This window comes from Cavia porcellus, unplaced genomic scaffold (assembly GCF_034190915.1).
Source record: "Cavia porcellus strain 051 isolate PalLab524CR breed Dunkin Hartley unplaced genomic scaffold, mCavPor4.1 scaffold_21, whole genome shotgun sequence".
NCBI lineage: Eukaryota > Metazoa > Chordata > Mammalia > Rodentia > Caviidae > Cavia > Cavia porcellus.
Genome location: NW_026947504.1, coordinates 24,973,122 through 25,045,210, shown reverse-complemented (window position 1 = coordinate 25,045,210; position 72,089 = coordinate 24,973,122). Strand labels below are relative to the sequence as shown.

The window sequence follows — 72,089 nt, the reverse complement described above, 5'->3', positions numbered from 1 at the left end:
AATGGAAAGGTTTTGCTGTTTTTCTTTTTTTCTCTGCCTCTTGATTAGTGAGCTGAAATATTGCTTACTTCCCTGATGAGAAGGATGTTTAAGAAAGCGCTGCAGTATTTTGCTTTTAAGGAATGGTCAACTGAAGTATTTGTCATAAAAAACAAACAAAACAAAAAAACAAACAAAAAAAAACATTTGCTAGGTCTGTAACTTTCCGCTGTTAATTCTCAAACACAAAAATAGCATCTCTTTCCTTTACTTAAAGAAACTGGGGAAAATTACCATTGAAGTGCAGAAACATGGTGATAGAAAACATTGTTTTTAGTTACATAATTTTGGTATCCCAAATTAAACATGCTCCTGGTTTTGTCCACTGAACAAAGCCTCTATGCTACATGTGCTGTGGGAATAACAGGCGTAATGTGGTCATTAAATGATCCTATAGAGGAAAAAATACATCACACATTCATTTGAGAGGCAGCTGAGCAGCACTGCGAATCTGTGTGGTGGATGCAGGAACCTGGAGGAGCACAGCCCCACTCTGTAAGGGAGGAATGAGTCCTAACGACTGCTTCCAGGGCCTTAACATTTAATTGTCTATAGAGGGATGCTGAAGAAGGAATCTCACCATTTTCAGGGGACAAGGAGGTGGGTGGACACAATAGACTTGGCTTTATAGACAACAGGTTTGGAAGCTGGGGTCATATTCTAGGCCCAGATGCTGACCCTTCTGTTCTTCCTTTAGAAAACACCTTGATTGCCTTAAAACAAAACAACACAAAACAAAGATACAACCCCCCCCCTCCCCCGCCCCCGAAAAATCTTTTTCAGTGCTGTGAGGCATTCAAATGCAAGTGAAGCGTCAGAGGGCGAATGGAGCCCGGAAATTCTATTTCTTGAGGACTATGTTCTTTGATTACAGAGAGCATCTGGCTCCAGAGACTGTTTTCCCCGGATTTAGTTAGGAATACAGGTGCTCTGCTCGATGGAGTGGCTCTGGAAATTGTGAAATCCTCTGTTTTTGAGAGGTACAATTTGGAGGACTGAAAACCTTCACTTCCTTTCCATAAGGATGAACAGAAGTCCTTTCATTCACATCCATCATATTTTATTTCAGATTCAGAAACCTTTTAATTTCAGCAGAAATCTCAGCATATGTTATCTTGCTCTAAAACAGCAAACGGTGGCTTAAAATATATTCATGCATTTCAGAGTTGTCTCTCTCTAAACAATATCTATATTTCTACTCATATGGCACAAATTCCACCAATTTGCAGAGTTTTTTTCCTTTCTTCTTTCTGTTGCTTTAAACCATGCAAGCATGAAGCAAATGCAAAGAGAATCCAAGAGCATTTTGTAATTCTTGAAAGGTTAATTGCACTATTTATAGACCAAACTGTGTAGCACAAACCCTCAGTGTGACCCTTCAGGGTCACTGTAGTAATAGCAACCTCAGTGGAGCCCTGACCAGTCATGAATTACTGTCTGTGATACTGAGGATGCTGACAGTTCAATCACAGCACTGTTTCAATAGAGAACTCCATATATTTAAAGTGCTGATACTGTTTTCCCTCTAAATGACAGCCTTGACAGATGGGCCAAAAGCACTGCAGACGTTTGAACAAGGAAATAGAGAAGGAGCCTGCTGGAAGCTGGGCTTCGCGCAGCCAGCCGAGAATGATGAATCGAGTGTGATTGTGTCTGACAGGTAGTAATATAACTATTCATTCACCACAGAACACCTGGAGCACACTATATTAAACGGTACAAGATGGAGAGATTCTGTGACAAGAACAGGAAGGGAGAATCCCAGGCTGAGTTTAGGCACAGCAATATAAAAGGTCAGAGGTCAAGCGATGTAAACTGCCTCGGAGAAGGCTGTGATTCAATTATTCGCTTACTAAAGTGTTTCTAATGTTTTGCTAGCATGTTGCCAGGATCATTACTTCAGCATGTCCGAAGACTTCAAATAAAAGCAGCTCCCCCCACCTCGTTTACTTTCTCCCTGACAGCTCTGGTTATTTCTTTTCTCATCTGAAGTCTCTTTCTCCCTTTTTGACTGTGTTGTTACCTCACCAGCTCATAATTTTAGAAAAAAATCCAAATAAAGTTGACTGGCCAAAGGGTCATCCTTCAGGAAGACCAAAGAAAAGGGCTGAGATGGGTTGAAGGTAAATCAGAACATCTGTCTCCTTACTTCTATGGCACATGTGGCGAAATATTTCTGCACCTGCTTTTGTATTAATTTTTAATTACCATGTGTGGCTGTCACATTCTGAAAGCTTTATTTACAGAAAGTATTGTATCTTAAAGCACGAATGAGCCAATTCTTTCAAATTTAGCACTTCAACTTTACTTATTTGTGATTGTGTTATATATATCACTTATATATGGAGAAGCAACATAAAATGTCAGAGCTAAGTTACTATTCTGTTTCATAATACGTGTGAAAGTATACATGCACACATTTCACAATTTCTGCCCCTAATATACAGGAGCTATAGGGTACCCCAGGATATATCTAAGATCCTTGGGAAAGGAAACACTTGGCGGTAGCTTTTACATCAGCAAATGTTCATCAACTGCCATCTTAAATTAGTTTTGCTTGTCACTTTCTTTATTCATAGGATACTGTGACCGCCAAGGAAGGTTACAGCGCTGCCATGGCTGTGCTGTTTGGAGGGTTCCTCTGGGAGCAGAGATGCTGGTCACTTTGTATTTTCACATTCCATTTTCTCTTCTCATCTTTGAGGATGATTTGGCTGGTATGAAGATAGCTTTCACAGCAAGCCCCCTGCCCTACGTACCCAACTTCACAATTTCAGATTTGCCTTGCTCATGAAAAGTATATTGAAAATATCTTTTCTCAGTCTACTGCAGAGTGAGACCGTGGATTGACACTTACAGGATTTTGCATGTGACCTTTCTGATTAGCTATGCAAAACAAAACCCAGTTAGAGCTCCTGCAACCCTGGAAAGCCCTCCTGAATCTTACTCTTCCATGCTTTTCACAACCCTCTTTTGCAAATATTATTCCTCAGCTATTTTAATTATTGTTGATTATTGATTTGTGGCTATATCTGTGTCCTAACTTGCTCATATAAATCTCTATATTTTTGTCATACTCATCTTATGAGAGAATATTTAGTAGCTGTTAGCTCTATTCTGGCTTTAAAAGAACATGCTTTTGAGAATTGAGAAAACATTTAAAATTCTATTTGATGGGTCTCATAAGAGACCCCATTATAATAAAACCTCTTATTTTTTTAAGTCTTGCTCACTAGTCTTTGTCGTGGATATTTAATGCATCCATGTACTTTTTATGAGCAGACAATCAAATGTGCTCACTGCCTCTCTACCTTCTTAAGAAAATTCTACTTCACTGTGTTATGCTGTCATTGGGTGGCCTTGTCTCTAAGGAATGTCCTTTCTCCTTCTAGCCAGGAGCTTGCACAATGCTGCCAAGAAAGTGAAAGGCGCTGTTTTGCAAAATAAGCAAATTGGATTATCCAGTGTGTAAAGAGGCATTCAGTCTTTTTCCCCCATGTAAATCAGGAACCCAATTTTCTTGTGTAGAAAAATAACCCACGTCACTGTTCACAGTTCTCCCAACTTGGTTGGCATTGGGAGTTCATTATAGGTGAGGAAAGGGAATTTGTTAGCACCCAAATGGCTGGAGACAGTAATTTACTAATTTGCTTCTATTTTTCTGCATTTTAAACATAGGTTCCATGAAAAATATTCTGTTTGGTAATTTGAAATGTTTCATATGCATATTAAGATAATAATAACTGGGTCTCTAAATTCTTTAAGCTCCACTACAAAACACTGCAGATCTGCCCAATAATTTATAATTAGTGTTTAATGAGAGTCAGACTTGTGCATCACAAGGATGAATTAAACCTGGGTTTCCTTTAGGAAATAGTGGGTCAAGGTTGCCGTGGTGTAAATTGGGCATTAGTTGAAGTAGGAGTCTCCATTACTTCACTTGTGCATTAAAGAAAATTACTAATTTTTAAGAGCTGTTTTCATCTCTTGCGAGTAAACCAGAAGTGTGGTTAAAATTAATGTTAGCAATTTAACAGTCTTGGACACTCATGCTGATTAAGGCTTGCTTAATCATTGCTAAGAGAATGAGGAATTATGTAATAGTGGTGGACGGAATCTTAGCAGTCATTTTGTTTTGTTCTCTTATTCTATACCTCAAACAGCCAGTCTCACAATTTCAGATTATAGTGCTGCAGAACAGTCAAACGGAGCAAGAACCCTAGTTTGCCTCATCTCAGGTTAGGCCTGTTTCACTTACCACACTGAGAAACAGATGAGGGATGAAATAGATGCCAAATCCCAGAGATGGTATGCAGTACTGCAAATGATCATGGATATATTTATAATATTTAGGGGCTTGTTTAGTGTCTATAATGAGCACAGATAGGTGTCATCATATTTCTTCTTACCAATTTTCTCTTTTAGCAATATCAGAAGTGAGCAGTTTTAAATTTTTGTGCGTCACTAGGTTTACGGCAAGTCCTGAACAGTTCAACAGAAGAAAACCAGAAGAAAAACATGTAAAGCTTCTAATGTGCAGGGCGTTGTAATCTGCGACAAGTAGCTTTTGAAAGAGTCCAGAAAAGAGCAAAAGAAATGGAGGAGAAGGGGGAGGCAGGAAAGAAAAAAAAATAATGAGGACAAGAAGATGGATAAGAAATAGAAGAAGAAAAGGTAGACAAAGAAGAAGGGGAGCTGGAGAAGGATAGAAAAAATAAGCAGAAAAAAGTCAAAAATTAGGAGAAAAACGTGAGCCTAAAAAATATCAGTCTTTGCTTCTTGTTTATTCCACATAAACCTCACCTAACTTGGTTAGGTTTCCTAATCTGCATTTCTGAAATTAATGCAGTTGCTATTCATGGCAGCTTTTGGATATAACTATTCCAGGTGAGAATGAAATTATTAATGTTTCTTGGCCACCTTTATCGGGCTAATGCTCATGTTTGATGTCTCTAGCAGTATTTATAACGAGGTTATGGTGGGTGCATGTGTTTCTAAATGGTATTTGTAGAACTCTTCAAACCAGCTAGTGCAGCAGGCTCTGAAGCAAACCACAGCATCCCCAGGCAGAATGAAACTGATATAAAACAAACCGAGCAGACAGCCAATAAAAAGGCAAGATCACATCCTCCCATATTTTTAATATATACGGGCAAATTATAGTGGATAAACTGAAGAAAAATCAGATTTAATGAGGCATTTTGCTTAATGTTATACTTCAAAGTACAAATGGCATGCTTTAATAAGGGAGAGAGGAGAAAAACTACAGGTAAAAGAATTGTGCTAAAATCTGCAGGTAAGTATGAGGCTTGAAGCTAAAAAGCTGCATTTTGGAAAAGTGTTATTGATTGAATTTGTTTTTCCTGGTACCATTTTAGGACCCATCTATAGGATTTATTCCCTACAATAGAGGTTTGCAGTCACCGTGTCAGGATCCGCCTTGCTTGGGCATCAGACTTCAATTAGATAATGACCATGGTAGGGAGTGAATAGCCAGAGAGCCATTCATCTTCCTCTGTACATGACACAGTGTAACCGGTGTTTCTGATGCTCTGTGAACATTGAATTAGGTCATTGCTGAGTTTGTTGCCTTTGAGAGTCTGTGCATTTACATGTGATGATTTCACCCTCCCTCCTCTTCCCTCTCTCTCTTCTCAAACAGCATCTATTGTTCTGGAGCCCGTATTGTACTGGGATCTGAATTTATGTCCACAGATTATAAGCAGGGGACACTGCTACAGCCCATAATCAGCTCATTAGCATTCTGGTCATGTGAACCAGTGTGAGTACAATTTTCAATGGCCTAATGTGACAGGTAATCATAAATTAGTATTTGCTTTAAAACCACAGCAGAGTACACAGTCTGCATGCTGAAGGAGAATGCCTTGCTAAGTAACGCAGCTCTGTAATGAAGAGGGAGCTCATTAAACACATGCCATCTACTTCACTGAGCTGCACAGGCAGCAAACAAACCAAAAGGAAATGTTTCACCGAACACTGCAGTCAACCAGGACAAGTTCGGGTTCATTAGATGTGGCACAATCTACAGGAATTAGTCAGATAATAATTAAATAGTTGCTTGCTAATTTATCATTTTATATTTGTCACTACATTTGCATAATATGTGTCCTCCCCAGGTCTGGTTTCATTAAAATGCTCTCATCTGTGTGTAAAGTATAAAAACACCATGTCTGTGTGTTATAAAAGATTTTTCAAAAGAGATTTATATTTAGCAGCTCATTGCTGATAACCTTATTGTTTGCCTCCACTATGTAAGCTGTTCTTCTATTAGAATATAAGCGTTGTGTCATTTAACATTTAGGAGGTCATTTTAGGAGGCGCTAAAGATTTGCCCTTAAGCAACTAGATAGTGAGCTGGGTGAAGTATGAAGTCAGTAACCAATATTGCTAAATTAGCCTGCTGTTAGAATGAGCTTGGCATGCAACTTTGCAATTTCATTGTCCAAAAATAACGGAACCATGGAGTGAGACTTAATGCCTTCCAGAGGTCAGGAAGAGCTTCTCCACGGATTCTTGGGGTCCTGTTGGGATGATTTTGAGAAACCAAGTTATATGTTCTCTTTTGTGTGACACAATTGCCTAAACCTGCTGGAAAACAGTAAATTTTTGTTTACTTAAAGAAGAATTTAGATTTCCTAGAAGGTGACCAGCAATAGCATGCCCACAGAGCTGGAATTCATGTTGGAGGTGATGGGCAAGGAAAGCCCTTTTAAAACTCCAGGGAGAGCTTTTGTGCCGTGTATATTGTGGTCCTGTTTGGGTTGTCTGATAAAGTGGTGATAAATTATTCAGTGGAACAACACAGAATAGCAATGATTTTTCAGGGTGTTAATTAATTATCTGTTATTGTTATTGATATGAGCTCCCATTGTAATGTAAAACAAACCACTGAGTGCTTTCATTTCTCATTCTCTTCTTTATCAGAGAATTTCAATTTCAGCAGCAGCCAGGAAAGTATTTTTTGAGAAGCAAGTGCGATACTCAAAAGCTGGAGCTCCGTGGGCTCTGCGAGACAGAAATCAGGAGCGAGCAAAGAAAAGCAAATTTTACTTATTTGTTAATGTGTGATCAAAGTTGGAGTGAAGCCAGAAAATACACCACTTTTTTCCTTCTTCATCTTTGTTGTGACCATTTGAACACCTATGATTTTAACAGTGCAGATCAGTTAGGTATTCTGACATCTCTAAATCTTTGAGTGTGTGGGAGTAACATCTACCTTGTTTGTGTGCTGTGGGAGAAGGTGAAGACATTTGACAAACATTAAAGGCCAATTAAAAATGAAGATGTATAAACTGAGGAAAGATGTGAAGCACATTATGTTTATTACAGAACAAGCAGGCAATGGAAACTACCATTCAGTGTGTTGGCAAGGGCCATTAGCGTTTGCTCAGGAAATCAAAACATACGCCTCGTTGTAAAGAGTCTCAGAGTAGGTATATTGCTTTGTGTTGACAGTAGATTTAGGGTAGCAAGATATTTACTGGAGGGTTCATTCAGAGATGTTTTTCTGCTCAGCAGCATCTTTTCCTTTTGGTAATTGTCCATCCCTTGTCCAGGGAGGCAAAAGCACTTGAGCCCCCCCAAACCTCAAATCCATGTTTTAGGAGTGTGTTATTACCGGAGCTGCCTACCAGAGTTTTGAATTCATCTGGGCTCAGTGAAGGGTCAGGCAGGGTGCACAGGAATCAACAGGCAGCTAGAACCCCTCCTGGGAGTGCTGGGGGAGCTTTGAAAGAGCAATGTATTTCTAGGAACTCTTGTCTGTAAGCATCTGAGCTGCATGGGGTATGTTTGATCCCACTGGAAAGAGCTTGTTTAAGAAAGGGCCCAGTGCAGATAAAAACTGAAAGCAAAATATGAGAGCGAGTTGATGTTTTCCTTTCTTATTTAGACCTTTTATGCTTCTTTTCTTGCACTCGGAATTGAAAGAACCCTGAATAACTCAGTTTCCTACACCTTCAGTGTTTTGGTGGGAATTGGAGCACCACTGGTATAAGACATAGTTTGTAAACTTATAGCTCACTTTTTCTGTTACAGCCAAACCAACTAATTCAGGTTAGTTCTGCAATCTGAATGAGTCATTTTAAGTAGTGACTGTTTATAATAAAAAAGTTAGTATTATAGTAACAGTAGTAAACAGAAACATTATAATAGTGCTGAACAAGGTGTAGTATTGGATGGCTGGGGATTTAGCTCAGTGGTGTATGCACCTGCCTGGCAAGTCTGAGGTTTTGAGTTTGAGGTTGGTACAAAAAAAAAAAAAAAAAAAAAAAAAAAAAAAAAAAAAAAAAAAAAAGAGTAATATTTGAGTAGCAAATCTTTGGGTTTATTTTGAGAAAATTCTTCATGTCCTTGCCTCTAATTCATCCCTAACACCTTCTAGAATGTCTTTTGTTCCTTTCATATCATCGTTCTCAGGAAAACACTCAGCCTCAATAGACGTGGATAAGTCAGTCCCTGTGTTGTGTGGTTCATCATGTCCTTCAGAACCCTTACCACATTTGTTGCTTTACATTTCCTCTCGTATGTTTATTTGAGTAGTATCTATTTCTCTTAACTCTGACTGAAACTCTGTGAGAGCAGGAATAGTATTTGATTTTCCCTACCAGTGTATCTTTAGACCTAATGCAGTATGTAGAACAATCAGAAGATTATTTATAGAGGTATATAGATGCACATGTGTGTTTATACAATTTATAATATTTATAAAATTATTGAATGTATTACTTGCAAAATTTCTGGTTTAATTTCAAAAAACTGCATTTGAGACTTTTGTTAAGTTTTTCTACATTTCTCAAATGATTAAAATTTAGTTAATTACCATTGTGATAATGTTGGCCTTATAATTGCCAATGTTTAGTTAATATGCAAACTTGGAAGCTAATGACTAAGCAAGGACAGAACTATGTCGCGAATAAGCATTGCTATGAGATGGATCAAATATCTCTCAGAAACAAGACAACCTGAAGAGTGCTATACCTTAGCCTGAGCCTGGGTGAGTATTCTAACACATAGAATTGGCAATGGTATAGTTTATCAGTGGATATTTTAAAAGATCACTTCCAGTAATTCACCATTGTTCCCTAAGAAAATATGTAAGGTTATTTGAATTAGAGCTGAAGAATACCTTATTTGACAGGCAAAGGAACAAGCAAGGTGTTTTGGGGGTCTGAAGTGTATTTTCAAATGACCTGGTACTAGTAATCCTAAAATTCTGTTTTCTGCATAAAATATAGATTAATAATATCTCTTTATAGTTTCATGGATGTGAGGAAGGTAAATAAATTGTTCATAACTAGTAATTTTAACTGTAAAGGAAAAGTAATCCACAACTATAGAATATTTTTATTTTTCTTGTGTTTATGTACCATCAAAGGGGAACTGTGCGCTGGAAAGGAAGCACTGGTTGTACCAAGAATCTGAACATGTACCGAGTAATAAAATCTCCTCTTACCTGGAAACATTGCTCTGAAAGCCACTCCGATGACTCCACCGCATCCACACTGAACCAACATGCTGGTGAGGTCCCCTCTCTGTCTCTGGCTCAGGACTCTTCACTTTCAGATGGCACAGAAATATACTAGGGGCAACTTTGGTGCACTGTGTGTTGTGATGGGAGCAGTGTGCTAAGATCTGAAAAAACAGAAAACTGAATTTAATGGGACTGACTATAAAAAACAATACCATTTATACTTTGTGCAATCAAACATTATTTTACCCTAAAGGCCTGCATATCCCAGTCAATATCAAGGTTCCCCTTAGTTCTAAAGCGGAATCTGTGTGAGTGTGAGACAATATTCATCCTCACATGCTTTGTTTTATAAATAGACATTTATTGACCTTATAAATGGAACAATAGGTGATAATTACTTTCTGACAAACCTAAACTTTCCGAGTACCTGACATTTATTCTATAGGCTGTGAATTCTGTCACTGTTGCAAAGTCTAGATCAAAAAGAAGGCAGACTGTCTTTAGCACCGCTGAATCCTGACCACCATTTAATCTGTATTTGTTGGGATGAAATGTTCTCACTGAAATATTTTCATATTGACTTCATAAACTTTTCTAGACCAGAATTTATTGAAGAAGAGAGTTAGACTCAACCTGATTAAGCATATTCAGTAACTAACCATTTACTTTACAGATCTGAAGCTACTTCTTACTTAGAAAACTGGTTCAACTTTCATGACAGAAACTGATGAAAGAAAAAGTCTGACAGTGGGTTCCTTTATGTTATAGGACAATGCAAAATATGAACAAAGCCATGTACAAGATAAGCCATTATTGAATATAATTTTTACCTGCAATCTGTAACATTTTCCTCACGCTACATGAAACAATTACAAGTAACCTTTATGGGTAAGGTCTGCCTTCAATTTAAGTATAATTTGCCTAATGCCTAGAGTATCTTTATAATTGCAAAATTTGCTTGGTACCTGGTTGATGTACTTTTCAAACTTTGCATATACTGTATTAAATTTCTTTACCATGAAAAGTTTACAGTTATATGGATCAATTTTTTATTAATTAGATAATGCCTATGCAAGCAGTTTGAATTCTGATTCTCTAATTGCACACATATGTAGTGGATATGCTTCAGTTGATAATTTTAATTTGAGACCATGTGACTATGATGAAAAATAACTAAGACAACAATCTAGTTTGATTGCTGCCCTGAAGTAATTTATTAGAATATAATGATAATCACTAACAACTCTAACAATGCTTACAATGATGTTATTTATTGAAGTCAAATGTTTGTTCTGGCCCTAGAAAACCCATCTCACTCTTTAAGGGTTGACATTTTGCTACATTTGATTTACTCATCTATGTTGTACATATTGGAGTCTAAATGATTGAGTGAACCAGGATTATAGAACTTCTTTGCTTTATTACTGCTTTGTCTTTTTACTTCTAGGGATGTATTATACTTGCATACATTCTAGGTTAAAATCAATGTCTCTATTTCTTTCAGTGTACACTTTAATATCAGCCAAATGTAATGTCAATCTGTGTTCCTAAAAAAAGCCATGAATTATCTGATGTCCCAGGAAAGCAGAGGGAGCTTTTGGTCTTAAGATGTCATCTGAAAGACCCTAGCCAATCAATTCTGTGCTAACCAATTTATCTGCCTTCAAAAGGTGAAGGACTGAGTTGAAGCTTTTGAGATTGGAATCTCTAGTTCCAGGAAACTTGAGTATTTTGACCCTGAGGTCTCTACTACTAAGCCAATCCTCCAGCATCTGACAGTTCATATTTGTTGAATTCCACAACCTTGATCCTAATCCTGTTTCCCTGTGAAATGTGTCATCATTTTTGTTTGCACCTGGAATGCACAACACATGAGGCAGAATATATCTGCTTCTTAGTTGTCGCCAAACTGTAGGAACTCTGAAACTTTTGTGACTGAACTGGCATCAGCAAGGAGCTCAACAGGTCTACCTTAATAGCTTTCAAGTGGATGAGTCTAAGTCACAAAATCAACCACTGAGCAGCAGCAGTTCTTAGTGATTTCTATGTGTATATCCACACAGATAACATGATCTTGTTGAATACCTCAGTTCCTTAACATTCTCTTCTCTGATTAGACCACTTACTATGATTTAAATGTATGCATCTCTCCCATATTTGTATATTCAAATTCAATCCCAAATTAAAAGTTTTAGCACATAAAGTCTTTGGGAACTGATTAGCTCATGAAAGTTTGGCCCTTGTAAAGAGGCTTCATGCAGTGTTCAGCTCCTTTTGCCTTTCCTCCTTCTGCTGTGCAAGGACATAGTATTTGTCCCTCAGAGGAATACAATGACAAGATGCCAGCCTGGAATTAAAGGGACCAGGCTCTCAGCAGCCACCAACCTTGCCAGACTTAATCTGGGATCTTTAGCCTTCAGCACTGTGAGAAACAGATTTCTGTCCTTGTCTACTCACCTGGCAAAGGTTCATCTTGGGTAAGTCCAACCCTGATTCATCCAGCTTGCACCCAGTCAACTGAACTTGTTCAAGAAAACAAACAAAAGACCAGGTTCACCATTGTCACTTTATATTTATGCTGTCTATCTCAGGCTCACTCTCAGGATTGTCTGGCGGTCTCGCTCTGTTTCACACTCCCACTTCCTGGATGTTGACTTCTGCCTTTTCTGTTTCTTCAAAGCTGCAATGACTTTTTCTCCATTGTCACACTCAGCTGTCAAGTATGTTTGCTATTTATCTGAGAAAATAAAGTAGAGAATTTTTGAGAGCACCCACTGGTACATTATCCCACTTGCCACATCTGTGCCAGTATACGAGTTCTCGGATGCTGTTGTTGGAAGAGAATGATCCATACTACCTGAGTTCTTGTGCTTGTGAACCACATCTCCTTTCTGCTCACTAACCATGTCAAGATTTTGCCATTCATTCTTTTTATTATCATTTTTCATCACTTTCAACTGGATTATTCTCATCAGTACATACATATTCTGTGAATTTCCCTATCCTAAAAACCTCAACTCCACATGCCCTTGAAATATTGTCCAATTCTTTGCTTCCTGTTGCAGTAAAATTTCTAAAAAGTTTTATCTGAACTCATTTCTACTCCCTCTTCTCCCAGCCCTCTGAAAACCACAAGAGTCAGAGCTTTGCTCACTGGAATTCCCCCAGACTCTGCTGATCAAGGTCACTGAGGACGATCTCTGCTTTGCTAAATGCACTGGAACATTTCGATCTTCCTGGTTTCTGGTACAGCATCAGTGCTAACCATGGCTGATCACCCCCTCCTCCTTGAACATTATTTTCCTTGGCTTCCGGTAGATCGCATGCTGTTCAGTTCCCACTGAACTCACAGTCTTTATCTGCATCTTCTTTATTAACTCCTTCTCACGTGTACATGTCACACAATATTGTACCCCAGAAACTGAATACTTTCCTTCTCTCTCCTTAGTCCCTGATGCTTCTGTCTTATCTTTTATTTCCAGATTTCATTTTTAGTATGGCTTTAGTTTTCAGCATAATTGCCCAAATAGAGTATAGAGTTCTATACACCTAACTCTGACTTCCCCACTCAATGTGTTTCCCCTCCAATTAATATTTTGCCTTAATGGTATATTTATGTTCTATTACTATAATGTCTTTTCCAGCAAGGACCACTGTTTTTGGCTCTTCTGCAATGTAACACAGGACCATAGTCACCAATATTTCAATTCTTTTGCAGCATGCTTCCAGGGCAAAATTGGAACTCCAAGGGAGGGTAGAGATATAGAAAGGCACAGGCAGATGGCACGCCTGGGCTCTGAGACTATTGTACCATGGCATAGACAACCAACAAAATAGAAACTGCATAGGGACAGAAGGATTGTGGTATTAAGAGTCCCTGAGGGAGCATAAAGTTAAGAAATAGAAATTTCAACAAGCAAGCCAAGAATCTGCTTTACTATGTGAATACATCAGACTGAGTCCAGCAGGAATTTTCTGCATGAGAAGGCAAGTGAAGGTAGCCCATGGCAAAAAAATATAATTAAGGAGACCATATGTCTTCTAAGACAGTCCCAGTTTGTGCCTATTGTAGATCAATTACTTATTTATTTACTTACTTATTTTCAGGGCCTTCCTTCAATTTCAGGTGTCTCAATTTGGGTGATACTTTATTTGGCCACTTATTTATAACTTAAAGGAAGTTGGATAGCCTCTAAAGATGGAAACTCCATGTGGAATAATTTGGGGTGGATCTTCTGGTTCACACTGCATTCTTGAGCTGGTAGCTTGGGTGGAACAGTGGGACAAGGCTGTACAGGTTACTTCAGAGAGTTAGAGAACTGCTGTTTGGAAAAAAATATACTTGTAACATTAAGGACAGAAACACAGTTAAAATGTTGTAGAATATGAGATATTAAAGTAGAATTCCAAAAGAATGCTATGGAAGAAGGGCACAGCAGAGCAGAACTCTTATGTCATAGTGGCCGGGAAGCAGAGTACAGGGAGGAATGAGACGGAAGCCCCTTCTAGGTTGCACCTCAGTGACTCACTTGTAACCAGACCCCAACACACTCAGCTGTTGAAGTCATGAGTGGGTGATTCCATTGGTGAGTGTCCTCCCCTCACCCTCAAGACCATCTTCCTAAACTCCTACATCAGAGTACATGACAGTTTTGGGGGAAGATTCTAATGTTAAGTCACAACAGAGACAGAGAACATTGAGCCTGGATATGAGAAGAGCCAAAAAGATGGGCTACTCTAAGCTGGATCCGTGAGGAAAAGTTGTATATACTCACACTGGTAACCTTGTCTGCTGACTCTGTGGGCACCAGCGGGAGTGTGCTGGAGCCAATTACGTGTACAGCATCTCCTCCAACACACACTCAGCCTACATCATGTTGGTAGCTTCAAAGCAGCCATGCTGTATGTCTTCATTTACTCTGTGAAAATAAGCAAATGATGTAAATCAGAGCTTGCTTTTTAAAAATTCTTCCATGCAACTGGTTGTTAAGTATAGAACACCACTGGATCCTATACTATTTAGTGATGAAAATCAGAAATTCGTATGTTGAGTTGTTTTATGTCATTTTTTCCCGGTGTGTTGAGCTCTTAAACTTATCTGTCAGCTTGCTTTGTTGACAGAGTGACTGGTCTGACCTCACTGTCTGGCCTGACTGAGAGTCTGTCCTAGTAGAGTACAAAGCTCAGGACTTAATTCTGGGTCCAAGCCAGGCATTTCTGCCCTAGAGTCATGCTCAAACTCCAGAGTAACCCTGCCTTCAACTTAGTGGCGTGGCCATTTTGTTGCTTCAGCATTGCCAAATTGTTTATCTGGAAGTGAGCAGGTGGATGAAAACAGCAGAGTTGCCCTTCCAGGATTTCATTGCCTGCTAGGATGTCTTTGGTTGGTAGACAGACTTATCATGCCAAATTCTCAGGGGATTATTTCTGAAATTCAGAACTATGTAAAGAAACTCCAAATCCTAAACGTTCCATATGAGTTTGATGAAATGCAATTTGACACTGATCAGATTTTGCCAGGATTTTAATCCCAAAATATGTACTGATTTTCCACACAGCTGTTAACCATGCTATGGATATTGTTGCTTAAAACTGAAAAAATATGGACAATCTAGACAATAAAAAAGAACTATTCAGCTTTCTTAGAATAAGAAATAGGATCTAAAATAACTCCAGAGCTTTCACACACTGGAGTACCATATGCATTTGATGTAAAGAAGAAAAAGACATTTATGAGATACAAAAATCAATGCTGAAATATATGTATATCTAAGATAACACAAGAAACAATTAGCCTTGGAAGTATGACCACATCTAGCAGAAGAGCAAGGCAAATAGTTTACTAGAGACCCGAAATAATTAGATATGCCAGAATGTTAAGAAACAATTCGATATGATTTGCTTTTAAATTTAGTCATTGGGATGCACAATAACTGTTGAAGGCTCCTGAAGCTTTTGAGATGGGCATATTCCATGCTTGTGCTTTATTTTACCACCCTGTGTATCCTTGAAGTTGCTTGGGAATAGTGTAGGTTCGCTGATATTTCTTATGCTGAGGAGCGTTTCATGCAGGAGGACTGACATCAGAGCGGGCAAATATCAGCTATTCCTGCCTTGCAGTTAGCTATATGAAATTTTTCCCAATTCGGAAGACCATGAGTAATATGTGAGAGAAGTAAGAGGAAGTCAGACCCTGTTTTGAGTACCCACTTGTATTTAGGTATCCAATCATTTATCATCCCTACTTTATTTATTTATTTATTTGTCAGTACCGAGGATTGAACTCACTACTACACACTTGCAAGGTAGGCACTTATGCTGCTAAGCTACATCCCCAGCCTCCTACTTTATTTTTTTTTAAGATGCTTTAATGCAACTTTTAAAATACAAGACACAGTGCACTCAAAATAGGATTGATTGAATGAGACAATAAGAATAAGAAATATAAAGAATGTTAGAAACATAGTTCACACACATCTTCTGCATGCTGCCACCAGAGATGGAGGATGCATGGAGCTGAGCTCTCCTGGGCAGCCCTGATGGCAAAACATGATTGTTTCCCTGTCGTGCAAGATCTATGGAAGTAAAACAAAGCAATTGCTCAGAAAAAGCAGACTTACTACTGCCAGTAAGAAAGATTTCTCCTTTGGGTGCTCTTACAGAGGACACTGTAAAGTATGGAGCAACATCCTCACTGGCAGGTTCACTCAAGGGGAAAGAGGGTGTTATAAGGCTGTCACTTAGATTGTTGCTCCATGTGCACTGACATCATCATGCCAAAATATAACTTCAAAAACAAATTTAGATGGGAATGCTACTGTGTACAAGCAGGCACAGAATTTTCTGATAATTTAGAGACAGATTATTTGCCATGCCTAGGCAAAGAGATAATATTAATGTAGAGACAGATTTTAAAGTTTTCAGCTGAATGGAGAGATGATGGAATGGACTCTAAATTCTTTGGACAATTCTCCAGTTCTCTAATGATGAATCCATAATTCATCTTTCAGGTGAAATTTTGATAAACATGGTATGGCAATAAATTAAAAGTTAGCTTCCTTGATTGGTATCTGGAATACAGAGTCCCTTTAAATGCAGTCTTGTATTTAATTTTGTCTTACAAATTTACAAGAGTAAATTGAGATTCAAATCAGTTTGGTGATTTTTTTCAAGGTCATAGAGCTTATAAAAAGAGCTACTGCACAGCGAACCCCATTTAGCCATGCAACTTCTGTACCTTGCTAGAACCTGGTAGGGCTCTGCCCAGCAACCGAATCAGCTGCTGACCTTTGGGTAGGTCCTTCGGGCCTGGGAGTTGCCTGCTGTCAGTGGCACAAGCCAATGACCTGTACAGTGAACCCCATCCACACATGCAAACTTGGCACCTCACTCAGAACCTAGTAGGCCCCCCCTAGCCTCCTAATCAGCTGATGATCTTTGGATAGGTCCCTTGGGGCCTGGTTGGGCCCCACCCAGTGACCCTTAGTACCTGGGAATCCCATGCCCTCAGCAGCACATATCAAAGTCCTACACAGTGAACACCATCCAGCCATGCCTAGGCAAAGAGATAATATAGAAACCATTGTTCGTTTTCTGTTAGCTGGTTCTAAATACCCTGTAATACTTTCATTCTCTTGAATGGCTTCACACTGTCTTGAAATGTTTGATGCTATAGTATATGAAGTTATACTCAAATATTTCAAGGGAAGAGACATTATGGTAACTACTATTAGGTCGGGTTATCTTGTGGTGAAACACTATGTTGCTTAAATTGTTCTGTTCTGACCTGTATTGTTATGTTGTTATGTCCTCTTTTATCTCAATCGCCTCCTTTTTAAAAAATTATTTATTTTATTATTATTTTTTTAATTAAGGGAAAAATTAAAAAAATTAGCAAGATATATTATAGTAACTTTTTTGATTTCCTATTAACTTGATTTGAGGCCCTGTATTGCTCTCACCATCTTGTTTTGACTGATTTTACTCTATTCTGTTCTGTTTGATAGTAGCAAGTTTGAGAGTATAGGCAACTACTTTGAAGGTAGTAAGATTCACTATGATGCTCATTCTGGTTTGACTATTATCTTCTTTTGAAGTCCTGTAGTCTCCAATGTTTAGGTTTTATTGATTTTGTTCTGTACTGTTTGGTTCAATTTTATTATACCTGATGATATAGGCAATTATTTTTAAGGTAACAAGAGACATTATGGTAACCATTGTTGATCACCTTGTATTCTGTTTTTACATCATGTACTATGTCCATCCTTTGTTTTACTGACTGCTTTGTTTCGCCATATTCAGTTTTATTCTCTTCCAAAAAAAAAAAAAAAACCCAAAGTAATAAGAACTGTGGGAGTAACAAAACCAAAAATGTGTAAATGTTATTGTAAAAAAGAGAGGAAAAGAAAGCGTTCTAAAGGATACAACTGCAAGTGTATTTAGGTGTGTAAGATAGATGACTATATTACTAAGTTTTTGTTAGATCACTCAACACAACTGTTTGCAGTCTCACTGTTTGAATGTCCACTTTGTATGCTTTAATTTTGTAGCTTGAACAACTACTTCTAAGATGATAATATGAAATCTATTAACCAGTGATTTCTTACTGTTTATTTTTTTGAAATTCTGTATTACTTGTACTGTTTTGTTTTTTTCTTTAAATAAAATTTTTAAAAAAAGAAAGAATAAAAAAATGATAAGCCCTTAGCCAACTTTATTACAAAATAGGAAAGAAAAATCTCAAATTCAAGCATCAAGGAATGAAAAGGGTATAATCACTACAGATCCTGTGGAAATACAGAAGATCATTAATACCTACTTTAAAAACCTTTACTCTCATAGGTTCAGCAAAACAGAAAAAAATGGACAGATTGCTAGAAACACATGAATTACCAAAACTGGATTAAGAAGGTGTAAAACTGCTGAATAACCCAATTTCAGTTAATGAAATTGAAAATGTAATTAAAATTTTACCAACAAAGAAAAGCCCAGGTCCTGATCAGTTCACTGCTGTATTCAACAAGGAATTCAAGGAAGACTTAATTCCAACATTCTGCAAGCTCTTCAGTCAAAATGAAAGGGAAGCAATTCTTCCTAACTCATTCCTGGAAAACAGTACCAAAACCGGAGAAAGACCCAACCAAAAAAGAGAAATATAAGCCTATCTCCAAAGTGAACATAGATGCAAAATTTCTCAATAAAATACTGGCAAACACAATGCAGCCAATCATCAAGAAGATCTTACAGTGGGACCAAGTGGAATTCATCCCAGGAATTCAGGGATGGTTCAACATACACAAATCAATAAGCATAATGTACCCTATCAATAGAGCCAAAGATATGAATCACATGATCATTTCAATAGATGCAAAAAAAAAAGGTTTTGATAAGGTCTAACACTCATTCATGATAAGTACTCTACAGAAAATCAGAATAGATGGTCTTTACCTCAATCTGATAAAATCCATCTATGACATATGAAAGGCCAGCAACATATTAAAGGGTCAAAAACTGAAAGCATTTACTCTAAGCTCAGGAACAAGACAAGGATGCCCATTATCACCATTATCCTGTTCAATCTAGTACTGAAAATATTATCCAGAGCAATTAGATAAAAGAGAGAAATAAAAGGAATAAGGGTAGGAAAAGAAGAAGTTAAATTATCATTATTTGAGGATGACATGATACTCTACATAGAAGACCTCCAAAATTCCATTGAAAGAATAGCTATAATAAAATTCAGTCATATAAGTGGATACAAGTCAACACTCAAAAATCAATAGCATTCCTATATGCAAGCAACAAATTTACTGAGAGAGAAATAAGAGAAGCCATATCCTTCACAATAGTATCCAAAAAAATGAAACACTTAGAAATCAATCTAACAAAGGAAATAAAAGATCTATTCAGTGAAAATTATAATGCCCTGAAATAAGAAATGTAATAGGATCTCAGAAAATGGAAAGAGATTCTTTTTTCATTAATAGGAAGAACAAATATTGTGAAAATGACCATTTTCCCCAACATTGTTATACAGATTTAATGCAATTCCAATCAAAATATCATTACCATTCCTCACAGATCTAGAGAAATGATTCCTAAGATTCATCTGGAACCAGAAGAGACCTCGAACAGCAAAGGAAATTCTGGGGCACAAAGGCAAGGCAGGCGGCATCTCAATGCCTGACTTGAAGTTATACTTCAAAGTTGTAAAATCAGCATGGTACTGGAATAAAAACAGGCCTGAAGATCAATGGAATAGATTAGAAGATACAACCACAACTGCAAACACACTCAGCAACCTTATCTTGATAAAGGGACCAAACATGTTCACTGGGAGAAAGACAGCCTCTTTAATAAATGGTGGTGGAAAAACTGGCTCTCCATATGCCGAAAACTAAAACTAGACCCATGCCTATCACTATGTACTCAACTAAAGTCAAAGATCTAAATATTAAAACAGAAATACTAAATCTACTGGAAGACAAAGTAGGTAGAACTCTTGAAGACATAGGAGTAGGCAGAGAATTCATGAACAAAATTCAAACTACATGGGAAATATTTCCCAGAATTAGTAACTGGAATCTAGTCTTATTAAGAGTTTTTGCATGTCAAAAGAAATCTCCAACATAGTAAAAAGAAAACCCACAAATTGGGAAAAAATCTTAGTGAACTCTCCCTCAGACAAAAGAGTTCTATCTAGAACATATAATTAATTTCTTAAAAATCAGACCCCCAAAATTCAAAAACCCAATCAAAAAATGACCACTTGAGATGAATATACATTTCTCAGCTGAAGAAATATAAATGGCATACAAATACATGAAAAAATGCTTATCAGCACTGGTCTTTAGAGAAATACAAGTTAAAACCACACTGAGATTCCATCTCAGTCCGGAAAGAATGGCAGAGATCAAGAAAATCACCAACAATAAGTGCTGGAGAGGTTGTGGGGAAAAAGGAGCTCTTTTGCCCTGTTGGTGAGAGAGTAGACTGGTGCAACCACTATGGAAATCAGCGTGGAGGTTCCTCAAAAAGCCCGAATTGGAAATCCCATTTGACCCAGCTATTCCACATCTGGGCATATTCCCAAAAGAACTGAGAACATCAAATCACAGTGATATGTGCACCCATGTTTATAGCAGCACGATTTGTAATAGCCAGATCTTGGAAACAACCTCAGTGCTCATCAGCTCAGGAATGGTTAAAAAAAAATGTGATATTTTTATACAATGGAGTACCACTCACCTATAAAGAAGGATCCCATTGAGGCTTTTATAGTAAATGGATGCAACTTGACACCATACTCATAAGTGAAATAAATCAAACTCAAGGTGTAAATACTATATTGTCTCCCTAGAATAAGAAATTGAAAGAATAAATAAGATACAAAATCTTCAATAAATATTGTGAGAGCATAAGAAATTGCTCAAGGGGGAAAAATAACTCGGGGAAAGGAGAAAAAGAAGGGAAAACAAAAAGATATAATTTTGTATATACACACTTAAGATAGGATGTGCTACAAATTCTATTAGTTCTTGGAACAAAACAGCATTCATAAGATTAGATCAATTTTGCATGTTTATATGTGGTAATCCGAGTACTTTTGAAGATAACTATGCAAAATAACAATGTTAGTTATGTTTCTACCACCTTGTTCTGAAAGCCTGTAGTGTCATTGTTTTTGGCTCTTTGTAATCGTTACTTAATTGTCCATTCATTTATTGTTTTTCTCATAATTTGTTTTGTTTTGTTTTTGCTTTTCCCTTCAATACAGAAGAGATAGATATACATATGTAGACTTATTCATTCCTCAAACTTCTCCTAAGGAGTTTACAAGAATTGATTTTATTACATGTGACGATATGAAACAGCTACTTTGAAGAAAAGGAGACATTATGATAGCCATTGCTGCTTACCTATCGTCTTGTTTTGAAGTCCAGTAATACTTTTATTCTTTGTTTTGATTGGTTTTAGTCTGTTTTGTATTATTAAATTTCAATATGTGTGAAAGCATGGACAGCTATTATGAAAAGAACATTATGGTAGCGGTTGTTGATTTTCCTATTGTCTGGTTTTGAAGATCTGTAATGCTTTCATTCTTTTGTTTTGAGATATTTTATACTATTTTTCTCTTGTTTGAATTCATTGTGTGTGAAGATATGGACAACTATTTTGAAGAAAACAAGAGACATTATGGTAACCACTGTTGTGTAATTTGGAAGTGCTGTGTTGCTTGCATTGTTTTGTTCTGATCTACTTCATTCTGTTTTATTCTCTTTAAAAATAATAATAAAAAAGAGTCAATGAAGTTGAATTTAGGTCTTTTTTATTCCTTGACATGTGAACCTCTTGCTCCTGTGCCCTGGGCATTTGGGGATTGAGGGGACTGACCCCATATGCATCATGGCTGGGGCTATGAGAATCCACTCTTTCCTGTCTTCTCCAGTCCTAGTGCTGGACCTATGAGTCATGAAAAATCACACCTGACAAAATATGGACGTTCTGTCTTCCATGGGAGATATATCTGATATGTCTCATAAACATTTGTTAGATAGATATTATTATAATACCATAGACAAAACTATATGAAGATTGAATGTTTTGACACTTGCTTAGAGTGACCTTTGGAAACAGAAAGAGCAGGAATCTGGAAAGTGAAAGACAGCAGTGGGAAAGTGTCAAGACAGGCTGTGTTACTCGGTGTGATTAACACAAAGCACACGCAGCTTTTTCCTATGGGGCTTCTATAGGGTATTTAGAAAGGAAATGAACCTTGGGAGATGCCATGAGACATCTGTACTACCAAGGGTTCTCAGCCTTCACACAACCTCTTCTTTGCAGAGGATCTTAGAGGACCACTGCTGTGTGTTATAAAGTTTGGTTCTTTCCCAAGAAAAGGATGTCTCAGTTGGAGCCACTTGGGGAGTTTTCAAACATACTCTTTCCTGAGCCTCAAAGCCGAACACTGAGTTGGAATTTCAGTAGTGGGGAAGATCAGTATGTTTTGAAACTCCCTAGCTAACATACAGCCAGTGCTGAGAGCATGCAGCCCAGCAGGACTCCTCCTCTAGTGATTTAGAGACATCATGGATCTGATTTCTCTTTTCTGTCTCCGGATAGGGTCTCCCTAGCCTGCCGAATCTGGCCTTGAACTCATGATATTTCTGCCTCAGCCTCCAAACAAGTTGGAATTGCAGGTATGTGTTACCCTAGTGGGTTTAAGCCATGAATTCTGAAGAGTTTTGGCCTGTCTGCAAAAATCACTAGGAAGGAAATTATATCAATGTCTTTTATTGATATAATCTTTTCAAGCCTTTTTAAAAGTTTGTTTTTAACTACAGTGCCTCTGGCCTTCCCTTCCAGGCCAAGTCCTTAATGCTTAGCATATATTCCTCATTTTGTATTGTGCTACTCTATTCCATCCTATGTCAAGTAAAATTTTGGTTGTTGTCTATTACTTTCTCAAATCTACTCTTTTTTAAAATTAGGTACTGGGAATTTTGCTCAGAGCCTTTTCACTGAGCTATGCCTCTAGTCTCTTTTGTGTTTATTTTGAGACAGGTTCTTGCTAATTTGCTAAGTGTCACTCTCTATAATAATGTCATATAAATTAGGAAGATTCCACCTGAAAAACATTTTTGTGGAAACCTTTGAGGAATATTGAGGCTAATGGAGAATTTACTAGGGAAAAGCGGTCCACATTCCATCTGAGACTTTTGACTCCCAATATGAATCTAAAAGAATGGGAAGATGAAAGTTAAGATTTTCCTAGATATGAGGCCAAAGAGAGGAGAACAGAATGAACCATGATGTTTGTCAATTTAGTTTGCTACAAGATCCTTGGGAGAAATAAATTGAGTTCTCAAGGTGTATAATCGTGTCAACCACAGAGGTTGGAGTGAATTTGGCTTATAATGTCTCAAAGAATCCTGGTGTCAGAACAACAGAAACAATAAGAGAGCAGAGGGGACCTGACAGGCAAGGGGCAGTGAGGACCTTGCACTGAGAATGGAAGCCAGTGTGAGTGAGTTGTGCAGGGTAAATGCGAATCACAATCGGCCTGAGAAATCACTTATCACCGCAAGCTTCAGAAATGAACTTAATCTGTAAAGGCAGATTAAGAGACAGTGAGTTACCAAACAGTCAGTTGAAAGCAAATTGAACTTAACTGAAATAAGCTCAAATTGCACAAAATAATTCTTGAAAAGAATCAGTGAATAGACTGAAGTAGAAAAACGAACCGTAGAAAATAACACATTAAGGCTCAGTAAAAGTGACTGAGAATCTTTCCCCTGGCCTGTCCAGTGGGCTAGTAAATAGGGAAAGGAATGCGGGGAGAGGCCAGCAGGATGAGGGACGAAGAGCATAGGAATCAGGCTGGAAGGCCGAGGGGAGGAGTGCCTGGACTATGACATGTGGAAATGGAGGGACTGGCTCTCCCATGGTCTTAAGCAATTCCAGGCACACAGTAGAATGCTGCAGACCAGGTGGCATGGATATATGGATGTATCCATTCATTCTCATAGTTCTGGGGACTTGGAAGCCCAAGAGAAGGCGTGTGGCAGTCAGTGTCCTGGCTCGCAGTGGCCACTGTCTTCCTGAGATCTCAAATGGAAGAAAGGAGTAAGAGTACACTATGGAGTCCCTGTGATAAGGACATCAATTTCATTCATGAGGACAATCTCACTATATGAATTGTGCAGGGCTCTAAACATGCAGTCTATAGCTCCCTTCCATACTGAATGAGTTGAACAGCATTGAATTGCACTTTGTATGTTCTGAGGCTCTGCAATGAGGTGAAATGAATTTTCATCACCTCAGAAAGTGGCTGCTGTTGGAAACAGGGCAGTTAAATGAGGTCAGACTGGGTAGTTCAGTCTCCTAATCCAATACAACTGGTGTCCTTAAAAAGGGAAAGTTTTCTTCCATTATTTTTTTTCCACCATCTATCTCTGATAAAATTGAAATGGGGTTTGCATGTGGTAAGGGAAGTTCTAGTACTACATGTTGGATAATCTGGTTAATTATGAGGGTTTTATACTCTTATTTTGGACAATGTCTTTGAGTTTTCCTTTGGAATGAAATCTTTACATCTAAATATATGTTTTTATTACAGTTTTTAGATAACTTAGTTGCCCGTATGCTACAGTATGACAGAGTAAATAAAAATAGTCAATTATCACAGACAAGTCAGAATGTAAGAATATATTCTTTTCTCTCACTGTGTCTCTGAGTCTCGTCCTCCACCTTCTAACTTTTTGTGGTATCAGAGACCAAAGCTGAGGCCTTGCACATGTTAGGAAAGGGCTCTCTCATTCAGTTATGCCTTCGACTTTGTTTCTTTTTTCTTTCATCTCTTTCTGTATTTATACTTTGGCATAGAATCTAGCTGTCACTTAGGCTGGTGTTGAGATCCTGATCCTCGTACTTCTGCCTCCCAAGTAGGGGGTATTATAGGTGTACATCATTGCACCCAACCTGAATATATTACTTCTTAGGGAGTGTGATACAGTGTTACATTTCAGTATGGCTACAAAAACTTTAACTGGGAGCCCATCCGGTAAGAAGTGGGTGACTGGGTGATTGAATTTGTATAAAACATGCAAGTCCAGTTTACAGGTCTTGATGGATTAGAATGTTATACTTATTGAAATCAAGATAAAAGAGAAAAAACAACCAAGTGGAGCTCTTTCTTTAGAGATGGAAAAATCAGTCAATAGGTTGAAGATTAAAGAAGATTAAAGAACCATTGAATTAAACAACTAAACAACAAAAAAACTACATAGCATAAACCAAAGTGAATACTGAATTTTTAGCACAGTTGTCAGTCATGCTATTTTGTATTTTCTCTAATTTTGAATGCATTATTAAGAAAATGCACATTTCCAGCATAAACCTCTGTAACAGTTTTATTAATACATAACTAAACAAAGCTTCAAGACATGTGGCTTTGTTTCTGCTAATGAAGCAAATGGATGAGATTAAAAGGCTTCTTGATTGTTTATCCATCGTAGGTGGCTGAGAGATAGAAGCAAGACAGAATTTCTTTCTCTTTCTGCCCAGCTAACTTTTGTTATGCCTTCCACCTGATAATCCCATGGCACATAAGCTCTATGTTGAGGAAATAGATCTACTGAATCCTACACAACACACAGAGACAAAAAAACATGTGTTTCAATGTATTATACTTAGAACAAAAGAGGTTTTAGGCCCAGTTATCCCACTTATCTGAGGTGATCTTGAGAATTTAACATTTATTTTCTTTGGTTACAAAATGAAGGTGATGTATTTAAGGGGAGAATCATAAGGATTAAATAATATCCACTTACCAAATGGATTCCCTAGTAATTGATATTTTTGTTATCCTGTTGGGCTCATTGATAAGAGGTTGATTAAGGCCAACTATTACATTTAAAAGGGCAGAAAATACCGAATGCTAACGTCATATAGTTAATCTTTTCATTTTTCTGTTTTTGGTCATAAGTCTTGATTTTTGTCACAGATTTCATTAAAAATGCATTTAACCTATGAATATAATTTAAAAAGCATTGCAAATCTCCTCGTTGTTCCGAGTTTACTATTTGTCCTGTCTCTTAGCCAAAATCATGTGTTCTTGGGTCTGCAGAGAGCTTAGGCCAATTACAAAGTTAAAAAGACCACAAATTAGTATGAATCAGTTCTCTTTCACAACAGCAAGAATCGTTCCCTTGGGGCTCAGTCATAAACGTTGATGTAGGCTTTGTCTGACGCCTTCATACACTTATTTCTTGGAGCCAGCACACCATGACCTAAGAAAGCCAAGGAACCATAGAAAGAGGCCACTGGAATGCATTCCAGCTCTAGTCCCAGACACTGTCCTGCTCATGGCTGACATCAACTGCCAGACATGCAAATGAGCAAGCCTTCCAGTGATTTGAGTCTCTGGGCTTTGATGTGCCTCTGCTAATACCAACCAAGGCTAAAATGAGCTGTCTCTAGCAAGCCCTGACCAAGTCACAGATTGGTGGGAAGAACAGATGTCACTGCTTTAAGCAACTCATTGCATTTTGGTATGGTTTATTCACATGGCAACAGCAAACTTGAATAGCCTCCACATTTCTACCAAACCAAATATACATTCCTTCCCCTCTTTGTGTTCACTGACTACATTTCTAGTAGTAATTTTGGGTCTCTGGTATCCTGCTATTTACTACTGCATCCAAACTGAGTAATTGCTAGTTTCCTTCGTGCCTCTTCCTGTGGATCCTTATAATATTTTGTTCCATCTCTGTTCAACTAAATACTACACATTCTTCAAGATCTGTAATTAAGGTCAGTAATTTCCATCTGTTGTTCTTGCTTTTTCTTTGTTCTGGTTTCAGCAGCCTGATTTCCCTTCTGAGAAACCATTTCTTCTTAATACTTTACACAGATACTTCAGATAGAGTGTGCTTTAGTCTGCTTTAAGATAGGCAAAGCATTGAGATATGGGTGGTTAGCATAGTCAGTCTTACTAGTCAGTGGGATTAACTGAAGTCCAGTGAAACTCTTCCCAGGAAAAGTCTTCCAGTGGCACCTGCTGAAACACGAAGTTGTCTGTCTAGGGCCGAGTGAGAATTAAACCAAACTCTAGAACAGAAGAATCAAACATCATAATTCTCACAGCATCATTGGGACCTCTGGATTCAGCCATGCTCAGCGATCAGCCATCACTCTACTCACAACTTCTTAGTGCTGTCAGCCAAGCAATTCCTATTTTGACTGAAAGCCAGTTTGAGTTAGATTTCTATAACTTTATGGCCAAGAGATTTCTGAGTTGTGTAGACCACATCTTCCTAATCAATGTGTTAACTGTGCCTATTTGAAGTGTGATTTCATGCTTGGAGTTGGGGTGTGAATATTGTTTAAGATGAGATCCACGAGGACTTGCCTTTTTTTGTTACTCTTCTGTCCCATGCATGCATTTCTCATGCTGTCATTTGGTTACAGCATGTTCTAGAGCCATTTTGCAACGACAGGAGCTATTCACTGTATCAGATTATGCAGAGGATATTCACTTTATATGACTATATCAATATACAAATGTGCCAGGCATATGATGGATATTCAGTAGATATTATTTCTCCTTCCCATGCCACCTAGCATGGGTCTTGCTGATGGCTATCAAATCTATATATTTATTCAGTATTTCTAAGTAATACTGTATGAGAATTATGAAACAATTGTAACATGTAACCAGTCATGAGTACTATCTTAATTCACTCTCACAATTGGCCTGTATTATTCTTTTTTTTGTACCAGTGACAGAAATAATTACAAAAAGCCAGAGCACTTAAAAATCTGTGCATTGTCTCACAACTATAAGTTGTCAAATAAAGGCTCTCTCTGAGATTTTCTTTCTCTGCAAACATTTAGCTCATAGTCACAGCACTGTACATAATGCATGGGAGTTCCTGCTTGAGAAACATTCTAAATACCTGTTCTGAATTAAAGTAAGTTGACCTGATAGAAATCCTTAAATGCACAAGAAATCAGCCCTGGGATTAGTGCAGTAGTATTGTCCAGGCCGAGCAAACTACTTAGCAGCACCTGTGGAGGTAGATATGGTAAACAGAAATTTGGAAGGCATTTCAAAGAGCCAAATAGCAGGAGCAAATTGTTTAAATTCGTTCCTCCCACATCAGCCACAGATGTGAAGAAAATGACAAGAGTAGAAATTGCAAAAGCCTTTGCTAAAAAGTGTTGCAAATTTGGTGGCTGTCAGCCAGGAAAATATATGGTCCCTGGTTGTCACAAGTGCATAGCAGAACAAAGAATCTCAGGCTTTGGGGGAAAGATGATAGGACTGGAAATAAAAAGCTTATGAGGAAATGGAAAATAAGAATCTGAGCAAGAGTCAATGGAAGTGAAAGGGCCTTGAAAGTTTCAGCAAGCCAGTGCAGAGTCTGAATGAGTATATGTAGGGAAAGTCTGCTACCTGTAGACCTGCAAGGAAAGTTTTCATCTCATCTGCTCAGGAACTGAGGTGGCTGGCTATTAAAGTTCTGATGGTTTCTTGCGAGGAGGAAATGTACTCATAGGCAAATTGAAAATAAAGACCATATAATCCAAATTTTTGTCATAGTTCAATGAAAAATTAAATATTTATTTTATATATATATATATTTCTTTTTTTGGGTACCGGGGTTGAACTCATGATTGCACCCTTCCAAAGCAGGAGTTTATGCTGCCCTGCTAACCCCCTAGCTCATACTTATTATAGATTAACAATACCCATGTAAGAGGCAGATTATTTTCATATTAATTTCCTGGTGGGTCCCATGTAGAATCCCTGATTGTGAACACGGGGGCATTTTTGTGCCCCTTGTGCTGCAGAGAATGGGGAGAGAACCAGAGAAGAGCACGTGTGTTACATGTCATTTGTATTTCAGAGCCCTGCTTTTTCACATCTAAATTACAAGCCATGATTGTGTCTTCCTGGCGGTCTTCTGCAGGGTTAAAGGGGAAGTCCAGTGAAGTCCTCACTGCCCAGTCTCACGTACTGGGCACTTCTTGCTGATTGAAGAGACCTGGAGCCCACATTGCCTTGGTGCACTCACTGAGCAGCCCAGTCTCTGGGGCCAGTGAGCAGATACCTATCAAGTTCAATTGATGCTTGTTTGTTGCTCACTTGGAAAGGTGCACAAATAGGCTTGCTTTCTATTGTATTCACAATTTGTGTGAAACAAACTTTCTAAGAGTACTAATATGACCTTAAGTAACTTAAAAGATCCTGAAGATTAGTTTAAATAGCCATCATAGTGATAAAGCGGAGGGGCCAGTGGGCTCAGCCTTCTCTCTGGGATGACAGTTCTTTCTAATGAATATGTTCTGTCTAGGGGCCGTGTCTTGGTCAAAAGGCACAAACTCAAGAGACATTTTACCTCCTGTCCTTTAAGGGTGCCTAGTAACAAGAAAAATCAACTCCCTTGAGCATCATTCTAATTTGCATCAGTCCCCAGAGGGAATGAACAGTATATCAATTGGAATTTGCTAGGTTTTGCTTAAAACTGTTGTAGTATTGTTAATTGCGATTTAATTCTAGATTATAAACACCTCTTCCAAAAAGCCATTCTCACTGTGCATGTTATGTAAATATATTACAAAGGTATGAATAAGAGAGATTGATTGCATTACAGGAAGACTGTTGAGGGCTGTGGTAGGATATGTGAGAGCCCGTGCGGGGAAGAGGGTAGAAGCGGGGACACGTTAGGGAACAAGCCTGGCAGATTTCGGTGCAAGGACAATGTTGAGGATAGATGAGTTAGTGAATTCACCTAATTCTTTCAAAATGTAATGAAACTATTTTCTTATTTCATAGACAATGTACTATTTCAGCTTTGTGAGAGTAAGCTACTTTCCCAAATTCATACTTTCTCTATTACACCAGCATTTTACAGTTTTTCTTTGTATTGTTTTGGGGTCAGCTGTTCCTTTCACAAGATTAAATACTTGTGAATTTTCTAAGGGTTATTTTAGTAGTTATTCATTTTTTGCATAATAAATCACTTTAAAAATTCTAAAATATTTTATTAGAGAATATAAAACTAATGTTCATATTATATTTATTTAAGTATAATTTTACTACTCTTTAATTATATTTATAATATATAATGATTAACTTTTGTCCATTTAACAAATATTGCACTCTGTAATTTATTGCAAAATCCTAAAAAAGCCATAATTTGGCCATAAATAAATTTATGAATCTTATATTTTTGATTTAGAGCTTGAACCAATAATAAAATGTAGATTTACTTTAACTCTAGATTGTGATATCACAAAGGTTAAATAAACTTCATTTAATGTTTGGAAGTTTTGAATTTATCATTTAAAAATAAATTGGTTTGTTTAATCATTTTCATATTTTTTTTCTAAATTATAGGTAAACTAGAAGGGATCGGGCTGCTTATTGCAATAATTCATCCACAATAAGACATTCCAGATGTCAGTGGCCTTTATTCCTAGCTAATGAAAAGCCACATTGGTCATGATCATCGCTTTGTTTTGCGCGCTCTTTATTGTCAGAGGCTTCCTGCTGGTGAACACTATGAGGAGACACCTGTGATCTACTGCTCTTACGGGGAGCATCTTATAGCACGTGTCTTAGTCTGCTTAGTTTGCTTCAGGGGTGCACTCTGACTTAGTAGAATTATCTCACATGTTTTATATGTTCTTTGACTATTAGTCTGACTTTCAATTTGCATATATGATAATTAACCTTATAAGGCATATAAGATAAATAAAATGAATCTGATACTGAAAAAATAAAAAGGGTAAGGGAGAAGGAAGGGATTGAACTGTGCTATGTACATAAACTGAGTCCCTACAGTGAATGTAATCAGTACAAGCATGAACCAATAAAACTCAAAATAAAAAAGAAAGAAAATACCATAGACTGGGTAATTTAAAAAACTGGAATTTTATTTTTCATAGTCGAGGAGGCTGTAAGTCAGATAAATTCCAAGTCTGGGAATTGGAAGTCGGACCAATTCCCAAGGAAGGATCACTTCCTGATTGTAGACAACCTCCTCTATACTGTGTCCTTCCACGATAGAGAGAGAGCAAGCTCTGATTGTGCTTTTTCTTATTACAGGGACACGAATCCCAGTGTGATAGTCTGATTCTAGGGTATCATGCAAACCAACAGTGCAGAATATACCCCCCTTCCATACTATCACATTGGTAGTTACGACTTCAACATATACAGTTGTCAGGAGACACATTCAATCCATAGCAGCACACTTGCTGAAATGCTTTGGTTTGCAAGGGGGGCCTTAGATCACTCCCTGGGACTTACACTGAGACTCCTGACAGCGTGTTGGGTCTATGAGGGTGCGTTTCCTCAGAGCCCACACACATTCCAGGCGACAGCAGAGGTGAACAGTTTGCAGTCAGAAATCCTGGCCTTTGAACTTGGGAATCTGCATACATTATACCAGAGAGCAGGAGAGTGGAGAGAGAACCCACTCTCCACTCCCCTGTGTCCAGGACAAGGACTCTACATGGCAAACCTACCTTCCAGGTTACCAAGAAATTGTCACTGTGAAGGAAGAGGATGGGGCATGCCTGAACAGTTGGTTAGGTTAATTTGCAATGCTTAACTATTTAGTTGCTTGGTGTGTGGGGTTCCATTTGTAATTTTACTTCATTTTTCGTAAATGTTAAGGATGAATCTGGCAACCACCCATGAGTTATTTTCATATATACTCTTTGATGTTAACATTATGCATTAAGCAATTATTAGTTGTGATAACTATAAACCAAGCAGTGGGCAAACCACGAGGATGGTTATCAGTGCTGAGAAGAGCAGTAAACCAACAGATGATCTTCAGAATCAAGTGGCCAAGTAGCATAAAAAAATAAATTCCTTGAACATTGTTCTGTTTTGTATCTGTTCTCCAGAAAGAAACCACAGAGCAACTGAAAATTTCTAAACTTTGCTAATGGCCATGAGGATTCATTTGATGTATACTACAAGTCTCCCAAATTGCTGCATTTGAAAGGAAAATATATGTGTAATAGTAATTATATTCATCAATTATAAAAGATTTTCCTTCCTCTCCCATTTCTGCTTCTATTCCCAGCTGCCCCTCTGATACACTCTCACATCTGAAATTTCTGCTCTTGTAAAGTTTGTAGTGCTGTTTTTCATGTCTGATTTTAAAAATGTGTGCATGTCTCATTCTTTTTTTTACCTTTTCCACTTAATATTGTTTTAAAATGTATTCACATTGCTGTACTGTTTGATTTTATTGCTTCTCATTGCTGGAGTTTATAGAATACATGTCATTGACTTATCAGTACCCCAATGATGAGCATGTAGATAGTTTTCAATCCAATCAAATGATCATATCGTGTATGATCCTTACCAGCGTCGCTGATAGGTAAGGAATTTTCTGCAGTGTTTACCTCAGCGTGGTGTTGGCAGTAGGGCTTAGTCATATTTATTTCAGTAAATGTTGATGGCTTGTTTCTCAGAACTGCTGCACCTAGTTTAACTTCCTTAAGCAACTTATTTGTGTTTTCATTTCTCCACACCTTCATTAACACTTGATACTTTCTACTCTTCAAAATTTGCCATTCTGAGGCATGCATGTGGTATCCAAGTATTATTTTTCCTTAATAAAACATCTGTTACTTTAACATGTACCTCTCTGCGCTATTATTGTTGAAATTTTAAGAAGAATTATTAAGTACTATTGAAAACAATTTACTTTCGTGTCTTGCTCTTGTTATTTGCTTATTTGACTATGTCTGTTTGGTTTTGTATGTTCTCATCTTCAGTGGTTGATGTAAACTCATGTATTCATTCAATAAACAATTTTGTTTGTATGCCTGCTATGTGTCAGGTATATAAAAATAACTTGTCACTCCTGTGAGACAAGAAGTGCTGGTATGTGTGTTTCATTTGCAAAAAGGACATCAGTTTAAATGTTCTGTTCTTGTTAGGATTCTTTTTTCTTCATTTCCTCATCCTTTATTCCTCCCTCCTCTATCTCCTGTGCCTTCTCTCCTTTTCCCCTCTCCATTCCTCCCCTTTCTATTCCCTTCTTTCCTTTCCTTTGTATTTTTAACTTAACACTATTTTAAGAAACATCTATCTTAGTTTCCACACAAATCCCCTACATTAGTTTTTACTTGAGATTTTAGGCATGAAAAATTTTTCCAATAAAAGATTCTGCAACTTTTTCTTTTAGAAGAAAATAGAGTAATTGAGAAGCAGCTGAGGAGAGATTAATGGTGAAATAATTTTGGTATGACCTTCTTTGTAAAAGGAATATTTCTGTGGCACTAGGAGAAATACTAAGATGTGGTCACTCCTCCTCTGTTGAGTGGGCAATTTCTCTGACTTGAAAATGAGATCAGCACGATTGCTATTCTAATAAGACCATCCAGCTGTGCAGTGCACTTTCTCCATCTCATTGGAGATTAGGGCACCCTTCATGGTCTTCAGGAGAAGGCTGGATCTTGATGTACACTTATGTTCATGTACGATCACTGCCGGTATTTTTTATGCCCATGACATTGGCCTTTATTTTCAAAAATAAATAGGCACGACTTTCTTTTGTACTGCCTGCCTTTTAATTTTTTATTTTTAAAAATAAAAAAGAGTAGAAATAATATAGAATTAAAAAAACTAAGAATCAACACTAGTTAATATATTATACATTGTTGTATTAGAAGTACTCAAGTTACAAAATCAAAGCATAAAAAATGAACAGAGAATCAAACAATGACAGCACAAACTATTCTTTTTGATGAACTAACAGAATTAGTAGTATGGTTATCTATCATGCACACTTAAACATACATACAGTTATATATGTAGACCTACAAGCTGTTCTTTCCTTTTGAGCACTTTCTTTCCCTTTCATTATTATAATATCTATTGTACATTTTGGATCTTATTACTCTTGAAGTTTTTTATTATCATTATTTACTTTTTATGCTAGAGAGACAACACAGTATTTACAAATGTGAGTCTGATTTGTTTCATGTATGAGTACCATTTTGAGTTGCCCCCATTTACCTATAAAAGCCTCAAGGCCATCCTTTTTTACAGCTCAGTAACATTCCATTTCATAAAAATGCCATATCTTTTTCATCTACTCTGCAGTTGATGGGCATTTTGGTTATTTCCAAGATTTAGCTATTACAAATTGTGCTGCTGTAAACACAGGGCATATTTATCACTGTGACATGACCTTTCCAATTTTTCTGGGAAAATAGCCAGAAGGGAAATAGCTGAATTGAATGGGACTTCCAATCCTAGGTTTTTGAGAAATCTCCATACCAATTTCCACAGTGGTTGCACCAATCTACATTCCCACCAACAGTGGAAAAGTGTTCCTTGTTCCCCACAGTCCTACCAACATGTGTTAATAGCATTCAAAAAAAACCCTTAGGAATCAATCTAACAAAGAACATATAAGACCTATATGCTGAAAATTATATTGTTATGAAAAGGAGATTGAAGAGGATATTAGAAGACAGAAAGATATCCCTTGCTCTTGGTTAGAAAAAACCAATATTGTGAAAATGGCCACACTCTGAAAGCTGTTGTACAGATTCAGTACAATCCCAATCAAAATACCATTAATATATCTTACAGATCTAGAGAAAAACCTTCTAAAATTCATTTGGAAATGGAAGAAATCTAGAATAGCAAAGACAATTCGGGCAACAATGACAAGGCAGGAGGCATCTCAATCCCTGTCTTGAAATTATACTATAAATCTACAGTGATAAAATCAGCATGGTACTGGCAAAGAAATATACCTGAGGATCAATGTAACAGATTAGAAGATGCAAACACAATTACAAACACACTCAGTTACCTTATATTTGACAAAGGGGCTAAATATGTTCACTGGAAGGATAGCCTCTTTAATAAATGGTGTTAGAAAAATTGGTTCTCCATATGCCGAAGACTGAAACTAGACCCATGTCTATCACCATGCACTAAACTAAAGTCAAAATGGATCAAAGATCTAAATATTAAAACAAAAATACTAAATCTACTGGAAGACAAGGTAGATAGAACTCCAACAATTCTGGAGCAGGGAGAGAGAGGACATTTAGAAATTGTTAGATAACTGTCCGTTTGTGAGTGGCCATGATTTTCAAACCTATGATTATCCTTCAAGATAACATTCCCATCTGAAGACAATCATGAATTTGTAGAGGAAAGCTTTTGTTTTACTGTGAAATTAAATTTCCAGAATGAAATCTGTTTCCTGTATGCTGACAGAGCTCCTCAGTCTTGAGAATAATGTTCAGTAACATGAATGTGTTGTCTTCATCTCTTACTATGTAAAACTGTCTCTTTGAGTTTTATTCAAATAATGATTTAGCCTGCGGCCTCTCTTCGATGCATTCTGAGGGCTCCAACTAGTAGAACTTAATATTAGAGGAGAGATGGAATTATGTTGCCCATAAAATCAAAAGCAAAGTGTCATACTAACACTAGCTAGAGGGATTCATGTGCTATGTTTGGGGATCTGTTCATGGTGAGCAAGTTTCCTCCATCGACTCTTGTGATAGGTAATCTGCTACTTTTTTTTTTTGCTGTATGTTAATGCTTGATTTATAAACAGATCTTCTTTGTGACAAGTGTGACAGTAGCCAAGAGGCCTAGTAAATTCTAGAAATGGAAAAGCAGTTCCATCAGCAGGTTAGAATCTTAAGCACTTAGAGACTGTGTCATACTGAATTTCTTTTTGCTTTAGTTGTTTTAGAGAAAGCATTTGCATTAAAATTTCATTGCTTCTAACTTGTTTGAGGCACATAGAATATAACAAAAATTTGTATTTTCTGCTAATTTTCTACAGGAATATCTACTTGTTTCTTCTACCTCGTACCTGTCCCTATCAACAGATACCATCTTGCTCTCACCGGCTGGGAGGAAATAGCATCTTCAGCAAAGACCTATTTTTCAGTGATTTGCTTATCCATAAGGACTTCTGGAAAGCAAATATCCCAAAGAAACAACATGATAGTCATTGCAGGTTCATTGAGAACCCATTTTTAAATTACCCATTTATTTTTGTGGGTACTATAAAATGATAAGCCTTTCTGTTGGTAAATCATGAAGATACTTTGTGGACATCTGGGTGAACCGGGCAAGGGTCTGCAGTGCCAGGAGAGCAGGATGTCAAGGACATGCCAGGCTTCCTTTCCACTGAATTCTCTGCTCAGCTTTTCATCCTGCCAGTTATGGCATGGAACTCAGCACTTAAATTTTTTTGGATGGATTAGTGATTCCTACTTTAGTATGAATGTGTTTATGAGAAATTTCCTTCAGGGTAGTAGTTTTGAAGACAAAAGGGAAGAAGGCATAGTACAAACACCTGGGTGGTGGCTTGGGACAAGAAATGTTACCAAAATTCTGCCCACATCTGGTTCCACAACTAAACTAATGTGGCCTTCAATTCAACTTACTTCCTTTATTTCTTGTGAAAATTTAAGGTGGTAGCACTGAGATTGAACTAGCTTAATTCTGGATTTAGGTCTTGTCATCTCATCTGTTGTTTGTTTTTATAAAATTATAATAATAACCTTTAGCTCACAAGGTGAATAAATATGATGACATGTGGAGAGGTGATACTAACATTCTTGATAACAAGTCATAAAATATTTCCTTGTTGTCAGAGTTTTCCCTTGGAACTGGCTATACTTTCAGTATGATATGTTGGAGAATCCGTCGTTCTTCAAGGTACATCATCAACTCTCCCATGGCTCTTTATTAGAGTTTTGGCATATCTGGTTTGGTGTTTGGCAGCATAGAGAACTCCCTTGTTATTGTAGTAGCTATGGTTGCTACTTGTCATGTTTTATGATATTGTTTCTGGCCTACATTAACTTGTGTGTATTATTACCCAAAAATGGATAAGAAGACAAGATATTCTTTTTATAAAAACACACTGAGCTCTAGAAATATTTGGATGAAATGCTAGACACACAGAAGAAAAATAGTCTCTTATACTCAGTTACAATTTCTAAAGTGCATTTATAAGACCAGAATTCAAGGATTGTCTTAGGTCTGATTGGCTTCCTCTAACATCACGCAGGCACAACTGTGTCAAGAAGCTAAAATTCTGTATGTTTTTGAAAAAGCACCAGCACAAATCTGTCTCTTTGCAGATTACTGTAATTTAAAGGTCTGTTTACTTTTAAAAACCTTTTTTATTAATAATGAGCTAACTCATGTTGTGGGTTTGGGGAAATCACATTCTGATCTAACTAGAGGTTCTTAGCAGCAATTAGATTTCTGAAAATACTGACTTCCTTTAGGTTAGTGAAATATTTTATATGCCAACACCTGCATCAAATTAAAGCCTGGAGTGCCTTAGTGCCTTGCTGCTCAGAGTGGTCCAGGCATCAGCCTCAGCTGAGAACTGGCTGGAGATGCAGAGTCCCAGACCGCTACCTCTTATATGCATTGAATTAGCATCCACCGTGCAACAGGATGTCTGTTGGCAATTTCTATGCACCGCATGGCTCAAGAAAATTTCTTTAGTAGACCTTACTCTTAGTTTTTAAAAAGGATAATGCAGCCAAGAATTATTATTGTACTTGTCATACTAGCATAACAAGCAGTGCAACAGTTTAATTAGTAACTTCCTGATCCTCTAGACCAGCACTAACCAAAAGAAATATAATGTGAGCCTCATACCTAATTTAAAACTTTTGGTGGCACATGAATTATCAGTTAATTCTTTAAATAATGTTTTATTTACCCCAATGATCTAAAATATCACTCCAGAAGATAATAAGAAAAGTACTGATAAGATGTTCACTCTTATTTTTTCATAGTAATGTTAACTTTTCATAATCAAGCTTTTTATGCATATTATACTGATAGGACATCTCTGTTTGGTCCAGCCACATTTCAAGGGCTCATTAGTCACATGTGACAAGTGGCAACATATTGACAGAACAGTTGTAGATGATGATGGTTTTGCTGTCATTCCATTTCAGGTGCTCTGAGTTGTGTTTCCTATAGTAGTGAAAACTGGGGAAACTATTATACACATTCACACTTCTGGGTTTATTTATTAGTAAGTACCTACTGTGTGTTAGACTTCATGCTAGACTGTAAGAAAGCAAAAGTAAGTAACTTAAAAAATAATGAAAATGGCCAGAGCTTTAGCTCAGTGACTTAAGTGCCTGCCTAGCAATTGTAAGGTTGTGAGTTTGATCCCTGTTAAAAAAAAGAAAAAGAAAATGAGATATGATAAATTGAACATAAAAGTTATTTGTAAAGTGTTATAGAAGGATGGAAGACAGCATTGGAAGCTGCTTCATAGATCCCAATAGACCCTGCTCAGGACTCATACCAGCTCTCTGAGGAGCTAACGACAAACCTTATATAGCTGTTATAACTGGAGTATATACATATGTATATATAGTACTGGAATATATATAGTATTATATAATATTGTATATAATATATAGTGTTGTATTATTTTATTATACAGTAAATTATAAGATAAAATATTTTATAATTCTGTTGTGTATATAATTGTACACATATACATATAATAATTCTATTATATGTAATAATACATAGTGCTATATAGATATATATATATATGACAGTAATAACCTCAGTTCATGAATGCTTATGTTCATAAACAATTTGATTTGCAAACAGAAGTGCTTGGCAAAATTTTGTTTCTGTTCATGAAATCTGCACCCAGAATTGCATTTATTTTCTCCAGAATCACAGAACAAATGAAGTTTGTGAATCAAGGTATCACTGCATGACTAAATACACAGGGTTAATTGTTGGTTTCTGAAGCAAAGTGTGCTCTATTAGTTGAGCTATTGCTATTGTAAGGAAGCAAACAATAAATTTGAACGTTTATTGATGCATGAGTTCTCATAGGTGTTCTCAGTCAGCATGCACCTATTAAGACATTTTATCTCCTCTGCTTTCTCTAACTGTTCATTGTCTATCATCTACCTATAGTTTTTCCTAAACCATTTAATTTGCTTACACAGGCCCAATTTCCATGAATATGTTTAAGTGTGTTTCCTAAGAACAAGGACTTTTTCTTAAATAATCAGGATGCAATTTTTAATTTTCAGAAACTTTAAAGCATATTATTTTTAATCCATAATCTATATTAAAATTTTGTCTGTTGTGCAGAATATCTTATGGATTCATTTCTTTTCTTGGTCCAGGATTCATTCAGGATCTTACTTATTGTCAAATCTCCGTACTTTCCTGGAAATTGAAACAGTTCCTCAGATTTTTATGTATGTGTGGTGGGGTTGGGGAGGGGTGGGAGACGGGAAGGAGAGAGTGAAAGACCTTGAATCTTTAAGAGTACTGGCTGAATGTTCTTTCACTGGCCTCTTCTGATGCTTCCCATAAGGAAATTCAGGATATGTATTTTGGAAGGCCAGTTAGGATTTTTGATGCTATAATTATTGAACACATTAAGGACTCCAGAAAGGCACAACACTCTATGTCTTGAAGAAGGAGGAGAAGGAAAGATGTTACTGGGTTCTGGCTGGGTCTGCAGTTGCAGAAGAGGCCTCCATGGTCTGCGTCTTACATGCTCCCCGAAAGCTCCCGCGTTGACTGCTTGGTCCCTAGCTAATGGCACTAGTGGGAAGTGGTAGCAAGTTTAGGGGTAAGGCGTAAGTTGGGGAAAGTAGGTCATTTGGGGTGTGCCTTTGAGCGGTGTATGGGGACCCACTCCTTCCTCTCTGTCCACTTCCTGAGCAGCTTTGCTCTGCTACCTGCTTCCATGATGTACTGCCTCAGGGAGGCCTAAAAGTCATGTGGCAAATTTGCCATGGACTGGAACTGTTAAAACCATCAGCCAAAGTAAACATTTACTCCTGTAAGATATTTATTTTAGGGAGAGAAAGTTGAGTAACACAACGGCTCCACCTGAGAAGCTGCAGTCATCTAGGGAAGCAGTCCACTCAGAACCACTGTAAAGTGGGACAGAGAGTCACTCTTGTCTGTCCCCTCTCTGTCTTTGCATCTCTTGCAGGTGCTCTCACTGCATGACTCCAACAAGAAGCACACAGGCAGGGCAGTCCAGGTCGTTGTTGCCCTTCCCAGCCTTGGAGAACACCAAGAACAGTGCGGTAGAACAGAGGGAGGATCCTGATGTGCTCAGGGGAAGCAGAGAGCAGGCAGCATAGCATCTAAAGAAGCTGAGAGGGGAGCGGGGACGCATATGCCAGGAAATGAGGATGGAAAGCCAGTGCTGAGAAACAGTTTGGATTTAGTCAGAAGCACTGGAAAGCATTACATATCAAGGTGAAGACTTTGAATTGAACCTGCTGGCCAGGAAGATTTTTAAGCAGAGGAGTTATATGGTCAAATCTGTGTTTAACCAAAAAATAGCTTTGATGGCAGTGGAGCAGCACTGTGTACAAGAGAAATAAAAACCAGGAAGTTACTGCAGCAGCTTAAGACAGAGAGAAGGAAAGACTCCCTAAGTCAGGTGCTCTCGGGGCAGAAAATACACAAACTTGGTATTTGGAACATTTAAAAATTAGAAAGAGAAGAGGTCGATCACACTTGAGGGTTAATTAACAATAATTAGTGTTACTGATAATGGCGACTCAAAGATAGTGAATACTTACCATCTTACATGAAATTAGAGATCTCATTAATCCTTAGGGAAACTCAGTGAGGCAGGTTTTAGTATTTCAGTTTTAATTATAATAAAAAATGTTGGGCAGATGATAATACTGAGTCAAGTTTGGAAGTTTGAGGTGGCTGGTGAGGTATTCAGTGAGCTGCCACAGTAGGAAGGTCAAATACCAAGCTAAGGTATTTAGCCTGGGGTTGAGAATTTGGGGAAGCTGTTGTGATAGTTGCAGGCATATGATATAGGGATTGGCCAGGATGAGATATGAAGAGAAGAAACAGTGCCATATTGAGAACATGACATGCAACCACTTTTGTGGTTGATACAGTTGGGCTGCCCAAGGATAGGACTTGCAAACTTTAATATCATTGACATTGTGATCATCCAGCTGGCTCAGCCTTGCAAAAGACAAGTATTCACTACTTTGAGAAGATCTAGTTGTTGGGACAAAAAAGACATTAGTCTCTGGGAAAATGACAGTACTTTAAGCTTATTACTGACGGCACAGTCTGCCTTGAGTGACACATAATCTGGTTTTGTATAGGTTCTGCCAATATTTTGTCACATGTTCTCCCACACACAATTTAACTTTGGGATTCAGTAGTTTTTGAATTCCTAAATAAACAATGACATTTTTTCTCATTGGGAAATTATCTAGAAGAACATTTAAAAGTTCTCAAATTATAAGGAATAGCTTTTAAAAATGTTAATTTTATGTGAGATTATGTCTACATTTTTCTCAAAATACAAAAGATTTTTTTTATATTATGGAGATCTTAAATTGGTGTGCTGTAATAGCCAGAAATAGATATATGTGTATTTTTCATTTTGGCAAACCAAATTGAAATTATTTCGCATGTAGAATATGAGTCATTTAAACAACTATGGAAACCACTAATCTAGCTTAATGCTTTCTATTACTTTGGAAACATTTATTTTATCCTATGGTTACCGGCAGTTCTATTATGGTTTACAAACAACAGTAGAAGGTTTTATGTTTTATGCTTCCTTGGAAAGAAATAGTTCTCAGATATTTGACCTCGATAATTGTGAATCTCAATGAGGATGCATTGCATATTTTCTGAGACTATGGTTTTTTAAACTACAAGAAAGTATGGAACACAATTCATCCTGGGAGCTTTTCTTTAGGACCAATAATATCTTTCTGTGGGTTGTTAATACATACTCTATGTGTTTGTATTGTATATTATATCTCTTATTAACTCTAGTGCCATCACTAATGTTTTAATATATAACTGTATGTGCCTCAAGGGAGCAGTTTGTGTGTTTTACTGGCAAGGAGCACAAAAAATTCTCCTTGCTGTTTCCTTCTATTATAAATTAATATCCACTACCAGGGGACCTCTTATGATATAAAATTGTCATCCTGCAAGTGGTATGGATGAAATTACCACGGAGGAGAGCAGAGCAGTAACCAGAGTATGAAGAAGACTGCACCTATCCTGCTATAAATGGGACCCCTGCTGCCTCATATTAGTTTGACAAATAATTTACATTGCTAATTGCAGAGCTTAATAATCCGCATTATCTTTTTAGTCACAAACTTTTCTCAACCCAAGAGCATTTTTTTCTGACCTGAAGTAGACTATTCTAATAACCTGGAATCATCTCTGCAAGCTCCAGAGTATTCTGTGATTTTTGTAAGAGATTTAGCTGGTAAGAGTGCGTGAAGATTGGGCTGTTTCAAGTGCAGTGTCGCCTGCACCGCTTTCTGCTGTGGCAGCAGAGGAGTTAAAGGAGAGCGATTGATCCACAATGACAGTCCTATGTGTTGTGGTGTGGTGGTTGCCTGGCAACTGTACCTGGAGAAGCTAAATATTGGACTTGTATCTGTATTAATCCTTCTCTTGTTGTCAAGGTTTGTAGGTATTTAATATATTAAGCTTAGAAAATACTTAAAAGCAAAAAGCTTTGCTCATTTGATGATCCTTTGAAATTATACAAGATCACTGAATGTTAGCAACAAAAGGTTTGGGGGTAAGTGGTATGCAATGCTTTGAACAGGTCCTGAATGCATTTGAACATCTTTTAAATGAGATTGAGCCTAATCTTGATGTCCTCACATCCTTTATTTCTTCCGAGGACATATCTCTTGCCTTAAAGAACATTTACTGACTATCTTTAATGTGTTAGCTTCTGTGCTAGCTATGGGCTCATATATTAATGTGGGAAAGAGTCCCTGATCCTGCAGTGCAGAGGGGAGCCTTTGTCATTTAGTGCGGAGCTCGGCCGGAGAGCACGGTTCTCCTTGGTCGCACTTGGGCACACATGCATTAATGTTACCTATTTTTTCTGCCTTCTCTCTTATAGAGACAGAAGTAAGCCACAGTGTGAGCCCAGCCCCCAGGCCTCTACAGTTCGCATCCTTCTTTTTCATGCCTCGTTCTCTCTTGCATAGTCTTTCCTGTATAACTTTATCACTGGCCTCCCCTCTAAGTATAAATTAAGGTCACATAGAAAAAGCATGGGGAAAATTATCTCAAAATGATACATTTCACCAGCAAGACAGCTCTTCTGAGAGATGGAAGAGTATCTCAAAATTCTAGAAATGGGCACAATCTGAAGATCAATTATATTAAGTTGTGTTTTCAGTGCACATGAATACCTAAGTTGCTATTGACATGAAAGATCACCATTTATCATTTGAAGTTGCTCCAAATGGGGACATTTTGCTGTTAACCTTTGATGCCTTCACTACTGTATCATAAGAAGTTATTTTCATGTAGATCAGAAGCATAGAAATGGTCATCAAAGCACCTATGACTTCTTTTTTTTTTTTTTTTTTTATCTATCTGTACCGGGGATTGAATTCACGACCGCCTGCTTGCAAGGCAGGTACTTGTGCCACTGAGCTAAATCCCCAGCCCCAACACCTATGACTTCTATTGTCTGATTTTATCCTATGTCATACATCTGGTTATATGAAACAAAAAGACCAGAGGTGAGATGAATTAAAGTAAATTATTTCCCTTCCTTCTATCCAGCAGCTCAAAGAGACCAACATTCTCTGCTACTGCTCATGAAGAAAGTGTGCATCCATTAGGTGCATTACTGAACCATTGGGTATTCGGTTGCTGAGGCGGTGTATAATGGAAGAAGGACTCATGGCAGGAATGAGGTCTTGTGTCACTCTTAGTGAAGCCAGGGGACTGAGGATGCAGAATGGAGAAGGCTGGGTCAGAGAGAGGCCTCCAGCAGGTTGCTCTGCAGCAGGGAGGTGATCAGCAAGCCAGAGCCTGGAGGGCACTGGGAAATGTGTGTGGCCAGAACCAGGGTGGGACTGTTCAGAGGAGCTAGGCCAGAGGCTGCAGCACTCTGTTGAGCTTGGTGGCCACTGCTTCAGCAGGGTGCAGCCCAAGTGTCAGGTCATGAGTCTGGACTGCCGTTAGTCAGCAAGCTGCAGGCACACAGAGGAGCTACTACGAAGGTGGGGACAGTGAGGACGGATACCCATGGCGTAGGACCTGTCAGGCGGCCTCCACCTGTAAGCACACACACTTGCAGGCAACTTAACTTTCCATCTCCCAGTCTCTCAACCTGGAATTCTGTAGGGACAGGAATTCCAGGAAATGTGTTTCTAGATTAACCGGTCCTTGAAGTTTTAGCAGGGCTGCTTATGCAGAGGGATAATCAGTACTTTCCTTTCCTGAGAACTCCCATCACCCCTACCTGGGCTGTCACAGAACACTCTCCTAGGGTAGGACCCCTGAGTCTTCTCGCCACAGTGCTCAGCTTAGAACCTACACTGCTGTATAGGAGGCCAGGGAAAGACAGTGGACAGAGTATACTTAGAACTTTTACAATTCCTGATTCATTCATGCCATAGAATGACGTAGGGACCATCATAATTCTTCAGTTGTCTTTACTCTCTTCCGAAGTTTACTTTTTTCTTCTTTGTTATAAGGCCTGAATCATTTCTATAGTAGGTTGGTACATTGACTACTGTTTTCTCTGTATATGAAACATTGTGTCTATTTTTCTGTAGCATGATTGAATTTGGTTTGTAGTTTAAATCCACACAGACATTATTATTTTCAAATTGAAGGCAATAGGCATACTAAAATTACTTAGAAGCACTTTCATTAATACACAAGTTCTGTGCTTTGGGGTGAGCTACATAGACAGAGGTTATGTTTTCTTATATTTAGCTTCAAAATAGTAAGACCACAGATAAGATATAATGATTGTTTAATGAGGGTAGAATGACAGCTTACCCTTTTAGAAGCTGAGATCAGTATCAGGGTGTTAGGGTGATCAGATAACAACTTTCAAGAAATTTAAAGCTGACGTTCTATGTTAGACATTCCTCCCTGTGTGACTTCATTTTACTTTTGATGTAATCATTTCATCTAGATTTTTCACTCCAGATCTGTGGGTCATGATAAAACTCATCTGATAGAATGAAATGTTGATGGAAGCACTTCGAAGGCAGTGAAGCACTTTTGCTTTACATGCAAGACACCCTGAATTCAATCCCCAACACTGCAAAATGCTAAAAAGGCTGTAAGATAACAGGTACATTAATATTAGTGACTTACAGAACTACACAAGATGAAGTCCAAAGTAGGAATTCATGGATAACTACATACAGGAAACCTCAATAAATATTTATTGACTAACAGTAGTCACTAATTTAGTCACAATGATGCAATAATACGGAACTGTAACAATGCAGTGGGACCTTACAGCTTCAAAATATATGAAACTTTGTGCTAGAAGCTTTAGCCAATTTTCTACCATGTGTGAGAGTTTCTGTGGTTATTTGGTATATATTTCTAGTTTTCTTCTAGGTGTCTTTGTACATCTGTCTTCAACTTCACTTGCTCAACTCAGAAACATGATCTGTGACTTTATGAGCAGCTGTGTATGTTTTTCTAAGATCAATAAATGGAAAAAGTCACTGGTAATGGCAAGACGGCGGGACAGTGCTATACAGTGTAAATGATAGCGGTGACAAGCTGTAGGTTGACAACTGCAGTCCTTACCAGTTCACTGTTTGCTGGAATAAATGGCTCAGCTGCTAATGAAGCTGAGCTACCTCAGAGGATCTTCTGGCAGAAATACTCCTTTCCCTCTTTAAAAAAACCTGTGATGCATGGTGATGGTAGGAGAGGGGAGGAGGTGGAGTGGGAACCTTAAAGATTTGCTCCTGGTGTCAGAAATCATCACTGGAGGGACTTTTATTATTAGGGAGAGCAAACCTCCAGCCGGTGCTTTGACCACAGAGGCCAGAGGTGTTTGTGTTTGCATGGAGATATTGAGTCCGGAATTGAGGGCTGGTATTTTGCTGGTGAACGATGAAGAGGAGGGATTTGGCTTCTGGCAGAACATAAAGCCAAGCTGACAACAAAGCTTTCCTTTCAAGCTATCCAAATGAACACATTTCTAATCTGAAATTCAAATACTTGACAACAGAGAGCCTGTGAGCTGGGCTTTGAACAGGAAATTGCTTCATGGTTTTAGCATAATGAATTAGGCAGTTAGACTAAATCCATTTAGTGGGAGAAGAATGCTTTCACATGCTTTGTGAAAGAAAAGGGGAGCTTCTTAATTTCCCAAATTTCTGAAGACTTACAGACACAAATGTGCCATGTGAATTTTATCTGCTGTGTTCTATGATGGGTCTATAAAAAGCCCCTGAATCCCAGTACACAGGAATCATCTTTGTCAGAAAACGCTGCGTCCTGGGATTTTGGGGAGTGGCACGTGATGAGTAATGGTTAGGAGGAGTGTCTTTCTGTGTCCTGTTCTCTTGTGTCAGTCCTGAGTGCATTTAGTTCTGAAGTGCTGGTGCTGTCCCTGTCAGTGTTAACCCTGGTGGACATGACACTGCCTTCTTTACAGAGCAGGGATGCTCGTGGAGGAAGAGAAGCCTCCTGTGTGTCTGGACACTGCACCTCTTGCTCTCAGTCCTGAACAGGGAAGCAGGCTACCCCATTCCCTGGTTTTAGGATGAGAATTCACAGAGAGCCTGTTATTAGGCGAGGGGAGCCAGGCTCATAGGTGTCTGGTCCATGTAACAAGTCTGACCTTGAGAGACTGTTGACAGATGTCCCTGGGGAAACAATTAAAAAGAAACAAAAGAAAAACAACAGTATAAACAGTAAGACACAGACCCTGGGAAAGAAGAGGAGAGGAGAGGAGAAAAGAGGAGATGAGAGCAGAGGGTTAAACCTTGTCTCTGGAAGGAAGCCCTTTGATTCATCACCAGCAGAGGGAGGCTGAGGAAGACACTGCTGTGTGGAGCCTGCCTGAGAGCTTGGACCCAACATGGCGGAGCTGGGAAGGCTATTGTGCGTGATCCCTTCCGTCACTAGGGCAGATAAATACCTGCTGAAGTCCGAGATCCTTGTGTTAACTACTTGCTAGGTAATATGCCCAAATTGTTTTCCTGCCCCCTACTTCTCTGGAAACGTAACGTAAATAAATGAGGTTTCTTTTTAATCACTGTTTTCAGCTTTCCCATCAGAATAGTCAAGTCCTTCCAGTTGGCATGGAGATGAGGATACTATGATAGATTACATTGTGGAGATGTTTAAAAACCCATTAATGTGTGCCAAAGATCTAATGCATGTTTACAGTGAAAAATAAAAAGGACTGCATCCCAATTTCCTCAAAGCTAAGGAATTGCCCTTTCTAGCAGTGGCAAGGCAGGCTGGCATCCACACAGAGGATTACACGACCACCTACCTGTATGCTCATGTCATAAATTAAACTGAGAAATATTGACAGCTAAATGCATTAGAGCAGTTCTCAAATGGAATATTAATGATCACCCCAGGAGAAAATATGAATGCTTAAAAGACATGGTGTCTTGTGCATTGTAGCAGAAGTAATCAAAATTTCATTCAAAATAGTACTTCATCCTGTGGACTGTGAGACGAGTCCAGAGAAAATTCCAGAGTCAAGTAGCTCGTCTTATCCAAGTGAAATGGGAAGCCTGTTGCCAGACCATGGACTTTGCTTCAGAAGACTGCTGCAGGTGCCAACCAAGGGACAGGCACACAGCAGGTCTTGAGGGACCAGCTCTCTTACCATGAAAGGCAGAAGTCTCTCTGAGTAGGACAGCATCTAATCTGTGGTAAGAAAAGGCAAAACATAAAATCTGAAACATAAGTGACCCTGGGAGAGCCAAAGCTGAAGCAAATTCATGGGGATGCGGGAGGGCTGATATCTAAGCTTTGTTTTAGGTGGAAAGAAAGAATTTCTTAAATATAGATTCATGCAAAAGCAGCAAACATTTTTGCAGACCTCCAAGAGTTTTGCAGATTCAGTTGGAGGAGCCTGAAGCATTGAGATATGGCGGCAACACAGACAGAAGTGGCCGGGACCATGCGTCCATGTCATTAGTGGTGAGAAGGGAGGAGAGCTATGTGCATGCCCCGAGGATCACAAAGAGTTTAGGCTAAAAAGTACTACTAAAAGCTCAGTATTTCTTTGACATCTTGTGTTTTACCTTAAGAATACTTGAATACCTTATATAATTTATTATTTAAGATCAAGCTAACCTGAGCTTCAGTACATATTGTTGGCTTTGGGGACTCCTCGCTCTCTGCCAATGGACTGTATCCAAGTTGGGGAAAAGGAGGGAGCTGTGGCCAGCTCTTGACATAATCATTACAAAGCAAGTTGCTAAAAGCCCAGCTTTGGCTACTGCTTTCTAATTCAGTTTTAATTCAAAATAAGTCAAAATAGACAACTCAGTATAAACAGAATACATCCCTTCCTTTCTTTCTCCCGTGTTACCCTTAAAGAATTAGCTGAAGTACACACTTGATAAGGTTTTATCCTGAGCCCAGACACTAGAGATTTAGCATCTCTTTGGGACCAAATTTCCCCCTCTACAATGTGTGGTTACAAACAAATTGCTAACAATAAACACAAATCGATTGGAAATGCAAACGCACTTGTCTATGCAACTTTCCTCTTCTCACTATTTTGGCAATAAAAGGTTTTAATTAAGTACTGTCTCAGCACAGGTAAAGGCCAATCTCTATAAGTGAACTGCGGGAAGTTCTGTTTAATTTAATAGCGAGTTTAATTACCCACTCTTCTGTTGGTTCTATCATGAAGTCCTTTCACGTTGAGACCACGGAGGCATTTTGGCCTGAGAACCAGATAACCATTTTTCAGGCTGATGGAGCTTTTCAGCACTGTGATGAACGACACTTCTTTAAAAGTGAAAAAGAAAACAATAATAAAAAGATGGGAAAACATTAGCAGTCTTTTTAAAAAAATTCATTGGTATTTTCTTAAAGTTTTTAATGTAGCAGCTAATATTTAAAATTTGTATTTAAGGATTACCAAAACCCTCAAATCCTCATTTCTTCCTTTCATTAATGATTTTCTTCAATTATGGGATAGGTGAAATAATATTCTAATTCTGAGCTGTAAAACTGAGTCTGTGACACAGCCAGGGCAGAATAACAGCCTCTCCCAACTTCTCTCATTTGTATGCTATCCCCATGTAACACCTGCTCACTTATTTTATTTTTCACTATAAAACATTAGCTTTTATTTTATTGTACCTATTCTAATAAAAGTATTTATGAAATTATAATTTCAATGTGCCTATGTTTCTAAATACGTCAAAATAAGTCAGTACAAAACTATTAAAATATAAAACAGAAACCCTCCTTCATCTATAGCAGTCAGTGAAGTTCTGGTAATACACATAAAACAGTTAACACCAGACTAAACCATGCCTGGTGCTGGCTGGTAGAGAGATGAGCAAGGAGCACAGAAGTGGATGGGAGTAGCAACTTCTGTGGATGGGGATGGGCACTGGGTTCTAAGGAAAGGTGTTTTGGACAATATACAGGCCAGTAAGAAGGGGAGCTGAGACATTCTGTATAAATGTGGAGGGAGATTGAAGCTAAATAACATTGTGTTAAATCCTTAGGTACTCAGATCTGGCCCTGGAGCATTATGGTTTAACTTTTCTCCTATTCTTCCTGGATCATGGTTGATACAGACAGGGACAGAGAACATCTGTTGCATTTGGAAGACGCAGTTGGGTGCCTACATGTCTCCAGTTTCCTCCCTATCTGTGGGTCTGACTGGTAATTGTAATACATCAATTTGAGTAAAAACCACCTAACAGATAGTTAAGTACAGTTCTGGGTGTGTCTATAGTTGATTGACAGGTGGTTTGGCAAACTGAGGGAAAGGAGATCCATTCCAGATGTGAGAGTACCAACCAATAGGGCTGGGATTGCATGGAATAAAAAGGGAAAGAAGGAATTGTGCCCATTTTGGAGGTGCTCTAACCTTTGACTTTGGACTTCAGTTTCCAGTTTCTATAGCCTTCTAGCACATACTGTTCAGCTTTCCAGCATGGACTTGTACTAGCAAACCTACAGTGAGTTTCTAGCCTTTGACCTTGGATTGGTACTATGTCTTTGGTCCTTCTATTCCATGGCTTCCATCTCCTTGAACTGCACATCTCCTGGATCCCTTGGGTCTCTCTGTGTAGAACCCATTGAGGGTTCTTCTGACTCTGATCCTATAAATACCTTTGTATAACTATGGGTATATTTTATGCTTATTCTGTTCCTCTATAGAATCTTTAGTAATATAGTAGCTGTGTAATATTTTCTACAGAAATAATGTAACTGAGAAAACCATACTCTATTGTACACCACTTTAGTACACTGAGTATTTTAAACTAAAGGACCTTGGAGGCAAAGTCTTTTTGTACCATTTGCTTACCTATCTTTCTCTTGTTCTCCTTTTGTCCTCAGAATATACCATAGAAGCTAAATTTCTTTTCCCCAATGTGAGTCATAGAAATTAGAACCTCGATCCCCAAAGCCAGCCATGAAAATCTAAAATATTATTCTAAACTTCCTTTGTCTTCTAGTGTAAGAGCTGGACAATGAAATTTTGGGGTGCACTTCCTGATTCCTATTGATCAGAAGGCTCTCATCTCAGAAGAGTTCTGCCCTGCATCACAGAGGAAGCAATATTACATGAACAGACTGGAAAGATCAGACAGACCAGCTTGCAGGGTTTATGCTTCCACTCTGTTGCCTTTAGAATATGCCCTTTTTGTCCAGTCACATTTCTATATGGCTGCCCATTGTTCTTTGAATCTAAGCATGAAAGTGAGCAATTTTCTCTTAGTTCCTTTGGTTTTTCTTAAGACTTTTGTGTCTCCTAAAACTTTGGTTAAGTCTGTTATGTCTTTCTTTCATTAATGCATGTTTGTTTTAAGAGTTTCAGCTATGTCCTTTACTATGCATGAACCTTCCCTTTCACCATTATTATTATGAAATAATATCTGTTGATTAAAAAAATAGATGCCTTTTTCTCTTTTGTAGAACTCTGCTACAAAGAGTGAGAAAATAATGCCTGTTTTTGTGTCTCTAACTCTAAGGAGATGGATGTTTTTCTGGGAAAACATGTAGAGTCACGATCATGAATTTCCAGTGGCAGCCCAATGTCACTTAAAAAGGGTTTGGGCCACGAGCCTTGTGTGGCCAGTGAGTGTGCAAGTCCCCCATGCTGAGTGTGCTGGGGACCCGGGAGGGCCCTTGGAAACAGCTTGCCTCTGGCCAGTATTTCAGTCAATTTCTGACCTATTTCCAGCCATGTTCTGCTTAGAGTATCAACGTTGCTTGGGGAAACAGGAGAATCATGTGACAGTGTGGGGTCAAGGATAAGGTCTTGCTATTATTGTAGTCTGTTAGTTTTCAGCAAATTGCTAAGTAGATTAAAGTTATAAGACCATTTTAATGGAGTATTACCTGAGGTTGTAATGCAATACCCCTGAATACTGTTCTAGTAGGAGTGTCAGTTATGATGGTGGTGACGGATCATGTTTCCTTTGTATGGGCTGTCTGTCTGAATCCTTTTTATGCAGTAATTCATTTACTCTTCACCATAAATTATCTTCAACATTTGTCAGTCTCCTTTTACAGGTGGAGAAGCTAAGATTCAAAGTGACTAATTAATCCCAGATCAGTTAACCAACGTTACCCGAAGCTGAAGTTTTGAGAATTCAGTAGTCTGGCTTTAGAATATGTTCAGAACCACTGTGCTTTTCTGCTGTGCTTATTACACATGGAATGGGCTCAGGTGGGGTAGGGCTGGGGATCAATGGTTTACATGAGCTCAGTGTGTTTAATCTTTCATGCCACCAGACCTTATGGTAGTGTTTTTGACTCTTCTATTTCTGCTAGGAAGATCAGGGGTTCCTCCCTCCACTCTCTCACAAGATTGGCTTTTAGTGTTTGGGGGAAACATTACCAGATTCTTTTTAACCACAACAAACACTGATGTGGTCAAATATGTGCATGTCCTAGTAGGGACATTTGTCATTGTAACATTAGTGGTAACTCTATAAAACTGAAGAGCATATATTTTTGTTTGTTCATTTTAGAAATATAGACAGGATCTAAATAAATGATTCTTCATTTATTTTCCTCATTGTATCGTCTGGTATAAATCCTTCCAGACTGGTTATGTTCCTTGAAGTAGTGGACATAAACTTTCTTTCATATTATCATTTAGTTCACGCTGTTTGAATTTTAGAAATATCATAATTGAATCCTCAAACTAAAGCTCTAGCCAAGTATATGGATAGTAAAATGTTAAAAGCATAACTTGCCTTAATCATTATTTTTAGTGGCAATCAACAGAGGAAGACGGCGGCTTGAAGGGAGCAGGGTAGACAGCCTCTGGGGAAAAGCAACTCAGACGCTTTAGAATTTTTTTTTTTTGAAAAAGGAATAAAATAAAATAGGACATAACAAACAGGTCAGAACAGAACAATTCAAGAAACATAGTGTTTCACCACAAGACAACCTGACATAACAGTAGCCTCCAGAGTGTCTCTTTCCTTGAAATATTTGAGTATACCTTCATACACTATAGTATCAAACATAACAAGACAGTGTAAAACCATTCAAGAGAATGAAGCTATTACAGGGTATTCAGAACCAACTAACAGAAAATGAACAATGGTTACTATACTATCTCCTTGTCCATAAAAAAATTTTGGTTATATTATCATATCTAATAAAATCTAATAAGATACAACATGATAAAACTGATGGGGACAGAAGAACAAAAGCTTGGTGGGGCTTCAAAACAAGATGATATTAAATCAATACTAGGTATTATAATGTCTTGTTTTCTTCAAAATAGCTGTTCATACCATCACAGACAATAAAATCAAATAAGCCAGAATAAAATCATTCCAACTAATGAATGAAAACATAAGGCTTCAAAGGAATCATGATTACCACGTACTTTTATGTATTCTTAGCATTTCTTACACTAGGGAAACTATTCAGTATTTACACACGTGAGTTTGATTTATTTTTCTTATGAGTATGATCATAAGCGGCGTCCATGTATTATAAATATCTCAATGTGATCATTCTTTATAGCTGAGTAGTACTCCATTGTATAAAAATATCACAACTTTTTTTATCGATTTCTCAGTTGATGGACACTTAGGTTGTTTCCAAGTTCTGGCTATTACAAATTGTGCTGCTATAAACATGGCTGCACATATATCACTGTGGTGTGATGTTTTCAGTTCTTCTGGGAATATGCCTAGACGTGGAATAGCTGGAACAAATGGGACTTCCAATCCCAGCTTTTTGAGAAATCTCCAGACTGACCTCCACAATGGTTGCACCAGTCTACACTCCCACCAGCAGTGCAGGAGAGTTACTTTTTCCCCATATCCCTTCCTGCATTTGTTGTTGGTAGTTTTCTTTATCCTGGGCATTCTTTCTGGAGTGAGATGGAGCCTCAATGTAGTTTTAATATACATTTCTCTAATGACTAATGATGATGAACATTGTTTTATGTATTTATTTTTCATTTGTAGTTCTTCATCTGAGAAGTGTGTATTCATCTCAGATGCCCATTTTTAGACTGGGTCTTTGAATTTTGGGGGTCTGATTTTTTTTAATTCTTTATATGTTTTAGACAGAAGTCCTTTGTCTGAGGGACAGTTCACTAAGATTTTTTTCCCAGTTGGTGGGTTTTCTTTTCCGTACGCTGGAGATTTCTTTTGACATGCAGAAACTTTTTAGTAAGACGTGATCCCAGTTATTGATTCTGGGAAGTATTTCCCATGTGGTTTGATTCCTGTTCATGAATTCTCCACCTACCTCAATTTCAAGGTTTTTACTCAATTTGTCTTGCAATAGATTTAGTGTTTCTGTTTTAATATTCAGATCTTTGATCCATTTAGATTTTAATTTAGTACATGGTGATAGGCATGGGTCTAGCTTTAGTTTTCAGCATGTGGAAAGCCAGTTATTCCAATACCATTTATTAGAGAGACTCTCATTCTGCCAGTGAATATGTTTGGCCCTTTATCAAAGATAAGGTGATTGAGTGTGTTTGTACTTGTGGTTGTATCTTCTAAACTATTCTATTGATCCTTGGCTCTGTTTTTATTCCAGTACCATGTTGATTTTACTACAGTTGCTTTGTAGTATAATTTCAAGTCAGGGATTGTGATGCCTCCTGCCTTGCCTTTGTTGCTTAGAACTGTATTTGCTATTATAAGTCTCTTCTGGTTCCAGATAAATTTTAGGAGTGATTTCTCTAGATCTGTAAGATATGTGATGGTATTTTTATTTGGACTGCATTGAATCTGTATAACAGTTTTTGGAGAATGGCCATTTTCACAATATTTATTTTTCCTATCTATGATCAAGGGGTATCTTTCTATTTTCTGAATCCTCTTAAAATTCTTTTTTCAGGGCATTATAATTTTCCCTATATAGGTCTTTCATTTTGTTTATGAGATTAATTCCTAAATATTTTATTTTTTTGTTTGCTAGTGTGAAGTGTGTGGCTTCTCTTATTTTTCTTTCAGTGATTTTGTTGTTAGTGTATAGGAATGCTATTGATTTTTGAATATTGATTTTGTGTCCAGATACATTGCTGAATTTATTATATCAAGAGTCTTTCAATGGAGTTTGGGAGTCTTCTACGTAGAGTAAAATGTCATCTGCAAATAATGATAATTTAACTTCCTCTTTTCCTATCTTTACCCCTTTTATTTCTCTCTCGTCTAATTGCTCTGGCTAGTATTTCCAGTACTATACTAAATAGGAGAGGTGATAAGCGACATCCTTGTCTTGTGTGCGATTTTAAGATACAGACCTTCAGTTTTTGGCCATTTAGTATGATACTGTCTTTGATTTGTCATAGATGGCTTTCATCATATTAAGGTAAAGATTATATATTCTAATTTTCTGCAAGGTTCTTAGCATGAATGAATGTTGGTCTTTATCAAAAGCTTTTTCTGCATCTATAGAGATGATCATGTGATTCTTACATTTGGCTTTAGTGATATGATGGATTACGTTTATTGACTTAGATATGTTAAACCATCCCTGCATGCCTGGGATGAATCCCACTTGGTCATGGGTGTAATCTTCTTGATGATTTGCTACATCCTGTTTGCCAATATTTTATTGAGTATTTTTGCATCTGTGTTCGTTAGGGAGATTGGCCTGTAGTTCTCTTTTTAGTTGGAACTTTTTCAGGTTTTGGTACTAGAATAATGTTTGATTCCAGGAATGACTAAGAAAGGTTTGCTTCCCTTTTGATTTCATTGAAGAGTTTGAGAAGTGTCAGCATTAAGTCTTTTTTGTATTTGTTGTAGAATTCTACAGTGAATCCTGGGCTTGGGCTCTTCTTTGTAGGTAAGGACTTAATTACATTTTCAATTTCATTTAATAGAAATTGGGTTTTTCAGCAGTTTTACATCTTCTTGACCCAGCTTTGGTACATCATATGTTTCTAGGAACCTATCCATTTCTTCTGTGTTATCGAACCTATGAGAGTAGAGGGTTTTGAAATAGGTGTTGATGATCTTCTGTATTTCTGCAGTCTGTAGTGATTTCACCTTTTTATTTTTTTATTGCATGAATTTGAGCTTTTTCTTCCCTTTTTAAAATAAGATTGGCTAGGGGCTTATCAATTTTATTCTTTCAAAGAACCAACTCTTTGATTCATTGATTCTTTGGATTGTTTTCTTAGTCTCTATTGCATTGATTTCTGCTCTAATTTTTATAATTTCCTCTCTTCTTTTGACTTTGGGCTTGACTTGTTCTTCTTTTTCTAGATGTTTGAGCTGTAGCATCAAGTTATTTATTTGTATTCATTCTGTTTTCCTGCTGTGGGAACTCAGTGCAATAAATTTTCCTCTGAGGACCACTTTCATTGCATCCCACAGATTCTGGTAAGTTGTATTTATATTTTTGTTCGCTTGTAGGTATTGTTTAATTTCGTCTTTAATTTCCCCTGTGACCTACTGATTGCTCAAGAGTGTATTATTCAATTTCTATGTGTTTGTGGAGTTTTTGCAGTTTCTTTTATCATTAATTTCTAGTTTCATGGCGCTATGATCCGATAACATGCATGGGATAATTTCAACCCTTGCATTTATTTAAATATGTTCTGTGGGCTAGTATATGTCTAATTTAGAGAATGTCTCATGTACTACAGAGAAGAATGTGTATTCTGATGTTGTTGGATGGAACTCTCTGTATATGTCTATCTAGTCGGTTTGTTCATAGGTGTGATTCAGTCCTGTTATTTCTTTACTGATTTTCTGTCTCATTGATCTGTCCCTTGGTGTCAATGGTATGTTAGGGTCTCCTGTTATAATTGTGTTATTGTTAATTTGATTTTTTATTTCTATTAATACTTGCTTTATATAACTAGGTGCTCTGGAATTTGATGCATATATATTTAAGATTGTTATCTCTTCCTCTTGAAGTTTTCCTCTAACCAGTATGTAATGACCTTCCTTTGTCTCTTCTGATCATTCTTGGTTTGAATTTCATATTGTCTGAAAATAGAATAGCTACCCCCATTTTTTTGAATTCCTCTTGCATGAAGTATTGTTTTCCATCCTTTGACTTTCAGTCTTTGAATATCCTTTTGGGTTACATGGGTTTCCTGTAGACAGCATATGGTTGAATGTTGTTTCTTGATCCATTTTTGCCAGTCTGTTTCTTTTAATTGTTGAATTGAGACTATTTACATTAATGGTTATAACTGTTATATATTGGTTTATTCTTGACATTTATTTTTCTGATGTTGCATCTTTATCTATCCATTCTGTTAGCTGTCTACCTGGCTTAGTGTTGTTTTCCTAAGTGTATCTAAACTGTCTTTCAGTATTCTTTGCAGGGTTTGCTTAGTGATCATGAAGATCTTCAGCTGTTCTTTTTCACGGAAGTATCTTATTCTCCATCCATTTTGAAGGAATGTTTTTCAGGGTACAGAAGTCTAGGTTGGAAATAGTTTTACTTTAGGATCTCAAATACTTCACTCCATGCTTTTCTTGACTTTATTGTTTGTGCTGAGAAGTCTGCTGTAATTCTGATAGGTTTTCTTTTATAGGTGACTTGTCTTTTCTCTCACAGCTTTTAATATTCTATTCTTATGTTGGATTTCCAGAATGGTGATTATTATATGCCTGGGTGTAGTTTTATTTTGGTTATGGCTATTTGGAGTTCTATATGCTTCACTGATCCTGATGTCAGGTTCCAATCTCATGTTTGGGAAATTTTCAGCTTTTACTTTTCTAAATATCCTCTTGACATCCTTTATGTTGTCCCTTTCTTTTTCATTTATCTGTATCAACCTTATGTTGCTTTTTTTGCAAGAGCTACAACATCTTGTAGCTCTTGAATTTTTATTTCCTGATTCATTGTTATTTTTAAAAGGTCTTTCCTTTCTTGTTTACTAGCTGCAATCTTGCCTTTGAGTTCTGAAATTCTACCTTCACTTTCATTGAGGTGGTTTTGACAACTTTCAATGGAATTTTTGACTTCCTGTGTATCTCTTTGAAACTGCTTCATGTATTCTGTTTGTTTCTTATATTGTTCATCCCGGGATTCTATCTTTTTGTTTTGTTTCTCTAATATTTTAACTGTGTCTTCTTTAGATATGTTCAGCATCTCTTTTATTTCTTTTATCATTTCTTCTTCTATCTGGGTGATTATTTCTAGTTTGAATTTCTTTAAAGCTTCCCAGAGTTGCTTCTTTATTTCAGTTGCTATTTTTTCAGATATTTCAGGTGTGAGGCATATATTTTTTCCATGTATATGGATCCTAGGCTTTCTTGGGATGGGCTGGAGCTTCCTGTGGAGCTAGTTGAGTGTGGCAGGAAGCTGTGAAATTCCTTGGCTGGTGGGAGCAAGGATCTTAAACTCCAGGGGCTTGGGATGGTGCGGGGACACTCACCTCTGATCACCCAGCTTCCATTATTAAAGAAGCAGGCAGGCCCAAGATTCCTGGAGCCAGCTGACCATGGCTGGAAGCTGGGAAGTTGGCTTAGGCAGGCCCAAGACCCACTGAGCCAGTCTAGTGTGGCAGGAAGCTGTGAAATTCTTTGCTAGTGGAACCAGATGCTAGAATTTAACACCATAGGGAAGATGAAAGGAGAGGGACTTTCATGACCCAGGAAGAAACTGAGGAAAAAGAAAAAGAAAAAAAAAAAAGAAATGAAGGAAGGAAAAAATGTGGATAAAAGGCTGGAACTAGATGCTCTCACTCGGGCCAGTCCCAAATTGTGCTGGGCATGCCTTGGAGTCTGACAATTTAAGGCCCCACTGAAGTCGTGGTGCAGAAAAGGGAGATGGTGATCCCAGGGCCATTGTTGGGAGGATGTGGCACAACAGAGAGTGCAACCAATGTGGAGAGTTGCATTAATCTCAGGTGAGTGCTAGGAATTGGGCCCTGTGGAGGGGGTGACTGGCTGGACGACATATTGGAGTTGGGCAGGACAGGCCTAAACTCAGTACTACAGTGGTGTCAGTCAGCGTTCCCTGCCTAAAGAAGACTGGTGGGATCTGCTTGAGCTGTGTGAGCTGGATCTGCTTGAGCTGGGTCCCCTGGTCGGGACACAATAGCCAGGTTCGAAACTGTCCTGAATCTGTGATGTCCACACTGCACAGACTAACATGCTGAAGACAATCGCTGGTTGACTGGCTCAGAGGAGAGGGGCTAGCCCACAGTCCCTGCATGCACCTCAGATAACAGCAAATTGGAGAGGGCAGAAGCCCCCTGCCAGCATGCTTGAGAAAAAGTGTAAGCAATAGGGAAAGAGCCTGAGACCTCCACCTTACACCTGTCTGAAAGAAAACAGAAACATGACAAGAGAAAGAAAGAAGAAAAAGCCTCCAGTCACTGATCCAGGGAAAATAAATCCAGGAGAGGTAAATACAGAAGAGATCAAGGTCAGTAATCATGCAGTATCAGCCACAGCATCAGTGGACATAAAGAAATACTTTTGTGACCTCATCGATGAACTTAAAACTGAAGTTCTAATTCAAGTGAGGCAAGATATAAAAAGATTAATAAAAGAAATGCTAAACCCCTCTCAAGAAAACACAGAAGGAAAAATGGAGGAACCCAGGAAAAGGAGAGAAACTTTTGATGAAGAATATAAACAAAATCTAGAATATATGTAACAGATCCAAAGAGGTTACCAGGAAATTAAAAACTCCATTGAAAGCTGGCAAAATCCCTTGACAGAAACTAAAGTTAGACTTTCAAAACTTGAAGATAAACTTGCAATGTGTGATGAAAAGAAAAGATCTCTCAAAACTGACAAGCAACCAGGAAGTAACAATTCAAAGGCTAGAAGATGACAAGAGGATCTATAACTTAAGAATAAAAAATGTGAGCAAAGAAGCAGGAGTAAACACAAATGAATTACAAAGGCTATTCACAGAAATAATCAAGGAAAACTTCCCAAGCATAGGAAAAAGAAATGATATCCAGATAGATGAGGCATACAGAACTCCAGCCAGCTACAATCAAAACAGAGCTACATCCAGACATATAATAATCAAGATCCCAGAAATTCATCACAAGAAGAGAATATTAAAAGTGGCCAGAGAAAAGAAACAGATCACCTATAAAGGAAAACCCATCAAAATCATGACAGACTTCTTGCCACAAACTATCAAATCAAGAAGAGCTTGGAGCAAAGTATTCCAAACCCTGAAAGAAAATATCCTCCAATCCAGATTGATGTACCCTGCAAAACTGTCTCTCAAAATTAGTGGAGAAACAAGATGTTTCCATGACAAAGAGGAACTGTGGGAGTTCATGACCACCAACCCAACCCTACAAAAAATACTGAAGGACTTTCTAGAGACAGAAGAAAAAAACGCCAGGATCCAGCAACAGTGGCAGAGAGACCTCAATGAACAGGACAGACAGTGGAATGAAGGAGAAAAGTAAATTATCAAAAGCAGAAAAATAGCATAGCAGAGATGAGGCAGAGAAGGTTGGCTATAGTCTCTAATATAGATGGCCTTGATACACTAACAAAAAGAAACACAGGCAGAGTAGATCAGGAGATAGGGTCCATCAGGATGCTCTGAATAGGAAATATATTCAACTTGAAAGAGGGTTAATGAACTGAAAGTCAAAGATGAAAAAATGATGCTCTATGTGACAGGGAACCAGAGAGAAATAGGGACCGCTTGTCTAGCAGCTACAGATAGGTTGGAAAATCATGACATTTTTGTGCAGTGGATAAATACTACAGCTACAAGGAAGGAAAACCTTGAGGCTTTAGTAAAGGAACACAGCTCAAGATCAAGCTCAGGGGTAAAAAGGTTTAGAACCACTTAGGTAAATAGCAAGTTGCCCCCCCTAATCTAAAACCTAAAGAGCTAGTGGGGCCCAAAATGTATAAAGCACCCTGAGAAAGGGAAAGGGGAGGAACTGCCTAAAAAAAGAAGGCAGAGGACATTGTTAATAGCGTATCAGGATTTAAAAGCCAGGTTAGTCTTATCATTCTGTTTAGTTTGATTTTATTCTGTTCCAGTCTATTTACTTGTACTAGATTTGAGGGCACAGACAGCGATCCCAAAAGTAGTATGATATACTACAGTAACTATCCTTAATTTCCTATTAACTTAAACTGAAGCCCTGTATTACTTGCATTGTCTTACTCTGACTGATTTTATTTGAATCTGGTTTGTAAGATTGCTGTTTTGTCTTGACTGATTTTATTCAAAATTGGTATGCTTGATAGTATCAAGTCTAAGAGTAGAGGCAACTACTCTGAAGATGACAAGATGCAATAGGACCCATTCCAGTTTGATTATTAACTGCTTTTGAAGTCCTGCAATGTCTCCAATGTTGTGTTTTTATTAATATTGCTATGTAATGTTATGTTCAATTATACTATGCCTGATGATATAGACAACTATATTGAAAATAACAAAAGACATCATAGTAACTACTGTAGATCACCTAGTATTGTAGTTTTACATGTGTTTTTCATTTCATGTTTTTCTAGGAATTTGTCTTGTCTTGTTTTAATCTGTTTTTCTCTATAATACCGAAAGGATAGGTATACATGTAGAGATTCACGCATGTGTAGAACTTCTAAACAGTTTATGAGAATAGATTATATAATTCTTGATGTAATGAACAGATACTCTGAAGAAGAAGAAGAGACACTAAGATATCCAGGACTAATTCTGTAGTGTTATGATATAAAATCTAGCAATACTGTTATTCTCTGTTCAGAGTGATATTATTCTATTTTCTTTTGTTTAATTTCAATGTATGTAAAGATATGGTTCAGAACCACTTAGGTAAATAGCGGGTTTCCCCCCTAATCTAAAACCTAAACCTTGTTTCGAAGAGAATGAGAGACATTATGGCAGCCATGGTTGACTCCCCTATTGTCTGGTCTTGAAGACCTAAAATGCTTTCATCATCCTGTTCTGGGGTCAGTTTAGTACTATAATGTGCAGTATGTATTCACTCTGTGTGAAGATATGGACAAGTATTTGGAAGAAAACAAGAGACAATATGATAGTCAGTGAAGATCTCTGGTGGTCTTGCTTTGAAATCTGTGTTTCTTAAATTGGTTTTCTTATGATCTGTTTTGTTTTGTTTAATTTTACCTTCTTTAAAATAAAAAAAAATTAGAAATAAAAAAAAGATTCACTACTGAATCATACCTCACAGGGTATTATCTGTTGGTTAAGTTACAGAGTCCTGACAATTGTAGCTAGAAATCAGACGGTTGTAGCTGGAATCAGACAATTACAGTTGGAAATTTACCTGCAATCTGTGTGACCTGAGGCAAATATTTAACTTCTCCATGCTTCTATCTCTTTATAGTGTAAAATGGGGCTAAATTACTTCATGATCAAGGGATCACGTCATTAGCTCTCAGTGTAGTGCCTGAAACATTTTAAATGCTCAGTAAATGTTAAGTAAGGAAATAAATGTACATTGTGAAATTTTAATTCAAGTTATGATAAATAAAATGATTCAGTAAAAATGTTTATATTGGAAAAAGGTCTGACACCAGCTCTTTAAAAAAATGGAAGCTCACCAGGTGTACTTTTGTATCTTAATTAATCAACTGATAGCTGCCTGGTAGATGATCTCTTTGATGAACTGTATGCAAAATAATACTCCTACACACATTCCACTCAATAAAACAGGCGAGTAATCTGAGTATTTCCTCTGCAGCATACACACGGCAGCTTGGATATAGCTATTCAGTCAGGCAACATTATTTTTTCTTAGCCGTTTCACTCCTGCAGTCATCTAATAACTTTGAAACAGACTAATCCATTAAAAGGTGTACTCCTGGTGTTTAGTAATTACCAGCAAAGTCTAATCAGATAGCATTTGCTGCAGAAGGGTCTTCGAGAAATATTATAAGATAATTAAAACATAAAGGTTATGAAAAAGTAGCAAATCAACAGAGACAGTAAACATGGTTTATCAACAGTCTTGAGAACATATTTTTTTCAATTCTAAAATGTAAATGGACTCGGGATGGAGCACAAGCTAGGATGATAGATAGGATCCTGGTAACGGTTTAATTAACTCCAGTTTCCTGTGTGTTAAAGGTTGCCTCAGCCCACTGGCTCATGTAACAAACCCTCTTAGGATTTTGTTAGATGCTGCATGATATGAAGACCAGGCAGCCTTCCTTTCTTTCAGGGTTAGGTTTTGCCCTGCTCCTCTCAGGGACTTACCAAAATACAGCCATCTGCTTTCTGTGTAAATACACAGATATTTTAATTTTAGTTAAAATGATTCAAATTTATAATCAAGGTAACACACACACACACACACACACACACACACACACACACACACTCAGCCTAAATAATGAGAAAAGTTAGCTGGGAAGGATTGCATAATTAAGGTTATATATTAAAATTTACAAGGAGTGTTTATAGAATTTTTAGAGTCGTGGCAGCTCTCCAGATGACTAATTTGCTGTTTTAATTCTTCTGCAACATAGGCTATTTTATAATTAGCCACGAAATTGTGTCTCTTGGTTAGTTCGACCTGATGAAAAGGACAATAAGGAATATTTACCATTAGTGGGTATGGAAACTACTGTTCTGAGCAGCGTAGTTGAGGGCAGTGATTTGCAGTTCTCAGCTAACCACTGTAACTGGAATGTACGCTGTATTTTGCTTGTAATCATATATTAGTTCACACTAAAAAGAAATAAATGAGGGGAGCTTCTATGAAGAATTATAATATTTCTTGAAAATCACTATGAGGGCCAAATATTGGTTAAAAGAAAAAAATTTTTCCAACAACTTAGAATTAGGTTTCACACAATTAACTCTATCATTAGTAAATAAAAGAGTTAGTTAACCTCTGCCCTTATGGAAGCTCTTGATACTTTGCTTGTAAAGGGTAAGAAACTCATTATGATTTATCTATTGACTTTGTTGAAAGATTATTCTTGAAGATTGTGATAAACACATAATATGTAATGTGTGTAATAAAAATCTATTTACAGTCTAAAGAAATTGGCTATTATATAATGCTCATTAGTGCCACAGACAGAAGACCTTGTACCCACAGGAAAGATTATCAAGATGTTGGTAAAAGACTCATTTTCTTTAAATTAAAAATCACTGAGGTAACCTGGGTAGAGGATATTAAAGCTAAGTGTAGTCCTGCTACCTTACTGCATGATGAGCTAGAAGAATGTATACAGCTTATGCCTTTGAAGTGAAATGTTAAAAACATTAACTACTCTTGATTTTGAACATTTTTTTCCTATAGCAGTTAGGATTTTCATCCTGAAGGCAGAATCTAAATTTGTCCTTTTACACAGTGATTTAGAGGAAGAAATTTAGCACTCCCTGCTTGCACATCTATTTTTCAATAAATCTATACTTTCTCTGCCCTCCTTCATGTTATCAGTCATCCATATCCCAGAGGAAATGCTTCGGGCTGGGGTTAAATTAAAGTTCTATCTCTAGTGATTGTCTAGAAAGCTGTCTACATTCTCAAACAAGCTTATCTGCATCGTATACAGCCATAAAGACTTCCTGCCAAGCAGAAAGGTTGGTTTTGCTTTGTTTTGTTTTGTTTCCCATTGATGTCCACTGTGACATTACTACTTACCGATTAACATGAAAAGAAAAGCAACAATTTATATTTCATTGTAAACTTTAACTAGTTGGACTTCAATCAGTACAATTCTGTGCTGCTGAAATTGATATAGGAAATAAATGGCCTAAAAAATAATCTAAGAAGATGTATTGTCTTCATATTACCCAAAGTAATATTTCAATTGAAACTACTCCATAGCATCTTTAACAGTTCAGTGATATCCTTTCTCTCATTTTGGATAAGTATAACATCTGATATGAACTTTATTTTATTGCCTCCTGCTTCATAACTGAAAAATAGAAAAACACATCCAATGTAAATGAGTTTTCTAAATTGAAGAATTGTCTTACATATCAGGTTTTGTCAAGGTCAATGATAACTAAATTTTCTGTTAAAAACATTATAACACACATACACACTTTCTTTTCTTTTCTTTTCCTTGAGTTAAATATATTTAAATATATTTTATAGACAAGTACTATAAATATATTTGATTTCATTAAATGTGAGGGGGAGAGAGAGATGGGGGGGATAACTGCTGATATGTAGGAGTTAACCATGACCAATTCATAAAATGCAAGTGTTTAATACTAATTTGCTGTAAAATCTCTGAGCTGCAAGGTGGCAGGAAATATCACCGAGAAATGTGTATATGGGGTGACAGTTGCTTATTCTAAGTCACCTGCAAATTAAGGCGTGGCAGAGGGAGGGAAGGAATACTGTGTACTTACTGTACAGCAAGACAGCAAACTTATCTTCTTACTCATTCAATAAATACATTTTCGGTGCCTATTATATGCCAGGCATAGTCCTAGGCCCTGAAGATGTGAGAGTAAACAGACAAATTCATGTCTTGGTAGAACTTAAATCTAGTGAAAGAAAAGAAGTAACTGTATAAATTTTAAGGGTATAGTTAAACGTATTTCCTAAAAATATTTATATAATTATTCTAAACACATACCCTTGGGATGATTGACACAATGGAGGAAAATGGGGTGGGCGGGGTTATTTGTACAAGGGGTTCAGGTCTCACAAACAAAGTGGCCTCTGAGGAGAATGAGAGTAGATGTTGGATGTATTGGGGAGAGCATTATAAGCCCATGAAACAGCAGGCACCAAAGTCTTAGGGTGAGTGCTCAAAAGAGCAAGGAAAAGTGGCAGGAGGAGACAGAAGGTGGTGGTCTATAGAAGTGTTGGAAATAGCTTGTGTGGTACCCTGAAAAGCGTTGTACTTTGAAGATTACTATGATCAGAGGACTATTGTGGTCTGATGAATGCTTTCTAGAAGACAGCAATGGCTGCTTTGTGTGAAATAGATTGCAGGGATTAGGCACAGAAGCAGGGAAAACAGTTACTATAACCATTTAGTGAGGAAGGATTGTGACCTGGGCCAGGGTGAAAATCCAGAAGGGGAGAAGCAGTTGAATTAGACATGTTGTGAAGGAGCCTAAAGGATTTATTGGCAGACTGGTTGTAGTCTTAAGAGAAAGATGGCACCAGGGGTTTTGGCTGGCAAGCATGAAAACTTTAATTGCCCTTTACTGAGGCATCTGAAATTTTAGAAAGGCTGGATTCACAAATGTCACAATGAACAGAAGTTTGTGATACCTACTAGACATCCAAGTGGAGATGCCAAGTAGAGAAATGAGTATATGGGACTCAGGAAAGACGTCCAGGTTGGAGACACACATTTGAAGTAATCAAAATGCAGATGGCATTTAAATCTAGGGGCCTGGACAGGCTTACCCTGACAGTGAATATAGACAGAGGAGAATCCTGAATGTAAACAATGTGTATCGTGTTGTTCTGCTATCTGACAGATAGCGAGCAATCAGCAAAATATGGCAGGTTAAATAGGGAGGATAATCAGGAGGGAAAGTTGTTCCAGAAGCCAGAGAAATGTTGCAAGGAAGGGGCAATGCACTGTCTCTGCTACTGACCCAGAAAGTAGGAGGAGAACTGGGAAATGATGGCTGCGTTTGGTTCCTTGTAGGTCACCAGTGAGCCTGCTAGGGTGGCTATCAGTGACATGAGGAGGGCAGAGGCCTGGTGCATGGGTTCAGGATGGGACGCGGGGAAGGAGCTAGCAAACGTTTTGTAGGAGTTTCACTGTTCATGTGACCCCCCAGAGAGAGATATGTGTAGGCTTATTTTTAAGAAACAAGAGTTAGTATAGCGGCATTTGTATATTGGTGAAAATGGAAAGGAAACATTGTTGCTGCATGATGGAGACTAGATAATGGCTTACCTGGCTGGTAGGTATAAGTACGGCAATGTATTAGGAAGTTGTACTCTACAGACTGTAAAAACTTTGTGGTCTGTAAATATATACAGAAATGAGCTGGAATGGCAGTAGAGGACTTCAGATTATCCATTTTAACTAGATGACAGTATGACTATTTGCGTTCACAACTTAAGTACATATTAAGCATACAGATAATAACTTGAAAAGGATTAATTGAGAACTGTCAAAAGCATCACAAATTCAGTACTCTTTCTCTATGTTGATGAAAGTAGTTGTGGAATGAAGATGATAGATGGTGTGATTGATCTTACACTAAAAATACATGCGATTACTTCAAGTTCATGAAGGAAGTGGGCTTTCCAGCTAAAGTCCCCTTCCCATGTCAGTGAACCTATCCCATTTCTGTGACTATAGACTGAAGTCAGTAATCCGTTATCTATAGAGTTTGTTCTGCATTAAGATTATATCTGTTCTACATTCTTCAAAGATTCCTTACTTATTTTTCACAATTTTTGAATATGTTTTTTACTCAACTAAAGAACAAAAAACAATTTACTGTGGTTCTGCATCATGTCAAGGGGCACAAGGCTCGATTAAGCCTGTTTTCTAGATATGCTAGCGGGGTCTTTCAGGTAGCAATAAAACAGATATGGTTGAATAACTTTATGGAAAGGCATTTATTGCAAGGATACCCAAGAAAGTAAAGGAGACAAGAAATACTTTGTTATGCATGTAGATCTCTACAATAGTGTTCAAAAATAGAACATCACTTAATATTTATTATGTTTCTTGGTCATCTCTCATTTACCTTTCAACAGCAAACATTTGTTGCCTTATTTGAAGGAAACTGCCTTTGGTTTCAGTCATAGCTAACAAAGTCTCCTCTACACTGCTCTCTCTGCAAGTTAAACTGTATTTTCACACGGTTTTCTAGGTTTGTGGATTTTGCTTGTCTGTTAGTATGTGTATCTGAGTCTAAGAAATTCTCTTCTGAGAATTCCTCACTCTTCTACCCAAAAGGCCCTGGTTGATTTAAGTACTTTTCCAGGTTGCTGGATATTTCATTTTGGGCTAATTTTCAGATTCAAAACTAGTTAATGTTTTTTGTGGTATTGAGATACATCCCCAGCCTCTAACCTTTAAACAATTTCTTTAGAGACAGAGTTTCATTAAGCTTTTAAGTTGCCCAAGCTGGGCTCAAGCTTGCAATTCCCCCATCAAACTCTCACAGAGCTGGGATTACAGGCATATATCACCAGACCCAACTTCTTGGTTATTAAATGTTGTGGCTTCATGACTATCAGTCCTGGGCATTCTTCTCATTTTCTGCTTATCTCCCCCAAGAGATTTCATTTAGCAGTGCATTTCACATTGACTAATAACTGTACCCACATAATTTCACCTGCTTAATTGCTCTCCTCTTTTGAAATGTCAACTCAAATGTTACAGAAATATACTTTATTTAAGTCACAATACACCAGTCCAGCATGCACCATGACTGGTTTCTTTCTGTAATTTCCTGTGATAAATATACCTTTTGGCAGATTCCAAGATGGTTTGACTGTGTTTCTCTTACTTGGCTTGTAAGCTTCATGATGGTAGTCTGTTTGGGTTCAGCATTTTGAGTCTAGCTCCTTGAAGAGTGTTTGGCACTTAGTAGGACCTCAAAAATTAATAAAATAGTGAATAAATCAACCTCTAGTTTAGAGTTTTCCCATTGGGTTTGTTTCTTGTACTGATCAGGGAAGTACAGTCACATAGAGGATCTTCTCTTTCTAGTTTATTTGGAAGAAGGCCTGGACACAGTAAAGAAACAGTTTCTAATGAATTATATCAGGTATTCAAAGCTTAATAATTTAAGGTTCCCCGTACAGGATTGAGAGAGCAGACTATAATATATACTTAATGTGACTCCTGGTGATGCACTTTTGGGCACTGTAACTCGTGTGCATGTTTATCATATGTATATTTGTCAACTAGAAATGCAAGATAGAAATGCTATTGCATGTGTGTGTGTGTGTGTGTGTGTGTGTGTGTGTAGGGGGAGGTTTGCTTGGTTTTCAGAATTTGAGGCTGCTTAGACAAATGTTTTCTTTTTCCTACTTAGATATGTAGGACTATGTAGGACTAAGTTTTCAATAGTCTAAGATTCAATAACCCTTTAAATCTGGGATCAAATCTTTTCCCAGATCAGCAAGTTCTTAGTTTTTAATCAAGTAAAATCATTTAAGGTTTTGTTTGAATTCTATCAGCACTTTTGAACTGCTTAGAATAAAAACTATTCAATACGAAGTTAATAAGGATCACTAACATGTTTTATAATTAAAATAATCCCTTCTTCTGCAGTAGTACGTTATTACTTATCTATCCTTTTTTTTTTTTTTTTTGTACCAGAGATCGAACTCACAGCCTTGCATTTTCCAGGCAATCACTGGCACTGCTGAGCTAAATCCCCAGCCTTAATTATCCATCTTTAGGATTACATTTTCCTCATAAGCTCACAAGCGTTTCTTGTATACCACACTGTACTGAAAATAATAAATAGTTCCAGTCCATGTGCAGCCAGTCAATTTTATAGAAGTGAATAATGTTACTTGTGTTACTGTAACAAGTAAGATCAATGACAAATTCAAAGTAATGTATACTATACTTACGGAGAGTGATATGGAATACTAAAGCTAATTACTATTGTTTTTAGGCCAAAGTATAATGACCATTCAGATATTATCAATAGTGTACTTTGATCAACATGGATAGATAAAATCATATGTACAAAAACAGAATTTTTTAAAAAAATCATGAATAATAGTTTTAAAAACATGAAAATATTTTAAATTTAATGGAAAAATAAACATAAATTAACTGCTGAATCACAAGGCAATGTTCCACTTCAGTATAAAAACTTTAAGAAGCTGTCTTAGTTACTTTTTACTTGTCGCTGAGACAAAATACCTGATGCCCAAAGTTGGGAAGGAAAGGTTTATTTCTTACAGTTTTTGTTGTGAGAGGACTCTGTGTGAGTACCCGTCAAGGGGCCACTGAACAGGGAACTGCAAATGTCTTCAAGTGTTAAGAGAAGCTATTAGCTTATGAGCAGCAAAACACTGGGTTCTTGGTTCTGCAACTATAAGAAACTGAATTCTGCCAACTGAATTCTGTGATCTTGGAACGATGTCTCTGGTTGTGAAACAGAACATAGCTTAACACCACATTGACTGCAGCAATTTGAGACTGTGAGCAGAGCCATACTGAGCTTGATGGCCTACAGATACTGAGTGTACTGGTTAGCTGTCTCTTGCTCGGACAAAATATCTGACCCCTGCATCTTTAGGGATGAGGGACTTAATTTGGCTCTACATTCAAGGATTAAAGTCCATAATTGGCTAGCTCTAAGGCAAAAGCACTATGTCAGGGAGGTGTGGTAGAGCAAAGCCTCTCACTTCCTGTTGACCTGGAAGAGAGAACAAGGGAAGAATACTGAAAAGAAGGGCTCAGCAAGTAGATAGAAGCCTCAAGAACATGACTTCATGAACTGCTTCCGCCAACTAGGCCCTGCCTCCTAATAACCCATTCAGCTACCAAGTTATCAATACGTTAACTCACTGAGTAGCTTACTGATGAGGTTAGTACCCTCACAATCCAATTTACTTTCCAGGAGTCTCTTATTCTAGCCCAACTGATACTCAAATATCAGTCACCAGTTAGCATTGGTCTTGGTTTAGGTTTGTATTTACTACATTCATATATAACTTATTTAGACAGCTGATGCTCTACTGGAGCAACTAGATTAAACTAGAAGAGTTTAACATCATCATTGCTTTCAAAAAGTCAGAGAGCAATAGAAGAAGGGTGGCTAAAGTTTCAGAGAGGAAAAATAGCTCGCCTATCACATATAGATGGAGAAAAATGAGAATTGATCCTGGCTTGGGGAAAGAGTCTCTATTGGCAGAAAAGTAACCTGCAATCTCTTGGTGGTAACATGGGCTGAAATGACAGTTAAATACAGGAGAGGCATTTAGTGCATGTGTAATTTCCTCGTAGGGACACTCACTGTTTCCTGCCTTGTGTAAAGAACTATGGAACCAAACCCAAAGGTCTGGACAGCCCACATCTTTACTGAATGAATCTTTGTAAGTCTCACACACCACTAGAATAATAAATATAAAGAAATCCACACCTGGAAATATCACAGAGAAATTTCTAAAAGCCAAAGGGGAAAAACATAAATATATGCAAGAATAAAAGGAGATACTACCTTTAAAGAAGCAATAACAAAATTGACAGCTGAGAACAGAATTGATGTAAGTCAGAAAACAATGTAATGCATCCCTAAGCGCTGAAAGATAAAAACTGGTGCTATAGGATTACTTACCTAGAGAAAGTACTCTTCAAAAATAAAAATTAAAATGGTGATTTCTTCTCACACAGACAAAGATGAAGAGAATTTAACACTGTGATGCCTGAAATAGAAAGAACTGTTAATGGAGAGGAAGTGAACTCAGATGGGAAAAAGGTAATGCGGGAAGGAGTGAAGAACTGTGGATAAACTGTGGATGAATATGCATTAAAGTGGACTCCGATTCTGCAAAAATAGTAACTGCAATGTCTTGTGGACCTTAAAGTGTAAATATAACTAAAATGCTAATGTATATATAGAAAAGGTGAGATGTGACTAAGTAGAGAGAAAAAATTTTAGAGTTCTAACATTATCAGCCACATGAAAAAATAATTTCTTTAGACTGAGATGAATGTATGCTTTAATTTCTAGGGTATCAGTAAGAAAATCAAAAGTGTTATGAGTAGCCAGGGTTTTCCATTGAGTCCTCCTTCCCCTGACATTCTAGTGTATCCAGCAGGTCCTCCAAGAGTGCATTCCTTGATTTTCTTGTGTCACCCACTAGCACGCCTACTTGGTACTTCTGATAAGCCTTCTAGAATGGGACAGTCCTCAATATTCTGCTTGGGATCTGAGGTAACACTTTGGTACTCAGCCTTCCTTTTCTTCTAGTTTAGATCTTAAATTTCTTAGGAATTTTAATGCCTAGTTTATGGTAGGAGTTGTAATCAGTTTATTTTGTTTTTGAATAATGGATTTTTAAGGGTGGTCTAATTCTTCCAGAAAGACTAGTGCAATAACGATGTGTTTATTTACTTCAACTTTAACTGGAAGACATGGATTCATGGAGTCAGAATTCTAAATGAATTACTGCATTGTAATTTTTCTTGAAAATAAAGAAATGAATGAAAAACAAACAAACAAAAAAAAACCAAATGATTGAAAAAGTTTGGTAACAAAGAAATGTTTTAACTTTGCCTGAGCTGACCTCAAAACCAAAGACAAATTCAGAGCAAATTTCAGATACAATAATCCTCATTATACTGCAAAAAATTTGCAAAAGAAAATTCAAACAGTGAGTTCTTGGTAGAGTCTTGAATACTGGACAATATTCTTTCAGAGCAAGGTATTTTTGATAATTATGATATTGCAAGTATAATGATCTCCAGTCTTCTTGTCTTCGTGTAATTCTTCAAATTGGTGATGAATATTAATGTAGAAGCCACTCTGATAGATACTGCATCCAGGGATGAATATGATATAATTCTTGTCTGCAAGGAACTCACAGTCTATTATAGATGACTTGGACATATAACCAAAAAATTTCAATACCACCTAATAAATGCTCTGATAGAATCTTATAGAATCTTATCTGTTCTGGCAATAATGGAGAAGCAGTAGCAC

General features: G+C 37.6%; 1 long non-coding RNA gene across 1 annotated transcript; it reads left to right on the top strand.

Annotated features, from left to right (window-relative positions):
- Positions 1–13,995: 13,995 nt before the first annotated feature.
- Positions 13,996–70,921, top strand: LOC134472033 (uncharacterized). Its single transcript, XR_010041857.1, has 3 exons — positions 13,996–14,118; positions 22,655–22,731; positions 70,778–70,921. It is a non-coding gene; the product is annotated as an uncharacterized LOC134472033 (long non-coding RNA).
- Positions 70,922–72,089: the final 1,168 nt, after the last annotated feature.